Source organism: Glycine soja, chromosome 11 (genome assembly GCF_004193775.1).
Source record: "Glycine soja cultivar W05 chromosome 11, ASM419377v2, whole genome shotgun sequence".
In the NCBI taxonomy this organism is placed as follows: domain Eukaryota; kingdom Viridiplantae; phylum Streptophyta; class Magnoliopsida; order Fabales; family Fabaceae; genus Glycine; species Glycine soja.
The window spans coordinates 41058359-41127402 of NC_041012.1; the positions used below are offsets into that span (position 1 = coordinate 41058359).

General features: G+C 31.8%; 9 protein-coding genes across 16 annotated transcripts; 3 read left to right on the plus strand and 6 right to left on the minus strand.

Moving 5' to 3' along the window:
- Nucleotides 1-5547: 5547 nt before the first annotated feature.
- On the plus strand, nucleotides 5548-12437 carry LOC114375407 (auxin response factor 6-like). Of its 2 annotated transcripts, none has more exons than XM_028333179.1 (14): nucleotides 5548-6510; nucleotides 6891-7003; nucleotides 7440-7538; nucleotides 7672-7728; nucleotides 7824-7979; nucleotides 8085-8169; nucleotides 8299-8389; nucleotides 8772-8936; nucleotides 9021-9143; nucleotides 9727-9802; nucleotides 9965-10112; nucleotides 10257-11401; nucleotides 11493-11683; nucleotides 11971-12437. In XM_028333179.1, exons 1-14 carry the CDS (start codon nucleotides 6468-6470, stop codon nucleotides 12167-12169), a joined length of 2691 nt encoding a protein of 896 aa, XP_028188980.1. In that variant the 5' UTR covers nucleotides 5548-6467; the 3' UTR covers nucleotides 12170-12437. The 2 variants fall into 2 exon arrangements, with proteins under 2 accessions (XP_028188980.1, XP_028188981.1); XM_028333180.1 differs by having other exon boundaries at nucleotides 10260-11401.
- Nucleotides 12438-16580: 4143 nt separating this feature from the next.
- Nucleotides 16581-18137, plus strand: LOC114374499 (60S ribosomal protein L38-like). The gene is made up of 3 exons (XM_028332154.1): nucleotides 16581-16737; nucleotides 17424-17607; nucleotides 17890-18137. Exons 1-3 carry the CDS (start codon nucleotides 16735-16737, stop codon nucleotides 17910-17912), a joined length of 210 nt encoding a protein of 69 aa, XP_028187955.1. The 5' UTR covers nucleotides 16581-16734; the 3' UTR covers nucleotides 17913-18137.
- A 1683-nt stretch (nucleotides 18138-19820) lies between these two features.
- LOC114376574 (pentatricopeptide repeat-containing protein At1g09900-like) lies at nucleotides 19821-22646 on the minus strand. The gene has a single exon (XM_028334746.1). The coding sequence runs from the start codon at nucleotides 22400-22402 to the stop codon at nucleotides 20033-20035; it is 2370 nt and encodes a 789-aa protein (XP_028190547.1). The 5' UTR covers nucleotides 22403-22646; the 3' UTR covers nucleotides 19821-20032.
- A 328-nt stretch (nucleotides 22647-22974) lies between these two features.
- Nucleotides 22975-26344, minus strand: LOC114376575. 2 transcript variants are annotated; one of them, XM_028334748.1, is made up of 4 exons: nucleotides 25850-26344; nucleotides 25530-25608; nucleotides 25031-25096; nucleotides 22975-23845 (listed from the first exon to the last, which is right to left on the minus strand). In XM_028334748.1, the coding sequence occupies exons 2-4, from the start codon at nucleotides 25587-25589 to the stop codon at nucleotides 23345-23347; spliced, it is 627 nt and encodes a 208-aa protein (XP_028190549.1). In that variant the 5' UTR covers nucleotides 25590-25608; nucleotides 25850-26344; the 3' UTR covers nucleotides 22975-23344. The 2 variants fall into 2 exon arrangements, with proteins under 2 accessions (XP_028190549.1, XP_028190548.1); XM_028334747.1 differs by lacking the exon at nucleotides 25530-25608.
- An 888-nt stretch (nucleotides 26345-27232) lies between these two features.
- On the minus strand, nucleotides 27233-32909 carry LOC114376227 (putative hydrolase C777.06c). 4 transcript variants are annotated; one of them, XM_028334229.1, is made up of 10 exons: nucleotides 32483-32903; nucleotides 32275-32416; nucleotides 30553-30680; nucleotides 29566-29713; nucleotides 29372-29477; nucleotides 28960-29018; nucleotides 28210-28245; nucleotides 28008-28117; nucleotides 27762-27852; nucleotides 27233-27642 (listed from the first exon to the last, which is right to left on the minus strand). In XM_028334229.1, the coding sequence occupies exons 1-9, from the start codon at nucleotides 32659-32661 to the stop codon at nucleotides 27795-27797; spliced, it is 966 nt and encodes a 321-aa protein (XP_028190030.1). In that variant the 5' UTR covers nucleotides 32662-32903; the 3' UTR covers nucleotides 27233-27642; nucleotides 27762-27794. The 4 variants fall into 4 exon arrangements, with proteins under 4 accessions (XP_028190030.1, XP_028190028.1, XP_028190029.1 ...); XM_028334227.1 differs by having other exon boundaries at nucleotides 27796-27852; nucleotides 32275-32909; XM_028334228.1 differs by having other exon boundaries at nucleotides 27791-27852; nucleotides 32275-32909.
- LOC114376226 (serine carboxypeptidase-like 12) lies at nucleotides 30553-40199 on the minus strand. Of its 3 annotated transcripts, XR_003658925.1 has the most exons (15): nucleotides 40003-40199; nucleotides 39749-39894; nucleotides 39576-39652; nucleotides 39192-39314; nucleotides 38969-39071; nucleotides 38816-38853; nucleotides 38042-38140; nucleotides 37859-37945; nucleotides 37598-37747; nucleotides 37317-37388; nucleotides 37098-37216; nucleotides 36892-37005; nucleotides 36763-36808; nucleotides 36337-36499; nucleotides 30553-30680 (listed from the first exon to the last, which is right to left on the minus strand). XR_003658925.1 is itself a non-coding variant. In XM_028334224.1 (14 exons), exons 1-14 carry the CDS (start codon nucleotides 40152-40154, stop codon nucleotides 36416-36418), a joined length of 1410 nt encoding a protein of 469 aa, XP_028190025.1. In that variant the 5' UTR covers nucleotides 40155-40199; the 3' UTR covers nucleotides 35910-36415. The 3 variants fall into 3 exon arrangements, 2 of the variants coding, with proteins under 2 accessions (XP_028190025.1, XP_028190026.1); XM_028334224.1 differs by lacking the exon at nucleotides 30553-30680 and having other exon boundaries at nucleotides 35910-36499; XM_028334225.1 differs by lacking the exon at nucleotides 30553-30680 and having other exon boundaries at nucleotides 35910-36499; nucleotides 39979-40107.
- Nucleotides 40200-41425: 1226 nt separating this feature from the next.
- On the minus strand, nucleotides 41426-47117 carry LOC114376225 (ABC transporter B family member 9-like). The gene is made up of 12 exons (XM_028334223.1): nucleotides 46837-47117; nucleotides 46585-46639; nucleotides 46142-46317; nucleotides 45830-46051; nucleotides 45503-45741; nucleotides 44842-45367; nucleotides 44460-44733; nucleotides 43674-44343; nucleotides 43320-43548; nucleotides 42968-43234; nucleotides 42631-42894; nucleotides 41426-42326 (listed from the first exon to the last, which is right to left on the minus strand). The coding sequence occupies exons 1-12, from the start codon at nucleotides 47059-47061 to the stop codon at nucleotides 41688-41690; spliced, it is 3786 nt and encodes a 1261-aa protein (XP_028190024.1). The 5' UTR covers nucleotides 47062-47117; the 3' UTR covers nucleotides 41426-41687.
- A 426-nt stretch (nucleotides 47118-47543) lies between these two features.
- LOC114375158 (codeine O-demethylase-like) lies at nucleotides 47544-52175 on the minus strand. The gene is made up of 4 exons (XM_028332908.1): nucleotides 51837-52175; nucleotides 51473-51717; nucleotides 50751-51072; nucleotides 47544-48030 (listed from the first exon to the last, which is right to left on the minus strand). The coding sequence occupies exons 1-4, from the start codon at nucleotides 52092-52094 to the stop codon at nucleotides 47752-47754; spliced, it is 1104 nt and encodes a 367-aa protein (XP_028188709.1). The 5' UTR covers nucleotides 52095-52175; the 3' UTR covers nucleotides 47544-47751.
- Nucleotides 52176-63018: 10843 nt separating this feature from the next.
- Nucleotides 63019-66850, plus strand: LOC114373020 (PITH domain-containing protein 1). Its single transcript, XM_028330581.1, has 9 exons — nucleotides 63019-63234; nucleotides 63457-63537; nucleotides 63623-63672; nucleotides 64317-64394; nucleotides 65199-65256; nucleotides 65337-65386; nucleotides 65642-65750; nucleotides 65828-65889; nucleotides 66522-66850. The coding sequence occupies exons 1-9, from the start codon at nucleotides 63151-63153 to the stop codon at nucleotides 66562-66564; spliced, it is 615 nt and encodes a 204-aa protein (XP_028186382.1). The 5' UTR covers nucleotides 63019-63150; the 3' UTR covers nucleotides 66565-66850.
- The last annotated feature ends 2194 nt before the right edge of the window (nucleotides 66851-69044 follow it).

The window sequence follows — 69044 nt, forward strand, 5'->3', positions numbered from 1 at the left end:
AATCTTTAAAATAATTAGTACAATTTATTATAATATTAAATTAAATATTGGATACACAAAAATCACATTAACTCTTTTCTGACAAATTCATCATTTATCTCGTTCCACAATTATTATATATTTTTAGAAAATAATTAGCATGATAGTTATTTCTCTGCATGAATGATTTGGCTGTTTTCACAAATTTTATAAGCAAGTAAATAGTATAATATATATTTAATTTATTAAGCTCATTATTGTTAAAGAAATTAATGTTTAAATGAATCAATGTTTAAGTGGTGGATATATTGTTTGCGAAAGTCTAAAATATTTTTTTTTAGTAAGAACAAAATAATAAGATAAAAACTTTTGAGTAGGAGCAAATACATATCAATTTGTATATTAGAAGACAACATGGTACTATGAAAATAGGAGTAGTTGAGTATTCATAGATAGAGTTTAAATTTAGTATATTCAAATGATGATATAGGTATCATATTTCTTACTTTAGACGTAAAAATCATGTTAATTAAACATTTGTTCAATGTAGGTGACAAAGATGAGGTAAGTCCAACATTTTCATAATTTCCTTATTATTTGGATTTCAAGTATATATTATAAGGCAGCTTGAGCATAGTTTTGAAGAATATGTTTTATTACGAGTTATTTTTGTATAAGTAGTGAAGACAAAATGAATATTAATGAAAAAATATATTGTTCCTTTGGGTTTCTCTTTCTTCATCAAAAGTGGATACATCAAAATTAAGCAACACGTGTTGTGCTCTAAACAGAAAATTATCAACAAATTTTTACTCTCAATAATATAGTCACCTTTCTAGTAAAGCCTATATATTCCACATTGAAGCTTTGAAGATATATAGAAGTAACGAAGTATTCAATAGAACAACACTTTGATTCAAAGCTCTAGACTTATGGACGAAACATTCTGCAACAAAAACAACAAAAAGCTCAATCATCTGCTCAGTAAAATTATTTGTTATTGTGTTGTGATTTTTATTCTCATTTTGTGAATTTTTCAAATATATTTACTTAAGAAATTAAGAGTGATTTTGTAACTAAAGAATACTTGCATTATCAATCTGAAAGATTGATTTTGTGTCAAAAATAACCTGGAGAATACTTTTTTTTTTTTATAAATGTCTAATCTTTTAAATTTTTATTATATCGAGAGATATGTCCCAATAGGGAAATTCACCATCAAACTAAAACAAATTTCACATTATTTTTGTTATTAATAACATCCTTAATTTCACTTTTCTGATTTTATTTTTAGGGCTTAAACAAATGTTTAAAGGATATATTAATTATTAAGAGGTGTAATGAAACTCTGTTTCCTTTATTCTGAATGCGTGTGTATTTTATGAAATGAAAGTTCTCAATTATAAACTCATTTTTAAAGACAAGTTAATTTTATGAAGAAGAAAAAAACACCACTTTAAATAAATTGGTGATGACTTTTTTATTTTTTTAATTTAGACGTTTTTCATCGTGACTCATTCTCTTAGAAATGCTGCGAGAAGCATCATCCTCCATTTATTATTGAAGAGAAAAGATGAAGGAATAATGACGGTGTTAATGAAAATGACACTAATAATTTAAAATTGACGGAAAGAAACAAACGATAAATTAAAATATGAGATGCATGAGTGACTAAATTGACCAAATTAATAGTACTTTAAATAAAATAAAGAACAAACTACAAGTGTGTCTGACTCTCTCACTCTCTAGAAAATAACTGGTCTCCCAAATCAATTATTAGTTAAAAGCACTTATTGTCAAAACAGCTTCTTCTTCATCACCATATATGGTCAATGCGACCAATGATGTATGTGGATGCTACCAGTTGGTTTCGTTGTTAAAGACAAGCCACTAATTAATTATCATGTGGTAATTATCGACGTCGGCATTTGCTGCCCATGAAGGAATTATCATGGCAAAAATACATGTTGATGAAAAGTCTGCATATCGACTTGGGTTTTTGGCTTAACTATTTCAAATATTTTTTAAAAGTAAATCATGGAAAAAAATATTTTTTTAGGAATTATTTAAACCATGAAAAAAATATTTAAAACTAAATAATTCATGTTGATGAAAAGGTGCATGTGCATATCGACGTGCATACCTGTTGAGGAATTATTTGCTTTTAAATGTTTTTTTATATGTAAGAATTGATTCAACGTGATTTTAGAAAATTTGTAATATCACACATCTTGTTTAACTAATTAAACTAAAATTTCTTGATAAATATTATTTAATATAATTTCAGATAAATATTCATATATTTAATTTTATATTGAGAAATTAATTGTGTTTGATTTTAAATTGAAACAATTTTAAGTATTTGGATAGGAATAAAAGGTGTGCATCTAAAATTCTCACTGCACGTCTGATTTTTGAAATACTCCAAAGCTATGGGGCTTCTGATTCCAGTGAATCATTTTTTTTTTATAAATGAGAGAGCAAACATGTTATACGTAACTTTTGTATTAGATGGAAAAATTATATTATGTTTTACTGTTAATTTACTTTTAAAATAAAAACATTTAAATACAAATTACTTCAATTTAAAATGAATTTTAAAACTCTTACCTAAACACATACTTACACCATACAAATGTGATTTTTGTTTCAAAACATGCATAGTTTTCAACCATATGCAATTATTTTTTTTTAAGTCATGTTTAGTTTTTTTTTTGGATCAGTAAGTCATCTTTAATTAGTTAAAAGTGAAAAAAGTATGACTTTAATCTTAAGTTGAGAATTTCAATTTAAGCTTGAATACATTTTATATTCGAGATGTATATATGTTTTTAAAAGTAAAGCACTTTAAAGTTTAAAGTCAAATTTAATCTAAATTAATTTTGTCATCAAGCCAAGTTCGTAAACACTTATATATAGACCCAACATGCTCTTGCACAATGAGCTAGCATCTCCCAAAAAAGGGAACTATGAATTTGTCAAAAAAACAGGTCCAGGCTTATTAATGAGATGGACGTGAATCGGGCATGATATTTTTATTCAATATTTAAAGCTTACAATAATCATCATTGACACTCACACTTCTAATAACTACAATATTAGAAGGCAAATGGTGACTTAATACTCGGAAGGGAATAAACTGATTGAATCTGATCAGGCTGACAGGGAGGAATCAGAGTGGTCTCTACTCTCTACTCTTACTCTTCAGTTGCATATCTAGCTAGTTTGGCAGCCAGCTCCATTACAATAGTTTTTGTTTTAAAATAAGTCAGATATAAAATTTACTTAATGTAAAAGATATAAAATTTACTTAATGTTAAAATAAGAAAGAAAAAAATGTCATAAGTTCAAACTAATATATTAATAATAATATTTGTAAATAAAAAAATCATGGGTATTATCACTATTAAAAAATAACTTTTTACGACATATTTTTCACGTCAGTTTCCCAAAACCATCTCATTATATTAGAGGGTAACAATTTTGTAAATGGAATATTTCTAAACAAAAATGATTTTACAAAAAACATCTTCGAATTATATTTCATAAATATCTCTTGTTTCTTTTCCAAACAAACAAAAGTTTTAGAAAGGTAACCACACTCTAAAAACAATATATTTCATAAATATCGTATTCTTTCCCGTGCATTTTAAGTGTTATTTTACTGTAAAATATGTGAAACAAGAAACACAAAACATTGCTTTAATTATATTTTTTAAAACTAAACTAACACTATTTTGTTTTCACTATAATACTATGAACAGATGTAAAACTAATAAAAATTTTGGGTGAAAGAATTGCATATGTTGTAACATACTATTTTTTAAAACTAAATTAAGCCTATTTTGTTTATGTATCATGCTATTTTCCTTACCTATTTTGTCAGAATATAAGGGTAGCTAGAGTCAGAAAAACAACATATGTTGTATAGTAAATGCATTAATAATGAACTACTTTTTCACCAAAATAAGATGAATCAGCAGAAACATTTGTAGTTTTAAAATAAGTTATTTTACTTTAGTCCGGAGCTTTTAATATTTAAAAGTTATTTTCAATTCTTATTAATTTAAATTGAAAGTTGAAACAGATAAATTCTCCAAACTTTTTTTAGTTCACAAAAAATATTATATCCTTGTAATAAAATTTTATTTGCCTGTAAACAAAATCATCAACTATTTTAAACAATTCATCCAAAATAAGTAAAATATGTAGTTACTTTTAAAATTTTATAGCATACTACGAATAAGTGTGCAGAGATTTAATGTTTTTAAATGATAATTAGTTACTAAATAATAAAGAAACAAATAAAATAAAATATTTAACAATTGATTGCCTATTCGATAAAAACTGGGACACTTGTCATCGTTGGTGAACTGGTTGGTAGGACTACTCTCGCTCTCTACCTAGCTAAAAATTTACTCCTTAAACCTTGATATAAAACTTGATATACTATCAAAACTAGTTTAATAAAATATTTACTCTTTAAAACATGAATAAAAACTTGATATACTGTCAAAATTAGTTTGATAAAATATAAATTCCAAAATATTAAGTTATTCGGGGACCAAAGGGAAATTTCAAGATGGGGTGGGTTACAAAAGTCATCCACATTGGGATTTCATTTCACATCTAAGGAGATAACTGACTAACAACATATGACACTGTATCTTCATTACCTTAGGATTCTCCCAGTTGGGTCATTGCATTGTCAAAATCAATGCACCTGCAGTTAGATTTTGCTATTGATACAACTTTATCTTAAATGAGGACTTCCTGCCAAAGCTGGCCTTACAATTTCCACTATACTACTTCTACCCTCACACCCAGACAATATTCTTCAAAATTAAATTTATTCTTAAAGTGAGTAACTTCCAATTTAATTTAAAACACTTATAATTTTAACTGATTAAAACTTTAAATAAAATACTTTTTAATTGCCTTAGAACTAAATTAATCTGGAAGATTTTTTCCCAAACAGTCCCACCTTATAACAAAAAAGGAAACACTAACAAATAATATAATACTTAATATCCAGAGAAGAAATATATTTTTATGCTTTTCTCTTGTATAATTTTTAAATGTAACACATACACAAATATGCATCGAGATTAGAATTGTTCACTACTTATATGTATATATTTTTTTTAATATATCGTTAGTTAATATGAGATTTTTAACATACTTTTCTCGTTGGTTGTAAAAAAAAAATCATTTAGAACTTAATCATCTCAAATGTTTATAAAATTAAATATTTACATGTGCACAGAAATTGGTCTCTTAGAATTGTACATGCTTTTAGGGAGGGTAATGGCCCGGCTGACTGTTTAGCTAGTTTGGGCACTGTAAAAAAATATTTACAATCCAATAATAAATAGATTGATAAGTCCAATAACAATCCCTTAAATAAACTCTGATAAAATATGAAAATTTAAGTTCATAAAATAAAAACAAATGTGTGGCATATCTGATAATAACATACACTAATGAGAGTTTATTCCATAATTAGGAGGGTGGGAGAGGAAAAATGTAAATCTAAAATCTCCCTCCCTGGTTGTCTGAAAATGAAATGGTGGGCACGAAAGGTAATAATTGTTAAAAATGCAAAACACACTCTCTCTCTTTATCTCTCCCAAGAAAAAATGGAAAAACACTCGTACCACTCTCTTTCCCCCTCTTAAAAGGACACCCCAAAAATAATGGCGGTTGCGTTGTGATTGATTGGAGGAGAGAGAGAGAGAGAGGGAGGGTAAAGCTATAGTAGCATGGTCACCAAGTTAGAAGTAGTATAGTAGTACTAGTAAGTAGCATGAACATGACCAATGACCATGACCACAAAGCATAACCATAAAAACTAAGCACAAACACAACCATTGCTACTTCTACTTCCCATTTTTCCATTACCGGAATTCTAATGAGCCAAACGCTGACTCTCGTTTTTGTACTACTCTTTACCCAACGCTCTTTCCTCTGTATCAAACACTGATCCTTTAACACTTTCTCTCTCTTGTTGGATTCGCTGTTCTTTCTCTGAGATCTGTGTGCTTTTCGACTCTGTTCCTCTTCTGGGTCTCGTTGCTCTTTCAGATTGTTGCTAAATTTGGCAGAAAAAAGCCACGTGTATTTCTGAGAGATTGTGTTGTGTATAATGAGGACTTTCGTTGAGGATTGGAACCTGGAGTGTTGGGGGTTAAGGAAAACTAGAACCGAATGATGCGTAAAGCAATTGTCTTTTCTTGTGACACTGGTTTTGGTTGAAGGTTCATACGTGGGAATCTTGTTGGTATTAATGGATTTTAAAGGGTGTGAAGTACTGGGACAAATATAACAAAGAATGTTATTCTGTTGTGGGAAGGAAGGAAGAGAGGGCACGGCTTGTTTTGTGGTGGAGGGTGTCATTTTCTGAGAATTTCGTTGCTTAATTGGTAGTGTTGTGATTGTGAATTCAATTTCGGGGATACTAATTTGCTTTAGCCTCTGTTTTTGCTCAAATGAGACTTTCTTCAGCTGGTTTTAGTCCTCCACCCCAGGAAGGTAAACACTTTATATCTTCTTCTTCTTCTTCCATATTTCATCTCTTCTTTGAAATTTTCACTTCTCAACCTTTCTGTAAACTGGTTCTTGCAACCTCAACAATCCTCGGGGGATTAGAGTGTGTATTCTTTGTGTTAATATGTTTAGCCATGCCAATGAAGTCTTTTGTACGTCTAACATGGCTAGTGAGGGATGTGGAAATTGAACCATTTGGGCTATGGTTTTCTCTTGTTTATGCTATAGCTCAGGGATCAGAAAAAAAAGTTTTTGATGGTTATAAGATCTTGGATTTGGCAGGATTATGTCAAAATGAGTGTGTTGTGTTGGTGTGGGCTCTTTTTATTCCATGTTTTGATGACATTGGGGGTGGGATTTTACAGGGGAAAATCGAGTTCTAGATTCAGAACTTTGGCATGCATGTGCTGGTCCCCTTGTCTCTTTACCAGCAGTTGGAAGCCGCGTGGTATACTTTCCACAAGGTCACAGTGAACAGGTGAGTAAAATATATAATGATGTTTGATTATTGTATTTGATTTGCTACTACCCCTTGTGGACATTGTGGTAACATTCTCTTAACTAATGTTGAGAGAATAAAGTAATAATGCGAATCTTGTGTGTTTCTGGGCATGAGGATGATGCTCTCTTGTCTCTTGGCTCTGTCTCCGTATTGCTTCTAATTTGGAGGATGGGGTGGGGTTTACTGTTACACTTTTGTTTAGCAAAACCTGTTTTTTTCCTTCACTCTGGGGAACCATGTGTGGTTTTATGCTTAACTGGTTCCCAAGCTCAATTCTTTAGTCTTGAAATGTTGAAAGGCTAATCAAGTAACTTCACTTACCTCCTCCCAGAAACCACCAACATGAACCTTTTCTGCATAAACTACATGCACATATATATCCTTACTCTGGCACTTTTTTTTTTCTTCTCAGGTGGCTGTGTCGACCAACAAGGAAGTAGATGCTCATATCCCAAACTATCCAAGCTTGCCTCCTCAACTCATTTGTCAACTTCATAATATGACTATGCATGTATGATTTATTTACATTTTTTTATATATAGTAACAAGTCTGGTTTGTTTTGGCCTCCGATTATTTCAATTTTTCCATTGTTGGTTCCTGCACCCTGTGTCTTTAATTATCTGTTTGTTTATTTGGGGTTCAGGCTGATGCGGAGACTGATGAAGTGTACGCGCAAATGACCTTGCAACCTCTGAATCCTGTATGATAAGTGATAACACTGTCTTAACTTTTAAGTGATAACTAGTGTTACTGCTTTTGTAGTTATTCAGGTTTTAACTAAGGCCGTGTTTGCAGCAAGAGCAAAAGGAGGCATACCTGCCAGCGGAGCTGGGCACCCCAAGTAAACAGCCAACAAACTATTTCTGCAAAACTTTGACAGCCAGTGACACAAGCACACATGGGGGATTCTCTGTGCCTCGCAGGGCAGCTGAAAAAGTGTTTCCTCCATTGGTAAAACCTTTGTGAAAAAGAACATGTCACAAAAAGTCAACTTATTCGTCAAATCTGTTAATTTATCAGGTCTCAAATTTATAATTTATAATTGTGACCATGCAGGATTTCTCTCAACAACCTCCTGCTCAAGAATTAATTGCAAGGGATTTGCATGGTAATGAGTGGAAATTCAGGCATATCTTCCGGGGTGAGTTACAAAGCTGAGTTTCCTGCAGTTTGATTGCATATGTGGGAATTTTTCTGGCAGTATGAGACTTCTATGTTTCTTTCTTGCTTACAATGTTTGAAATTGGCTTTTATTTCTTTTCCCTTGCAGGCCAGCCCAAAAGGCATCTACTTACAACCGGATGGAGTGTCTTTGTGAGTGCTAAAAGACTAGTTGCTGGTGATTCTGTGCTGTTTATCTGGCAAGTAATTTTATTGTTTCCATCCCCCCAAAGTGGCATGCTGCTATATTCTGGACTACATTAATATTTTTCTGCTCCTCCACCTTGAGTTTCTCATCATTTCAGTTTTGAATTTTTCCTTTGGCTTTTATTTTGCTGATTGACTTTTCTCCTTGAACCAGGCCATGTGACTTGTATGTCATTTGGCCTGGCCATTCAAAAAAGAATACATCATTACACTGAACATTCTCATTGACATGTGGCTCAGCCTTTGAGATGTGTGGTTGCTTCTTATTTCTTATATCTGATAGCCTTATTAAGATAATATACAATACGATGTTAATTTTGTTTGTAATTATGTGATATGTTATCTTGTGTGACTCAAGTGAATTTTCTTCTATAGGAATGAAAAGAACCAACTACTACTTGGCATCCGCCGTGCTAATCGACCACAAACTGTGATGCCTTCTTCGGTGTTGTCAAGTGATAGTATGCACTTGGGGCTTCTTGCTGCAGCAGCTCATGCAGCTGCAACAAATAGTCGTTTCACCATCTTCTATAATCCACGGTATAAGTAGTACACTTTCGTTAAATTTTCAAGTCATGGAAATATTTTCTTTGAATGACATTGTTTTCTTCTTCATACATTCAGTGCTAGCCCTTCAGAATTTGTCATACCATTAGCGAAGTATGTTAAAGCTGTGTATCATACTCGAGTTTCAGTTGGTATGCGGTTCAGGATGCTGTTTGAAACAGAGGAGTCAAGTGTGCGGAGGTAGGTTTTTAAAACTTCTATTAAGTTGGTATTGTATATACACTTTCCGTTCTGATGTTTGATATGTTAGTTAAGAATACAGCATTACTTCTTAAAACAAACATGGTTGTCTTTTCCTTGTTGCTACAAGTATTGGCATAAATTTATAGAAAGTGCTGGCTTCTTTAGAAAAGTGATTGTAATTTTTCATGTGAAGTGCTTTAAATCTGAAGCAAGATGCTAAGGGGACCTGAGTATTCTAAAAATTATAATAACGTGAAGAACACTAATCTTGTCATTATGAACTTAAATCACAAATATTAGATTAGTGAATTTCAACTGTACTTGTTCTGTGCTTCAATTTATCAAATAAATAGGAGGGTTTTGTTCTAACTTCTAAGGTGTGGAATAACATGTCTAAGACGTGATGGTGTCTAAAAACAAGGCAATATTTGTATCTTATTTGTCATGGCTTACCAAACATTGACACATGCCACCCTAAAGTATGATCGTTACAATTAAATGAAAGAGAAATGGATCTCAGTCTCAGTGTGTGCTTGTTAGTATTGTAATTATGTAATACTTATATAACTTTCTTGTGCAGATACATGGGTACAATAACTGGCATTAGTGACCTGGATCCTGTCCGGTGGCAAAACTCACATTGGCGCTCCGTCAAGGTTTGTAAGGAAACATTATTGATATTTTATTTAAGTTTTATAATTATATTGGCCTGCATCTTACATCTCAGGTGTAAAATTTCTAATATGTTGTCATATACAGTTTCTCTCTATTCAGAAAGGATTTTAAAAATTAAAACATGGCTTTGGCTTGGATTGCAGGTTGGCTGGGATGAATCCACTGCTGGAGACAGGCAACCTAGAGTGTCTCTTTGGGAAATTGAGCCATTAACTACATTTCCTATGTATCCATCTCCATTCCCCCTTAGGCTTAAACGGCCATGGCCTCCAGGACTGCCTTCATTCCATGGTGAGCTTCTTGCCACCTGTAGGGGGACTTTTTATTATTTATTTAATTGTTCTAGCTAATAAGATTTCAAAGAGTGTTTCATTTATGCATTAATGGAAACTCATTCTCCTTGCTCTCCACTTTTTTTCTTGATTGAAATGCTAGCAGGCATGAAGGATGACGATTTTGGCCCGAATTCACCTCTGTTGTGGCTCCGAGATCCTGATAGAGGGCTTCCGTCTCTTAATTTTCAGGGGATTGGGATTAATCCTTGGATGCAGCCAAGATTTGATCCCACCATGTTGAATATGCAAACAGACATGTACCAAGCTGCGGCTGTTCAGGACATGAGGAGTTTAGATCCTTCCAAACAGCATTCTGCTTCCTTACTTCCATTTCAGCAACCACAGAACTTCCCAAACAGGACTGCTGCTTTAATGCAGGCCCAGATGTTGCAGCAGTCACAACCTCAGCAGATTTTTGGAAATACTCAAGAGAATCAACATTCCCCACAATCTCAGGCTCATCTTCAGCAACATCTACAACATCAACACTCGTTCAATAGTCAGCATCATCATCACCACCAGCAACAACAACAGCGACAGCAACATCAAGTGGTAGATAATCAACAGATTTCTAGTGCAGTCTCTACAATGTCTCAGTTTGTTTCAGCTCCTCAACCTCAATCACCACCTATGCAAGCTATCTCTTCCATGTGCCAACAGCAAAACTTTTCTGATTCAAACGGGAACACTGTGACTACTATTGTTTCTCCCCTGCACAGTATCTTGGGTTCTTTTCCCCAGGATGAAACATCTCACCTCCTGAACCTTCCTAGAACAAGCTCTTGGATTCCTGTTCAAAATTCAAGTGGGTGGCCCTCGAAGCGTGTTGCAGTGGATCCTCTCCTTTCTTCCGGAGCCTCTCAATGTGTTCTACCTCAGGTGGAGCAGCTAGGGCAGCCACAGAGTACCATGTCTCAAAATGCTATTTCTTTACCACCTTTTCCTGGTAGGGAGTGCTCAATAGACCAAGAAGGGAGCAATGATCCACAAAACCATCTCTTATTTGGTGTTAATATAGAGCCCTCGTCCCTTCTCATGCCTAATGGAATGTCAAGCCTTAAGGGGGTCTGTGGAAACAATGGCTCCTCAACCTTGCCATATCAATCTTCTAATTATCTGAATACTACCACACGGACTGATTCTTCATTGAATCATGGAATGACCCCCAACATAGGCGACTCGGGTTTCCTGCAGTGTCTGGAAGAGGCAGGACAAGGAAACCCACTGAACAAAACCTTTGTGAAGGTGAGTTTTTCCAGTGACATAATATTTTTTCAATTAAAAAAAAATCATTCTCATGTATTGCACTTTTACTTAATATGTTTTTTTGTTACAGGTTTATAAGTCAGGGTCCTTTGGAAGGTCATTGGATATCACTAAATTCAGCAGCTACCATGAGCTGCGTGGTGAACTCGCTCGAATGTTTGGCCTTGAAGGCGAGTTGGAGGACCCTGTGAGATCAGGCTGGCAGCTTGTATTTGTAGACCGAGAGAACGATGTTCTTCTCCTTGGTGATGGCCCCTGGCCGTAAGCCTCTCATACTTCACATGCCTTATTCTTTGTTTCCTCTTCCTTTTTCCTTCAAATACAAAATTGCAAGTATAGAATAGAAAATGACAGACTTGTTTAAATTGATATCGATGTTTTCTATTAACTAACACCTTTGGAAATAATGGAATAGCATAAACTTGTATTACATTGCTTTTTGGCCTTCCATATGGCGGTGATGATTTATATGTTGTGGATTTAAGTATCTTTATTTTTTTATAAAAATCAAATGATCAATGCCCTTTTTTTGTACATATTTGTCACAGGGAATTCGTAAATAGCGTATGGTGCATAAAGATACTTTCTCCTCAGGAAGTGCAGCAGATGGGCAACAATGGCCTTGAGCTGTTGAACTCGTTTCCAATTCAAAGGCTCTCTAATGGCATCTGTGATGACTATGTGAGCCGTCAAGACCCAAGAAATTTAGGCACTGGGATAACAACCGTGGGGTCTTTAGACTACTAAATAGTCTTCACTTCTTCTATCACATGTAATATTATTACCCTTACTTCTCAACCCTTTCTTTGTGTACGGTGGGAAGCACCTTTGCCTAAGTGTAGTTTACATAGCCTACTCTTTAGCCTTTGGATGTTTTCCTGTTTTTTCCTGCTAGGACATTTCATAAACTAATACTGTAACTATATGGCATCTAGTCATTGTGCTAGCCACAATATATACGATACTTAATCCGTTAGGAAATCAATGCGTGAGATATGTTCTCCTAACTTGTACAGAACTTTTTCTTTCTAGTTTGGTTTTATTTTGGCTTAAATGTTTGGGGGTGCATGATTTGACTATGAAGCATACTAGGCAATGGAGTGGAGGTGATGTTGAACTTGTTGACCTTTAATTGTCATCAAAACATTTATTAATTTTGTTGGGAATTAGTTTCTGTAAGAATTTAAATGATTATTTTTAGTGAATTTTTTTTAATTATGTTTTTATTTATTTATAAGATTTAAATTTAAAATCTTAAAGATATCAAATTTAATATCGTTTGAACTAATGATTTCTTAGAGAGTTTTGGTTGAATTATTTGGTAAAATCTATAATCATGTCAATTAAGACGGTAGATGACACTGGTGGGGATGATGTTGGAGTACTTGACTTGTTGAGTGATGGATATAAATGCATTTGGGAAAAAAGGAAGATGTGACCCTTTGAACATGAAGAGGACACCGAAGCCATGTGATGTGTCTCTCTGATCATACAGGGATGGAAAACAAATCACCATGTCCTTCTATTAATGATAAAGTGGCCCGCTTTTGTCGTGTTCCTGGTTTTGGACATGCACCCTTTTCACCTTGGCTGGTAATGCTTTTGCTTCATCAATGGCAAAGCGAAAGCTGTGTGCATTTTGTCCATTTCGATCTTGCTTAATCATATATGCTCGCTTCATGCTCTAGCCTCTCAAGTATTTGGAATATGTTGAGAATCCAAATTCCTTGCTGCTTTTTCTAAGTTCAGGTTTCATGGAATGGAAAACATGCAGAAATATCATTGGTTCCTTAATGGGTGTAAAGCATTGGTTACAAGTTGAACTTAATAGGACAATCATTGTTGTTAGATTAAAAAAATGAACTAATAACTTGTGCTAATTTATTCAGGAATTGAGTAACCAATTAATGGGAACTGTAGGGAGGTGGCTGGGATACCAACTGTACATGAGCTATATAATTCAAAGATTTTTTTTTATTCTTTTTATTCATCTTTCTCTTTATTAATGTTAGCTATAAAAGTGAATAAAATTCAATGAAAAACGCGGGCCTACTTCAAGATATTGCATTATTTTATGCTTATGTTTAACGTGAGGATTTTAACTTAACAACTTGTTTTTTTAAAATGTTTTCATATTGTGAAACGTAATGCAAACCAATCCCTTTTTCATATGTAAAATATCCAGTGTAGATAGTCAATATGAACGGTTTGATAAATTGAATGAGTGGGAGTAATTCAGCGTTGAATTATTAGGATATTTTCTAAAATCTATAATTGATGGGGTTAGATATAGCAAAAAAATCTGTACCCGTGAGTAATCCGTCCCGACTTTAACAGGTAATACCTGAGTTGATCGGGCATGAGTACGGGTATAGAATTACTACATCCGTTTCAAACCCGAACTCGAAACTGTCCCGTCACTTAAAATTTTTAAATTTTTTTGCATAATTTAATCAAAAGGCCTAGAATTTTTATTACTTATATAATTTAATATTCTTTTCTTAACGGTTTTTGTAGACACATGCGCTATAATAAATTTATTGACATATAAGTAGTTGAAAATAAATGTTTAACAATCAATTTATTTTTTCTAAAATCAAATTTATAATATGTTCTTTAAAAAAAAAATATTCTTCTAATTTAAATCAGGTATGAGACGGGGGACGGAGATATCCTATACCTGATGGATACAAGAATGAGGTAATAAATTTTAACCCGTCAGATATATCAAAAATTGGAAAAACAATACTCATTCTCTCGTTGCCATGCCTTGATGGGATTTCTTGTATAAGATATTGATCCTTACCCAACTACATACAAAACATTAGTATAAATCAAAATTTCATTTTTTATGATATCGGAACAAAATCGAGACGTACGTACGACCCCAAAATTTTACATATCTAAATTATTCTTTACCATAAATTGATGAAATATTTGTTGGAAAAAGAACATCTTATAACGTGTTGATGTCGGCAGAGATTTGACAGTGAGAACTTCATTCTCACACCGTACACACATGCAGTGCTATAATTCATTTAATCATTTTAGGTTCTACTAGTCTTTTGAAAATGGTTTCACATTTTGAATGAATGGAAGGAAGAAGAGGAGGGTGGTAGAAGGAGCCTACTTTGGGATCTCCTTTTTTGAGTTGTGGCAGTGGGAATGGGGTGAGTGATTAAAGAAGTTGGAGTTGAGTACAATATTTGTTTTCATGCATGTTGTGGGGCTCCCTTATTTGTTGGACCCTTTTTTTTTCTGGGTATGGAATGGTGACCAGGTAGGGCACTATCTACAATAATACTCCTAGTAAAAAGGTAGGGTCTGCCTTGCCACCCCCAACAACCCTAACCCCACCCTTTTTATTATATTTTTAGGTAGGGAGTTATTTATATTCTTGAACTAGAATAGCATATATATCACCATTCTATCATAACTTACCTTTTTCCCTTTTTTTTTCTTTGGATTAATTTTTCTTTTCTTTTTATCAGCAAATATTAATTATTAATTTTTTAATTTTTGTTAACAGGAAATTTGAATTTGTGATCTATCCTTCTTTTTCATTATTTTTTACCACAGTCAATTTTATATCTTTTTGACTTTTTAGTCTCTCTAGCCTTCCTCTGCCACCCACAATGACAAAAAACGTTTCTACTAACCTCTCTTAACACGTGCACGCACACATGACACACCTTATCTTAAGTTTCCTGTTTCCCACTGTACAAAATCCATGCTGCACCTCCACTCGTGTGTCATAAAAATATTTCCTTAAGCATCCTATAAAGTTATGCAACTATTATATTAAGTATATCTAAAAACCGTTTCAAGTTGTTTTGGGACGAATGACAAAACTACACAGGAAATTGATAATACAATGTTGAAAAGGTAGTGAAACAAATTGGGCTAACGAGTCTTGTGTACGAGAGGTACGGATTCTTGCTACGGAGGGTCCTTCTGTGGCTTAATTAAGTAGCAATAATATATGTTATGGACAGGATTGGCGTTTGAGATTGGGAGGCCAAAACGTGTTACTTGGGGAATGCCATGTAATGTACGTACCTTGTTCAAGTTATGCGATTGAGGCATTTCAATCATGAGTTAACTAAATTATGATTTACGATAACTAGATAGCGATAAAATGTTATAAATCATTGAAAGAAATAAGAAATAGTGCCAAGACTGATTTATAAAACATGTACCTAATGTGAGAAAAGTTCAAACACACTTCCGTGCGAGTTATACCAACTTTTCCATAATTTGATAACTTTTAATTTTTATTAAAAAATTCTCTTTGAATTAAAAGTTCATATCATATAACTTTTGCATGCAGAATTTTAAATTATTTTAAACTTATTTTATTTCTTATTCATGTACATCAAAATTAATACAAGAGTTTAATTTTAATATATTTTCAATGTAAATTTTTTCCACTGTCATGTAGTTAAAATTGGCATAGAGATGACTAATTATTATAGAAGTTAATTATATGATAGTATGGAATTTATTTATATTATTATATTAGTATATTTTAACTAAGTTGTTATGGATTGTAATTGTTTCTACAAAATTGGTTTGATTATTTAAATTGATTTTTACCGAAATTTTTATTTATATTTTTTTTAAAATAATTCAAAAATCAGTTCAAGTTTAGTGTTAGAATCAATTTAAAATTAGTTAAAACCATTTTAAAATCTGTTTGATTCTAAATCAATTTTCAAACTAACTCCATTATTTGGATATAAGATCAAATCAGTTAAAATAATTTGATTCAAGTTCGATTTAATCTTTTTATCAAACTAATTTTTGCACAGACCCAACGATTAAACACCTGTGTCCACATCTTGCAACCGTTAGGGTAAAAAAATATTTGAAATAATTTAGTCAATTAAATTTATAAACATATCGAGTAAAAAAATAGAGTTTAAAAGTTTTAAGTAAAAAAATGATATAAAATTAAACTTACTTAAACTTAAAATTGGAAATATTTAATTATCTAAAAAAATTAAAAAACCAAAACTACGCATAATTCAAACTCTAAAAACCAGAAACGTTATTTAATCTTAAAAACTCTAATTTCATGCTTAATTCCAAATTAGAAGAAAGCACTGGCTAAATTTTTTTTCTCTCCCCTTTACTTGGGCCTACTGGAGAGTGGAGGAGGCCCACGAGCCACAAAGTGGTTTGGGCTTCCCGAGGACTGCGATTGAGTCTCTAGGGTTAGGGTTTATGAGGTGCACTTGCCATGCGTTTTACAATTTACATCACATTTCGTTGCGCCTTTGATCTCTGTCCCCGCTGCGTCTCTCGTAATCATGGTGATTTCTCGATTCCCTCTTCTCAATTACATCGCTCTCGTCTTTGTTTTTCAGTTTCAGTTATTCTTCTAATTAAAACTGATTAACTAGTGCCATTTTTTATTCGAGTTTCGTTGAAAGATTGTTGGAACACTTGTTTGAGTGTCGATTTTCTGTTGAATTATTTGGTTCGAATTGGCTAGGTGAAGTTAGGGTTTACATGTAAGTTAGTGATAGTGTAACACAATGTTGCTGATAGAAACAGAATTGTGAGTGAGGGCGTAACTAGATTTGGTAATTGTTGGGTTTTACTGTGATTCAGGAATTAGGACTTTGGATTTCAGAGAGATCAGTGTTTTATTTTCCCTGCAATTGCAACATTGGTACTTGTTTGTGCTGTGTGATCTTTATTCATGGATCTGGATGACTGTTAATTTTGTGTAGTTAGGTTGCAGAACTAATAGTTTTGTAACTGTGTTTTAGTTTACTCTTGGTTAGGGGTTTTAAATTCTGTTTGCGGTGAGCTAGAAAACCTTTACATTGCAGGAAAATGTGGCCACATGGTTGTGGAGTGTCAAAATACCTTGACGTTGTGGACTGTAATTTAAAACCATAGTTTGGGGTCAATATATATGGGATTATTTGCTTTTATATTTTGTGCATGTTTTAAAATGGCTGTTATTGCTTGTGTGGTACTTTCTATGCAGCCTAAGCAAATCCACGAGATTAAGGATTTCCTTCTCACTGCCAGAAGGAAGGATGCGAGGTCAGTGAAGATCAAGAGGAGCAGAGATGTGGTTAAGTTCAAGGTCAGATGCTCCAAGTACCTCTACACACTTTGTGTGTTTGACCCAGAGAAAGCTGATAAATTGAAGCAATCTCTTCCTCCAGGTTGGTGATGGAAATTGTATTTTGGGATTTTTTGTTTGATTGAGTAGGGTATACTTTTGATTATATGTATGCCAAATGCCAATGGTGATATTTCCATGGCAATTGCATAGAATTTGGATTAGGGGATTTGCTTTCTTTAACCAACTAAATTTTGGACTCCTAAATCTTTTGCAATGATTATGTAACTGTGTATATCTTATGCTCTTTAATTATTTTAATCCGTGCTATATGGTGTTGGTCATTTTATGCACTACGACTTATAATACTTTTGATGTTTTTCAGGTTTGAGTGTTCAAGACCTGTAAAGGTACTGGGCGGGAGATCAAGAAGAAGCAATTCATTGATTCTTCTGAAGTTTGATTCTCTGTAGTTGAAGCTTGAGATTTTTGTCAGTTGGTCTTTTATTATAGATTATTGCTAAGACATGGTTGTTTTTATCTGTTTTGGAAAATGAAACTTGAATTTATGTCTAATGGAGTATTCTAGTGCTGTGGAACTATATATATGAATTTATTGTCTGTTTTATTTTACTTGGTGTTTTCAGTAAGGCTTCAAGCCTATTTATATGTTTATTTCCTTTTCACAGTTCCATATTTCATTAGGGTAATCAATCCCAAGCCCTACCTATATGATTCTTTCCAGTAAAGTACCCTTGTTTGCTTTTGCTGGGCAGTGGCACATTTTAAATAGCGAAAAGTAATAAATATGATATGTATTTACCTACGTCTGAGTAAATCTTGTTAAATATGTAAGCAAACTTGTTTATTTCAAAGTCTCAAAGTAAGCTTTCGATTAAGTGTTAGATATATTTTATCAACAATTTAGATCTGTGATATGCATTATACACTGCGTGAGTTGAAATACTAACTTCAGAGGCCTCGAGGATTAACATAAATACAAGTGAGGATTTCTTGGAAGGACTTGGATTCAACGTTATCCAAGGTATTGGAAATTTACTTTGCGTGAGCTTTCACATTGTACAATTGCTACACTACATAGGTCTCTTTTTTGTCCAGATGTAGTTATATGGGTCCAAAATAATATCTTTGGGCCCTTTTATTTATTTTGGGGAGAAATTAATCACAAAGAATCAAGTAAAGGTTAAGGTGATCAACTTGTTTGAAGGTCCTTAATACTCTAGCACCCTAACAAATGGTAGTACCATCCAGGAAACACCATTAAGGCAAAATTTAGATACGGTTCCTTAGTAAATTTTGGCCGAAATTAAAGTTTTTTATTTTAGTAATTTGTGCAGACTTCTAACATCAATCTAAGGCAAATTACTTACTGAGATAAAAATCGATTTCTAATTAGAGAACGACTCCCCCATCTAAGTTTTATCTATCCTAATGTTGTTGCCTCATTCATTAAGGATGCTCAGTAAGGCATCAACTAAATGTCGGATAGTAAAAGTTTACATTCATCTTATCATCTTGGCTCACATTCATCTTAACACGTCTCTCTATTCTTAGTATTTACCATCAAGTGCTGAGAGGCTACTAAGTACCAAGACATCAACTAAATGCTAGATAATAATAAAGTTTACCGCAATAGAAAGCTCAAGTTCAAAAAAGAAAATGTTCTTTGTACAATAGAGGTTAGGGATAATTAGTAGTATATATGAGTTGAGCCGAGCTTAACACTACTTGAAGTTTAGGTTTGATTTGTGAAAATAAAAAACTTCCTTTGATAGTGAAGCCCTACAAGCTTCATCCTATGTTTACTAGGAGAAATTATTAAAGTCTGCTGGTGTGCAATTAATCCTTCATATGAGAGAATCTCCAAACTTTAGACTATAGCTTTTTTGCCTAAACCATTTTTCGAAGACGAAAACTACGCAGGACATAAACTATGAAACATTGGTTTCCTCCCACCAAAAGGCACACCTCCACCATTACAACCCACAAAAGAGAAATAATGGTAAGTGAACTCAGCCCTTTTTTAGTGTCAATTTCCCAATATCTTATTCCCTTCCCCACACCCAGCACATAACTTAAGTCACTATAAAAATAAATAAAGAAAAGGCAGAAATTTGAAACCATGCCAAGATAAAATTATTTTTTCGGGTGCCTAAACAATTTAGGCTGAGGAGTGGTTGATCAGTTTGAAGTTTAGGATAAAACTGGAAGTGTGCTCTCGTGCATGGTATTCTATGCATATCATTATCCAGATAAGCGAAAGCAATATGTGAGTAATGTGACTGAACCCAAAAATGATAAAATTATCTAAATCGCATATATGATGGTTATAATATGAGCGAAATTTACATTCTCAACAAAATCATTTTTTCCCAAAAAAATGCCTTGCCACATTTTAGGCAACAAGATGTAATACCCACAAAAGAAAATGATAAAGGAAATTGAAAACAAAAATCATTGCTCTGAGGCTTGAGCTTAGAAATGCAGATAACTTACACAAATGCATCTCATTTTTGTTGTATTCCACGCTCAACAAAACGTAACATAAGTTTATCAGCCTCCACCAAGTTACCATCTAAAACTAGCTTCTTGGTCACTTTCTCGCACAATTTTAAATCAGGAGTTAAATTACGTCTAAACATTTGACAAGCCACTTTATACGCTGATAGTGCAACCCCTTTTTTCAGACAGCTTTCCATCAGAACATGGCATGTATTAGCATCAAGTTTTGATGCTGTTCTCAATACCTTCCCCAGTAGTTTCTCAGCCTCCTCAAGGTTCCCAAAATCACAAAGCTTTTCAATAACATGATTGTATATGGTTCTAAATGGCTTCCTTTTGACCATTCTATCCAATAAGTTCAACATATCATCAACTCTACCCCATTGACAATAACGGTGGATAACTGACCTGAATGTTACAGGAGTTGGATCCAAACCTTTGCTGAGCATCTTTACAATCAACTCAGCTGCTTCATCCAATCTACCTTTCTTTCCCAATGCATCAAACAATGCCGTATATGTGACAGCATCAGGATGTTTGTTGCTTAAGTACATGTCCTCCAGCACAGATAGAGCAGCTTCCATGTCACCGATCTGACAAAAACCATGAATTACAGTAGTGAAGTTTACAACATTAATGGCACACCCCTTATTCAGACATTCCTCTAAATATTTTTTAGCTTCTACTACTTTCTGATTTTGACAGAGAGACTGTATTAGCAGGTTAATTTCAACTGGAGTTGGGAAAAAGCCCTTTTCAACCATTTCCCTGGTCAAATCACACGCCTCAGACAATTTTCCCTCCCTACGGAACCCATGCATTACGACACCATAAGTGATGGCATTTGGGGTCCACCAATGCTCCTCACTTACATTTATCATCTCTCTTGCCTCTAATGATTTTCCACTGTGGCAGAGGCCATTCAACAAAGCTGTATATGATACCGTATTTGGCTTGCACCCATGTTTGTACATCTGCTGCAGCATCTTTTTTGCTTCATCTATCCTCCCCAAGCGACAAAATCCATCAACAATAGCAGTATATGTAACTACATCAGGATTACATGATCTTGAGTACATATCAATCACTAAACTCTTTGCCTCATCCATCCTCCCCTTTTGACAGAATGAGTGAACTATTGCACTATACCCAACCTTGTCAATGTGGAAACCCTTGTCTTCTGCTTCCTTTAGGAAAGCAAGAGCATCATCTGCATGTCCATGCTTTGAAAGCATGTGGATAAGCGTATTATATGTAACCTGATCTGGTATTAAGTTACTATCCTGAACCATTTTCTCCATTAAACACTTCACTTGTTCAATTTTTTTCTCCTTACAGAGGAAACCCATCACAGTATAATAACTAACTTTATCTGGAGGGCATCCCTTGGATGGCAATCCTGCAATAAGCTCCAACGCATCTTCAATCCTATTCAAATCACAGTAACCCTTGATCAAGCTGTTGTAAGTGACAATATCCGGTTTGATTCCAGTCACCTGCATTCGTTCCAAGAATCTCAGCGCCTTTTCCAGTTTACAACCCTTCACCAAAACATAGATAGTGGTGTTACATATAGACAAATTAGGCTCAACCCCAGCTTTCTGCATCAAGGTCAAAACCCGCAACGCATTCCTCAGCTTGCCTGCACGGCTATAAGACACCATCACGCAGCCAAAAGCTTCGGGTGACAATTCAATTCCGCGGCGTGTCATAAGCCGAAGAACCCGCCTTGCACCTTGGCACAATTTGGTCTTGCTAAGGACATCCAACAATGTATAGTAGACAAGGGGGTGATGACTGTAGCGCCATTGACGATCAGCCCAATAGAAAAAGTTCAAAGCAACACGTTCGTCGGCCTGAGAGCGCAAAACGGCACAAACAAGTGAGGGTTTGAGGCTTCTCAATAAGTGCCTCAAGCGTCCTTCAAAATTAGGGTTCCAAGCAGAGCTGAGTGTGATTAACCTACAAACCTCTCTCACCACAGGGTGTCTAAATTCACTGTCATCAATTTCAATGCTTGCAATATTTTGTGTCTGTTTATCGTTGCTACCATGAAAGGAATTGATAAACTCAAGACTCTCATCATCATCACTAGACCCCTCTTCTTCTTCTGCCCCATCACTAACACTTGCAGCAAAACTTAAGCTTTCTTGAAAACCAGGACCTACTTTCCCTAAATCATCATTGAAATTCCCAAAGTTGCTGTATTTACCCTCAGTTTGATGTCTGAGATTAGTGGTTGAATAAGAAGCAGAAAAAACAGAACTTGTTGCATAATGAAGGGACAAAGCAATAGAGGAGAAATTGTTGTTAGCATGGAAATGGGAGGCTAAAAGTTTTGGCAGTAGATAGTGATTAAACCTGAGAAGTGGCATGAGTGAAATGATGGATGAGAACCGCGAACACGCACCTCTGTTTGAAATAGGTGAAGACGGAAGAAGAGGAAAGGAGTGTGTGTGAGAAATGGATGAAAATCAAATCAGCAAATTGAGCAAACTAACATCTTTCGAAATAGGGGAAGACTGCGAGCGAATCAACAAACTCAGCAAAAGGAAAGAATACTAACGTCAAAAGGAAAGAATACACTCTCTATTCGATTTTTTTAATATACAATTTACTATTGATTGTCATTTATTAAAACATAATAGTAATTTTTATAGTTCGCAGTTCTTCAATAATATAATCTTATAATTTTTATATATATATATTTTTAAAAAAATTAGTGGGTGTGTTACAATGAATGTGTTGTTACTTGTTAGTACTCCCAGTTTAAAAATAATAAGTATTTCTTTCGTTTTTGTCTCAACCAGCTTTTTAGACGGTGGATTGAACAAGTGACTCGGGAGATTTCACACTAGTTCTAAAATCCAACCCACCTAATGGCCTAAAATTGTTTGGTTAAGTGAGTCCACTTTCGGTAACACACTTCTTTTCAGTTGCATTTAAATGAATCACTAGAACATTGCTATTCAAACCTTGTATATTTTGAAAATGACTTACAAAATTATTGTTTCCGTGACAAAGCTAAGTTGTTTAAAAAACCCTGCCTATCTCAATCTCTACATATCAAAGTGAAAACAACTATCTTGCCGTACGATCCGTACTTTCACTGAAGATTAAGACCATGCTGTCCAAAGCCATTCCTATACACAGTATTGCTTTGTTAAATAGTTGAGAAGGCCTCACAGGATGGTACTTATGTAACATGCAACTTTGAGTTCTAATCCGTAAATTGAACTTAAAAAAGTAATATGCAATATTTACAAGATAACTTGGCAAATTTGATGGTTCTAAATTTGAAACCCTTTGCAGCAGTCTCAGTTCTGCATAACCTGCCCTTGCCTACTACTTTCTTTCCCATTTTCTAACATCTGATGAGTAGAAATGCAGTTAAGATCAACCACATTGTCACCCCTAACATAGACTACTCGGAAAATATCATACTTCATGTTGATAGAGAAGCGTTCAAGATATGGCATCATCCAATTTCTGTGGTCAGAGTTGAGAATCCAAGAGTAACAAAAATGGAGAGACTTCCAGACATGAATGCACACCACTCTGGGTTTGCTTTGTCCCTTGAAGCAAAGGCCAGCGGTTATGCCTTCCATTTTTGCAAAGCGTGACCTTAAAATGGCTAGGACCGCGTAGCAAAGGTCATTGAGGTCATTAGTAGTGGTGACTGCTGAGTTCAAGGATATTATGTCCCCAGTGGAGAATTTTGCAGTTGAAGAGCCATCTCTTGATTCTCCACCGTATGCTTCAAGGAAACTGTGTTCAATTAACACAGCCATGCTTGATATGTTGCTTAACATTGATTTCTGTAAAGTATCAACAACATAAATAAATACATACATAAAAAACAATGAATAAAATGAAGAACTGATCGGTGTATATTGATCATTAATGTGAAAGATGACAGAATAATAAGACCTTTTTTTTTCTCCCTTTCTCCACACCAGTAGATTAAGTACATAAAAAACATCTCTAAAGAATAGGAATTTGTCTCAATTCTTCCTATTCAAACATGTAGTTAGGAACCAATCTAATCAGTGATTACAAGTTTACAACTCTTACATAGTTCTTTCACACTTTTTTGAAATCATTGTGGGATTTAAACTGTGGTAATCCCATGTCATATGGTATTGGTAGTTTTAAAATTTGGATTTGAACCTAACTCAATCCAAAAAATTAGTTCAAGAGGTGAGAGTTACTCCCACTTATATACATTATTTTGGTCTATCACTAGTCTATACATTATTTTGGTCTATCACTAGTCAATGGCAATTGCCAAACAATGTTAGATCTCAAGCTAAACATTGCAATCAACTACAATCACATTATGTACTTCAGCTATAAAAATTGGCACAATATCTGTGGTATCCGTTTTAGATGTTCTGTCTAGTATGGATAGTGGATAGCCTAACAGGGTTCTCTGATCATGACAAATAAAATAAAATGACATTTCCTTACAGAGATCATTTTTCTTTTGCATGTCATAATACTTATAGATGTGTATTACGGCCCAATTCTTACTAAAGTCCAATATTTCCATATGTTTCTTTTAGATATGAGGCCTAAGCCCAAGTAAATAAGTCAGTAGGTTCTAGAAAGCATTTGGCAATTGTTAGCATTCTGTTACTGCATTTTGTTATTGTATTTTGTTCTTAGGTGTGGCATGGCTATATATACTATTGTAATGACTGATAGAAGAGGAGGAAAAAAAAGAATTCAAAATTTAGTTTCTATTTCTCTCTCTCCTTCTAATTTCTATGGAGTTCTCCCTTACTCGAAAAGCGTCATGTATCAGTGTGAGCCAAATTCTAGACGACCAGTCCTTAAAATGATACTGCATGTATTTTTCTACTTTGTAGTGGATTTGGTTGGAGCAAATGCCACTGTTTTCAAATGAACTTTATTAGGAAAAGGATACTTTAATTTTCCTATTTTAATGATCCAAGAAAGCAAAGAGATCACACCAATAGTCAAGTCATTGTCCAACTTACAAGGGTTGAGGTCAGCTCCTCTTTTTCCTTACTCGACCGCCTCTGCCATGCTCCATACCATATGATCTGATTACACAGCAAAAATATTCATACAAAGTTAATAAATCAAGAAAGATAAATAACAATGGTTTATGATATGCCCAGTGAAAAGAAGATCAACCCAAGAGATTAGCACTAACACAGCTAGAGCAGTACTAGTGGGACAGATGAAATGAAACCTCTATATTTACTGAAAACAAGGACTACATTGTTTTACCTGAAGTCAACAATCAAAAAATAAGTTGGGTACAAGGAAAACTTTAATCAATAAAACCAGTACTGTAATTATTGTAGAAGTTTAGAATTTTGTGGTTCTAATTCAGGAAACTGATTACTACTGAGAAGCCACATGGTAAAAACTAAAAAAAACAACTGAGTTAAGTGAACACAATCATAGATGTTTAAGCTATATATATCTATAAATTGATGACAGATTCAACCATTACAGATGGTATACTACCATGAAGCAATGGCATCTGAAGTTGTCATTCACTGAAAGATAGAAGTTCTTCATGAACATGAACTCGTGGAAAACAAATCTGAAAATAAGAATGACACTGTATAATCAATTTAAGGTGCAATCTTTCACTTATGGTCTTCCCATCAATGGTTGGTACTATTGAAGGATAAAAAATGGGTTTCATAAACTATAATCAGCAAAGTTTCAGAACAAATTGACTACACTAGGCAAACAAAGATCATATACTTCAGAATTGGAAAGCTGAGAAATTATTTAAAATGAACTCAAAATTGGAAAGCTGAGAAAGCAAAAAAACTTACCATATTTCCATGGATGCTCCTAAATATAGAGCTTTGAACACAACCAAGGCTCTCAGTGGTTAAGGAGAAGTGTTTGAGTCCATGAACAAGGTCATCTATGATTACAATAGTTGGCTTGAAAACAAAGAAACTTATATCCAAATTCTTGTTGTTAAAAGGCACAGAACATGCCATCTGTTGTGTTTGTATATTCTTAGCCTTCACTACGAACTACTAAATTATTAATGTTTGTTTTTGTGTGTGAGAGTCATCAAATATGAAAAACAAACCATAAGACACGCATACCCGAAGCTTCCATCAATTCTTGTAACTAAGGTTGCTTTCTAGAATGGTTCCAAATTGTTGTAGAGGAATTCAAAGTTGTTTTCTTCTGCCTGGTCGTGTGTTGTTTCTTGTGAACGACCAAGTCTGGTGAATAGAACATAAACACCGTCACGTGCATTGACTAGTTCAACACGTTCACATATTATGCAACATAAACAAAAAGATGTTTTACGTCTAAGAAATTTCTAGTCGATCATCGTTGCTATATATATGTATATTTTATTACAATTTTTGGAAGCCAAGATGTTAGAATTTGATTGACTTGACTTAACTTTCAATGTTTTCCGGTTTTTTAATAGAATAAATACATTTTTTTTATGTGAGTAATATTAGACATGCAGAGCATAATAACTGTTTAATTATTTATGATATTGTTTTTAATAAAAATCTAGCACGTACAATGTTTTCTTAATCATATCGTGACATCATCAGATATAAAAAATGAATAAGGCTCTTCTAAGAACTTTGTCTTTAAAGTACGAGCTAGTAAGAGTGTCTTTATCTATAACTTGATTCAACATAGATTGTAATTTCGATATGCTAAAATACAACAATTAATAAGCTTATTTTTTACTTACAAATAATTGAACTTTAAAACAAGGATTTAATTTACATACATAAACGGGTATTGTTTTTCATAAGTAACAGTTTCAACACAAACGTGAGATTTACTGTACTTTTTAATATATTTTGTAAAGAAAAATTAGAGTCGAATAAGGTTAAAATTGGCCTAAAAAACCAATTAAAGTTTAAAACATTGAAATGCTTACGGGTCAAACCAAAATTACCGACTAAACAGAGGATGACTGAATTCCAGCCGTGCAACTTACGGTAGCATTCAATTTCTGCTTTATTTCGCATTTCAGTCGGTACTACAGGGTAAGATGTCATATTCGGTACGGAGGAATCAATATTATTCTTTTTTTGATAAATAAGAACCAAGATTATTCTAATTGCGTGCTATGAAAGATTTCTATTTTTGTTCGAAAAATGCTTTTCATTCTAATTGCGATTCTTCTTGCAACAGAACAATAGAACGAAGCTGAAAGAATACCAGTGTGAGCAAATGTTAAGTTGACCAATTATTTATAACAATTACCATACAATTGAATAATACAACTTTGTAGCCAGCAGATTAGTTTCATCGTAGAGTAACTCGGTGACTGCAAAAGAAATTTAAGTTGTGAATTTTTTGAGCTCTTAAAACTCATTGCTACTCAATTTGTTTTCCGGCATCAAGGAGTCGACTATAAAATTATTCTAATACAAGCTTTCACAAGTTCAATCAGAAGAATCGGGATTTCCATCAAAATAATGTGGCTTTTTACTACTGCAGAAATGCAACCTCTAGCAAAAATGTGGCTTTTTACTACTGCAGAAGTCGAGGATATTTTGTAAAGAATATTAATGCTCCAACCCAATCTAATTAAGATCAACAGTATGCGGTATACATTGTCACATGCTTTAACCTGCAATAACATGATAGCACAGTTAGATTTAAGTGTATATTTATTGTTATTTTCGGAGACAAAATACATAATCGGTTATATCAACTGCATCCAATCAAACGATTATAGATTGCTTTAACCTGCAATAACATGAAGTATATTTCCTTTCCTTACTATAAGTTTATGGGGACTCTCAAACCATCATGAGCAAGCTCCACCGGAATTCCTTCCCTAAGTACAATAATAGCAAGAGTCATTTCTATCATTTTCTAAAATCTACAACATATTATAGAGTAAAAAGACATATAGTTCCCTGTTACTACTAGATTATCACTGAATGTATTTGCAACAGTTTTGACTTCTTTAAAAAAGAATAAGACATATACCTTTTGGACCACTCCATCAAAAACTCATTGTCTTTATGGTGATCAAACTCATGAGTCATGCCAATTAGTAGTGTTTGCTTAGGACACAACCTCTTCACAGTTTCTAGAGTCTGTAAAATTACCAATTAATAACATTTCACCACGGGGTAAGGGAGATATGAAATGTAAACATCATGTTTCTTTTATAAAATGGAAAACAAACCTGTGGAAAACAAAGGTGAACATTGTGTGACCCAGACTGCAATAACACAGAACAAAGAAGGAAACATGAATCACAAAGTAAAGAAATATGAAAACTAAAACAGGGAATTGACACCATGTATATGAAATTTCTCACTTCCAAATGATCAATGCAACTTGAAATTTATGTTTCTTTAAGCAATGAAAGGACACTGGGTATTATTACTTTAAAGTTGAAGATATGCTAACGTGCATGAAAATTTTAAAGGATTTACGTCTAGCAAATCAAATCATAGGCCTTCTTTGAGAAAATTGTGAAATGTACAACAAAATAGTGATGTCTATCTTGTATAAGAAAAATAAAATAAAATTGAAAAAATTTACTCCTGTAAAGAGACACTATTATTCCACAGAACAAATTAACAAAAGATTGAATCAGATCAAGCCATAAGAAGCAACAGTTAAGGTAAAAGCACTTTATAACAATAATCAGACAAAAATGATACAACAGAAAAGAAATCAAGCATGTCAAGCGACAAGAAATCAAGAACTTTTCTTAAAAATTCATACATTAGATACTTATGCATGTTGATTGTTGAGTGAGCATGCATTCATGCCTTTTGTGCATTAAGAGATCCTTTACTGCTAAATCATGCACATTATTGAACAAATTCTGTGGCAGAACATAACTGACATTATATATCTGGAAAATATAGCATGAGTATCACATTTATGTTTTAAACCCAAAAAATGTGAAAATGGAACTACTAACCCTATACAAAGAATCCAATATAAGAAGATCCAACTGTCCAGCTCCACTTTTCGAGATGACTGTAAAACGAAATTTATTGCTAAATATAAGATGTTGAAAATCATAATTCATCTGAGAATTTTCTTATGATATATAAATTCTTCAAACATGAAACTTGTCTTCTGGGATTGATGATCTTATTGCAATCTAAAGAGCTACACATGCATGCTGTCCAAGCTACAGAATGACAGTGTGCACTAAACTGCCAAAATGAACAATCCACGACCAATATGTCCTTCTTTTTCCAGTGGGGAGATAAAGAGAGTCAGAATATATGATAGATAAAACAGATAGATCATAGATGATTCATATCTTAGAACCCTTGTAGATAAGTGCATATGTCCAGGCAGGAAGAAACTAATTCAAAACATACCATACTCTGTACTAGCAGGAAACCGGGAAACATCAGATATATAAGCCACCCTGTTTTTCTCACCAAAAAGAAAGCCCAAACAGATGTAATCCTCTCCATGCATAACCTACACCCATAAAGAAAACAGTCAAGTCATTATAATATAAAGGAGTATTGCATTCTCACCATTGAAGACAAAGATTGTGGCAATTAACTGGTAAAGGAGTGAATTTTAATCCCGATGCAAGAAAAGGTTTATTGCAGTCATCAGCAATAATGTTCCAGTCAATTTGAGCCACCCTTCGTATTTCTGCCCCTTCCTTACGCTTTTTCTGAACCAAATAAGGAAACTTCTCTGCTATGCTGTTGCAAAGATCAAAACATGGATTCAACTACTGGAGAGCATAAAACGGCCATGAAATCAAATGAAAGGAGCATAATTCTGAGATAGGAGATATATTGCAATCAAAACAATTTTCCAGATATACAAGCATCTAAAGACAATGGTTATGAAGAGCGCATGCACAAAAGTGACAAAACACTGCTTTCATCTCAAAAACTCACATAAATAAAATATTTTCAGAAAGGCTAATTTTTCAAGCATTTAATTCAGTTATTGCATATAATTATCCTGTGATAGCAACTTGAATCGCATAATCTATATTGAAAATCAAAGAGCCATACTGATGAATAGAGAGCCTTGTAAGTTTTAACTGACTGACTATCACAGCTAGTGGTACAACTTGTAGCCTTTTCTGTTAATTAACTATAAAATACACATGATGAGAATAATTTCAAAATACATGTAACAAAATATCGTGTGTTTATCTATATCTTCTTAAAGAACTAAAAGTTTATATAGTGTGTAAGTCATATGTCAGAACTTCTAGTTTAAGCATGTAATACAAAATATAACTAATATCAATGGTAGCAATGGTCCCATATGGGATGTTTTCTAAATTCTAAGCCCATTTGTTGAAGTCTTGATATTAAGGGTATTTGATTAAATGATTTTGCAATTGAGCCAGGAATGATGGTTCTGTTACTATTTGATGGTTAGAGTTACATCATAGTAGTGCCTTATTAAATCTTAAGAGATGTGTAAGAAGGTTTTTGAAAATAGAGGAAAGTTGCCAGTATGTATTGCTAATATTATCAATATATTATTTAATTAAATAACAAGAAGCTGCTACTAGAGTTACCTATCCATTGAATGCTGACTCAAGTATATAGGTGTGGGATCAATATCATTTGTTGGACTAAAAGCCTGCACAGCACGTACATCATCCAATCCAAGGACTGCATCGGCATGTTCATGAGTTAAAATAATCTGCAATTCAAGCAAAAATTAAATTTGTTTTTTCAGAGAATGTGAGTTTCAGGTGAATACAAAATGCATGGAGGAAATAATATAGATAAAAGAAGTAAAACTATGCTAAACACAGAATAGTAATCAATCCATGTTTTTGAGTTTCACATGTCAAAAATAATCACCAAACTTTATGGCTTATGAATAATTTATATGTTGTTTTGCCCAAATCAACTTTCTTCCCTGGAAGAATGCAAAATTTTCTCTGAACCTCGGATTGCTGTTGTGAGCAATTTTATGTGTCTTTACAAAATGGCACCATACATTCAGATTATGATGAGTCAATGGCAACTACAAATCTAAAGAGGCTATGCTCAAGTTGCTGACTTCTCACTAAGTAAACTAGAAAACTTCAAACTCTGATTTATGTTAATTAGTAGTGGCATGATTCATTGCTTTGTCTGCTCACACTACCAATTATATTAGCTACACAGAAATGGAAACATTACTGAGCTTTTCCTTTCCTAAGATATATTTCGATATTTTCACCAAGGTCCTGCCCTCTCTCTTCATGGCATACAAAGGATATCTTTACCAACATATATCTGAAATGGAATATCCCTTAAAAAATCAGGTGCACTGAGATAGCCAAACTCTTTTTAAGTATCTCTCTCTGATAATAAGAAATATTAAATTTCTAATATAATAAACTATACTTGTATAGATATACTCAGCACAATATGACCCTGATTTCTTTTCTTTTTTTTTTTATCTCGGATAGTGATAATCCTTGATCTTTTACCTTTCTGCATTCATCTGACAGACTGTGAGTCTCCTAATAAGACAGTGAAGCAGAAGCAGAAGTAAAAGTAATATTAGTTTTATTTCAGGGGCATAATTTATAATCTCCATTTTCACCATTCAAATTGATTATGGAAGACACATGCCAGAAAGAGGAAGCTAAAGGAAACAGAGATCCCAGTACTCAGACTAGTATGTCATGATATTCCTAGGTTGGTCATCTTTTTTAAATCAGTTCTTTTAGAAAAACAGAAACAGAGAACACTGTTCAAAGCATCCATGACACCATTCAAGAAAGGACATTGTCTATAGCCCAAAAGCCAAACATGTATTCAAATACATACTTGGAAGTTGAGCACCACTAAACAAATGTTCTCATTCACATGATAAAATTTCATTAAAAATAGGATCATGGATAGTTCGGAAAATCAGATACAAGAAAGAAATCTCATCCACTCTGCTTTGCTTCAGTTACGATGCGACGAAAGCTTGTTTAAATTACAACAGGTAGACAATAACTAGCACAACAAGACCCACACTTGTTTGTTAGAGAGGCCAGGCCAAGGAACCATGATACAATAAAGATTTTCAGATTCACTACACACATTGTTAGTTTAGTGTGTTAGTCGTTAATATTGTTAGTTTTTGTTAGTAGGGGGATTTGAATTCGGGACCTCTCCCCCTTCCCTTCTCCCTTCACCACACTGAAAGGAAACACGTTGATGCCATACATTGTGCCAAAACATCAATCACTAGCTTTTGCACAGTAGGGAAGGGAAGGGAAGTATCTCTAAATTAAGAAAAGTGAACTCACAGAATCAACTCTGGGAATCCGATGGGCAACGAACCACCTAAGCACGGTCTCCCTGAAGGTCTTGCCGACGTCGATCAATATATACTTACGATCACCAGCGTTGGCGTCGCCGCAGTAATCAATTAAGAGAGACGTATTGCACCTGCAAATCGAGATCTTGAGGAAATTTCTTGAAAGAGAAAAGAAATGAAAGAAGAGAAAAGAGGACCTGTAATTAGGGTTTCGTTCGGGAGGGATAGACAATGACTGGACGCAGACGGGGCAGGGAGGGTCAGAAGGCTGAAGGAGGCACATGACGTTGGGAACCATGCTCGAACAACCGCTGCCGAGAAAGATCAATGCGGATTCCGTAGAAGTGCCGTCGACGAAGCCAATGGAAGTGGCCATGCCGTCCAGTGATTCAAAACGAAGAAAGGGAATATTCCGATGGGTTGCTGTGTGGTGCGTTCTATGGAAGGAAGATTCCGATGGAGTGTCGTATTTATAGACGCGCCAAATTCAACACTTTTCACTTTTTTTTTTCTCTACTGTTTGGTGTCCGACTCCGACACTCAAACCCACGTTATTTTACATAATTTTTTTAAGAAATAATATAAAAGATATAAACTTATTTTAGAATAATAATTCAATAAGTGAATGAGTTAAGCTTTATAATATTTAAGGAATTTAACTAGTAGTATTAAATTTATCAATAATTCTCTACCAATTTTTTATTATCAACAATTTATATAATTTTGTCCGAATTACCATAAAACCATTGGGATTCCAATCTTTTAGTAATGTTTTTCTACCTAATTAATGAATACATTTTATTTAATATTTTGTTTGATTGGAGGAAATTGGAGGGGAGGAAAGAGGAAGGAAAATATTTTTTTTTAATTATTCTCGTTGGTTTAATATTTAAACGATTTAAATATAACTTTTGTATTAAGAGAGTATACTTCAATTGGTTAAATAGAATATGTGAGTTCCTACAAATTTGATACTTATTTTTTATTTTTACAAATTAAAAAAACTTTAGTCTTCCTATTTTGTTAAAACCACAATTTTGATCTCCTTAATTCAAAATAAAAATATTTAGTTCTCTTTTTTTTTTAAATACAAATTGATTCAATCCTCAATTTTATTAATATTTTTTCTTTTATTTCTTAATTTTAATTAATAAATCATTTATCATTGACACCTTAAATAAATATAATAAGTCTAAAGTTCAATTGGACCAAAATAAAAAAAAACAAAATATATGCAAACTAAGAATTAAACAAAAATTATGAATATCTTAAAATAGTAGACTATATATCTCTATTTTAAAATAAAAAAATTACAAATTAAATAAAATAAGATATATAATTAAGCCCGTTTAAAAAATATGGGAATGGAAATATAGAAGAGCAAAATCTCTCTTTATCCAATTTTTGCTCTCCTCCCATGTTGAAGAGCTAGACAGATTTAAAACATTTATAGTGTATTAACATAAATAATCTTACTTATGTTTTTAAAATTAAAAGATATAAAAATAAATTATTTTTTAAATTTCCTCTTCTTTCCTTATAAACCAAACAAAGAAAAGGGTTAATTTCTTTTTTCTCCATTATTTTTTTTTCCAAACAAGATATCTAATCAAAATCTCTTCTTCCTTTCCTTCTCCTCTCTTCTATTAAAATCTCTCCTCCTTTTACCTCTTTTAAATCAAACAGTTCATAAAGTTTCTTTAATAAAAAGACTTAGTGTAGTATATAATTCAAATGAAATCCTATAAAAATAAAAAATTAAACTTCTCAGGAGATTCTTATAAAAAAAATAATGTAATGATAAACAAAAAATTAATAAAAAAAACTATTATTAGAGAATCTAGAATAATTCATTTAATTCATGAAAATATATTTCAACTAGTTGAGACTAGCGTAAACCTTTAAAAACAAACTACTTTTAAAAATATATAATTTATTTGAAAAAAAATATGTTTAGAGAAAAATGATAGTAATATACTCTTCTAATATTATTTTTTTTTGTAATTTTTTTGACACACTTTATATTATTAAGTGAAATTCAATGCATGTTATATTTGGTAATTCTTTTTTCAAATCTCACACATTCTTTACTATTAATTAAAATCTATTATATATATACCATAAGTAAAATTTCTTAAAAAAAGGTGAGACATATATTTTGTAATTTGTAATAAATTGTAGCAAATGATAAAAAAGGCTCAATTATATATTTACTCCTTCAAATTAGAGTTCTATGTTTTTTAGTCCTCCAAATAAAAAATTATATTTTTTAATCTCTCAAATTAAAAAAAAAATGTTAGTTTTAGTCACTTTGCCAAGATTTGAAACTAAAAATGCAAAAATTTATTTGGGAAGAGAGATTAGAAAGAATATTTTCAAATTTAAGGACTAAAATATACAAATTTTTATTTGGAGACTAAAAAAATAAAATCCTAATTTAAGAGACAAAAACATAATTAAACTTTAAAAAAATTATATTTAAAGTAATGTGTAAGAAAATGATATTAACCTTTATTTTGTATAATTGTATCTTCCCTCGGTCAATATTTCCAATTTCATATTTTCTTGAATTGCTTTTGATACCCTTTTCTTTATTTTAAAAAGTCAAAATTACTTTATGCTCGCTAGAATACTCAAAAACCATGCACCATACAGCAAATTCTACAACTCAATAAGATATTCTATCAAAGTCTAAATCAACCAAAACCAGAAGATAATAAGCAAGGAACTTCAACAGTAAATCCGGTTACTTAACATCGATAACAGATGTTGTAAAAACAAAAACACCCTTGATCTTGATGGAAGGGGTGCCAAAGTAATGCAAAAAAAAAAAAGGATATTCCATATAATATGAGTAAAACACAAGGGTCCAGCATAATTTGTTCAAGATATTAATTTTTATTTTTTTCTATTGATAAAGACACAAATTTATTAGTGAATAATATCTATCCGGTAACTTTGCAATACAATGGATATCACTGGCTCATCCTGTCAAGAGCCTCTTGAACACCTCTGATTCTGGCATCAAGTGTACTAGTTGCATCATCAAACAAAAGGATTCTAGGATCTTTCAGAATGGCTCTTGCAATGGTTATGCACGGCTTTTGTCCGCATGACAATTGTGTTCCTCTTTCTCCAATAGCCATTACAAGAGCCATGTTGAAAGACCTAAAATCCTTTTGCTTGATGAGGAAATTAGTGCACTTGATGCTGAGTCAGAGCGCATATACAATTCAAGAGGCTCTAGATAAAGTTAGTGTGGACATAACAACTATTTTTTTATCAACAAATGTTAGTTTGTTAGAATGTAAGTTTTGGACAGAACAACTGTAATGGTAGCTCACCGTCTTACAACAGTTACAGTCAGAGATGCTGATATCGTAGCAAGGGTAAATACTAAATACACTTATGTGTAGATACTCAGATAGGACATTGGGATGGGTGTTGTGACTGGATGGAGTGGTTTTATTATCATTTATAATTTATAATAATAGGTCCAGGGTGTTTGGAAAGCTACGAAGGATAGGATCCCATCTAAAATGAATATGGTCCGCAGGAAGATGTGATCTCATATGCAGAATTGTTATGCTCGGCTTGCGGTTTTAAAAGAGATTGTGCATGTTCTTATCAATTACGGATAATTTTTGTATTTTTGTGCTTTAAAAGACAAAACATCTTGATACACAACACAAAATTCATACTATTCTTTCTAGTATTTTCTTCACCTCCGACCACTGCTAAAATATTTACATAGAGATGCTTTGTTTTTAGTCTGGTTCTATACTTATAAAAGGATCGATAACCAAAGTTGGTCTCCGCAAAGATATGCGTATCACATTCATGCAATTGAAAGAAAATTTTAATGCTTATCTAGGTGCACGATCTAAACTTTTACATTGTATTATATTTTAAACAACTTTTTTTTATTCAGCTGTACCTGATAAGACTGGTTTTTCTTTCAATATATGGATCTATCTCTTGCTACCTTTAGAATATATTAATTTTTTTTTCAGTTGATAATGACACAAATTTGTTACTGAATAAAATATACCGTGAGGCTGTGACTTTGTTATGCAATGGATGCAAAGTTTAGTCCTTGTCAACAGAAAAGATGACTTCATTGGAAATTCCTACAAAGCCCTGTTAGATATCCACCTACTGAACATGGCAAAGCATTCATCAGGCTTGTACTCCGGAGCTGTGTGGCCTCCTCCCTGACAGTATATCAGTAAAAAAAAATGGAATAAAGAACTAGCAAGGATTCCGTCATTCAATCTAGACTCTAGAGTTCATGAATTCTAATAATCAAAAAGTGCTTATTTCTGCCAATGATAGGTGGACTTAACCATTCAAATTTACTTTGTGTAAATAAGATCCATTAAACTTAAGGCCTAATTCACCTATCTTGAATATACTCATCAAATGGAATCTATGTGAGTGTGACCCACAAGTGCAGCAAGGATAACAAAAGACTTGCCTTCACAGTTGCAAATGTCATCCGATTGGAGTAAGTCCTTGTGTATCTAATTGCAGAAAGACAAATATTAAGTGCAGAAATTAATTAGCTTTTTAGATAAATTAAGCCAAACTACAGTTAGGGGAATACCCTGCAACTTGACCATTTGTATGCCATTGCCTCCACTCATCCACAATGGAGTAGTTTAAAGATCTTATCCATGCTTGAGTTGCCAAGAAAGGAATTGTCATGTCATGATCGCCACTGTTAGCATTTAGGAATATACAAAAGTTATTTTCCATGAAAAATTAAAACTAAATGCAATATATGCATGAGCATAGAGAAAAACTATTTACCTGTATATCAGCGAACGGTAGCCTTTTCTACTGAGATTTACATGATACTCATAGCTGCTTGAGATATCCTTCTTGTTAGGTATATCGAAGGTACAACGATGCCATTTTCCTATACTTCCCTGCAGCACATGCATCCAAGCTTTATGTTTATTGTTATATGCAGTTGTATTGCCAACTAACTATATGTGGGAAAATTACTGCCACTTGTATCAACTACACCTTACGGATGTGCAGTGCAGTGCGAACATTATCATCATTGGCCCAATAACCGCAGAGGAAGTATACATAACTCTAATGGTGGGAAGGAAATAAACATCAAGTTAACACATGTGGAGAATTCGGCTGCAAATGGAACTATGTGATGACTGGATAGTTAGTTTATAAAATAGTATATGAAACAACAAATGCATGCATGACACATGGTAAGAATCTCTTTGCATAAATATACAGAAAAGAAGCATTGAGTAAATATTTCTGATTCAATAAGGCATGAAGATTACCCGACAGTTTAAGGGTGCCAATTTGAGGTGAGTATTAAGGAAATTCTTTCTGGGATATTTCTTAAGTAGAGATCTCCTCCAAGATGTTTCAGTATCAAGCCACTCACATGACGGGTCCAAAATATGGGCTGAATTAAGTCCTGATGTAACCTGTGGAAATTGAACAATGGTTGATTTTGTGATTGTCTGTTTGACTAGAAATTCTACTAATGAAAATTTGCAAGGGGAGAAGGAACAAAGAAAAAAGAAGAAGATGAATACCTCATTGAATGACTCGATATCTCTAGAACATAATACATTTCTGGTGTCTACATTTATGTACTCTTCTTTACAATTTTTTTGCAGTGACTGTTCATTGAAATAAGAGAGATCCGTTAGCATTTGACTTTTGTTTCTTCAACACAATTTTTAAGAATAGCTATTGATGAATTATAATGCAATTACCCCATATAGTTCATCAGAAATAAGTCCCATTCCATGAGCGAAGGGAATTTGATAGTTTTTTTCCCTTCGAGTTGTTGCTGCATTTCCCAGCAGGTATCCCTGAAGAAAAGAACACTTAGTAATCAATCTGGAAGCTGCATTTCGCCATTCAATCTAGGGAGGGGTTACTTTGATTTTGTTAAGGGATATTTCTCATCAGCTGTCCAAAAGATTATCATATAATCATATTAAATTCACATAATATTCTACTTTTCTGAAGTCATTTGTACTAACTAATGTTTTTTACCTCGTAGAAAGCCTCTTGTTAGTTTACCATTTTGAAAAAATAAAATAAAAAATAAAAATGAATAACATCTTATTTTTGTATCAATGCACATCTTTGGCAATGGATATATGCTCCAAGGGACAAGGGTATTATATTATACTCAACTATTCAACTCTCAGTTTAAATTGAACAATTTATGTTTGTTTTTTTTTTTTGGTATAGCAGTCTGATTGATCAAACTATTTGAACAATTTGTGTTTAATATTAACTTACTACTTGAAATATGGTCAAGTAGTTACTAGTTTTAGTAGTTTGCTATAGATCTTAAATCCAAATTATCATGGCTTCTCCATGCTATCATTGTACAAAATAAACAAATGTAAATTGGAAATTTCCAATCCTGACTTCCATTTTTTTAACATTACTCTGACTCTCCCCACACAAACATCGTATTACTAAATGGAAAAAAAATATATTCTAACATGAAATAGATACTTTAAGATGCTAACCTGGAGATTTATCCATGGTTGGAGCCCTTTTTCATTTCCTGAAAACAAGGGAATTTGCCAATAACTAAATTTTCAACATAGTTATTGCAACTTGTACATATGTTTGTCATTCTAATTTTGCTGTACACGTTGAATCACATACGAGTCTTTTACCTCGTGAAATTTCTTGAACAATCACTGGAATAGGAATGCCAGAGTATGAATCGCCACCAATGTAAACTTCATTTGACGAAAAATTTGGATGATCAATCAACCACTACAAACATGCACACATGATTGTAACTATTTGGTTAACTAACAGATTTATCTACAAACAAAACCAAAAACAAAGAAAAGGTGATGATTGTGAAATAACAAGAAAAAGTTGGATGAACACCTTCCTAAGAAACTGATGGACTTGGTGAACTAGAATCCAGTCGCTTCGTTGAGCAGCAAACTCTGTTGTGGCATAAGTGAAGCCCGTGGAAACAGGCAAGTCTACAAATATAATGCTACTAACCTACGAATAATAGTTATTATAAATATTAAATATCAGTAAGCATAACATAGTAACAAAAGGATCTTAATAGTTATAAGGTTGACTTGGTAATAAAAGGAGAAGGGAAGGAAAGAAAAGTCATGGACTGGATTCTCCTACTAATAAAATACTAACATTTGTTGATAAAAAAAAAAAAAGTAACAAAAGGATCTTATGAATAAATACAATACAAAGCTAAAATATCAATTTCAGGCAACAAAATTGTGGAGGCATAAAGGGTACCTTTGTCCATGAGTGTGGCCTCAAGACCAAATTGGGCAGGCTCCCATTGTATTCCTCATATTTGAATGTAAGTGGTCCTGCAATATGCAAGTAGAGTAAACATCTAAGTGCCAGATTTGTCACATACTACGTACGTACATAAGCATGCTCAAAAAGTAAAAAAAATGTATTACCTATTTCAAACACAAGTCCAGATAAGGCTGAGCAACCAGGGCCACCAGTGAGCCAAAGCATGAGAGGATCTTTCTTGGGATTGTTCTCTGACTCAATGAAGTAGTAGAATGCCTGCACATCCTCTGATTCACCCACTCCCACATACCTATCCAACAAATGTTATGTAACATAACGTGTCTATGATATTCAAGCAAATTAATGATTTTAATCCCATAAACTATAGCCTTACAGTTACTAGCTAAGTGTAACTGACCCGGTTTCAAGTACAAAAGGAAGGGGTCCCTTGAATCCAGGAAGGAACTTTACTATGGAGCCACACCATGCAAGTTGAAAGGAGAATTGTGATAACAAAAAAAAGGGTAGTAGAACCCAGTAATAAATGTAACTTGAACTAAAATTTTCCATTTTTAATGCTCTCTTCCATTTCTAAGCATATCCATGGTTTTTAATTGGAGTTTCTTAGTCCTTGATATAATCAGAATTGACATAGACACAGTTTATTTTATTATTAATAAATTAATTAATAATTAAACTAATATTACATCTTAGGTAACAGTATTTCTGTGTTACACGGAAATGGCAGGCCAATAATTTATTTAATCTATTTGGTTGGGGACGGTCGATATCATTCATGTCATGATTGACTTCAATTGCTATAGCAAATTGGAAACGAAACCGTGCTTGGCTACCTGCACGATGAAATTTCAAATTAGTGTCGATGGAACCTTGAACCTTGTTGTGTTTAGTCAGCAAAATACGAGATGATTCAAAAAAGTATAAGTATCACAAGAAATGCTACTGTGTTGGATGGAAACAAATAATAGATTAATATAGATATTGATTTAGTATTTGGATTGGTGTTCAAAAAATATTCTTCACAATTAAAGCTCCATCTCAACAACAATAACAACAATTCGCTGACACATTTTATTTGTTTTTTAATGTTTGGGAATATGGTGATGCATTTTATTTGTTTGAAATTTGAAAGATACAATGGTGGTGCTATCAATATGTCATCACAGTCGAAGTGAAAAGCAGGTAACTCGTTTCTGAGTGACACGTGTGTTAAATGAATTCTGAACTTTGAAATATAGGGTAGAGAGAGTGAGAGACGAAGTAATTCAAGGCAGATGACGACTCTTCTCGACATTTTCCGCATATTCTAGATTATTTTGAAAATGACAATCTTGGAGGCTTTTGTTTCCAAGTTATCAAAAGTTATTAAAATTTATCTTTGTTATTAAAATTCTAAATAAAATAACAAGAGGAGTGCTATATGGTACGAAGGACGTGTACGAAACGCACGAAACAATTTCTGATAATAAATAATAAATTAAAATGCTAAACAGAAAAATAAAATAGTAAACTTTTGATAACATAGCAAACTTTTGATAGCATGGCAAACTTTTGATTCTATGCCACTAATCCTGTTAATCATGGAAGCTCTCTGCGTCTCCCATGGAGCAAATTTTTGTATTCCAAAAAAAAAATTAAACATAAATTTTAGAATCTACTTTCTTGAATGATGATATAGGAGTACTTTATATATAATGGGCATTTATATTAGTGAGGGAAGTGTATTTAAAAAAAGAGAAGTGGATATAACAAATGTCAATCTAATAATCCAAGTTGAATTTTATCACCAAAATAAAAATATTTTTATAAAAAAATAAAAATAAACAAAAATTTATGCATTATATAGTATCATGAAATTTATTAAAAATAATTCAAAAATCCAAAATGAATTCTTTAACTGTAGATGCTCTAATCATCATACAGCTCCACCACTATAATGTGGTCTTGTTATATTGGATTCATCGGATTGAGGGTGTATTGTTTCTAAAAAAGACTAAATCTTTTCACCTAGTGTTATACTGGATTCATCGGAATCTTAATTAATTTAGTCAACCAATTCTATGGAAGCACCAACATTCTATTTCACTTCGTATGGAGAGCTACCAAAGAAGCATAAACTCCACCATCAATCTTCATCAACGCATCATGTCCTCCCTTCTCAGCAATCGCCCCATTTTTCACCACTGCTATAATGTCAGCACCTTTAATTGTTGTGAGGCGGTGAGCAATAACGACAGTAGTTCTATTCACAGACACTCTATCAAGAGCCTCTTGAACCACACCTTCTGATTCTGCATCAAGTGCACTAGTTGCCTCATCAAGCAAAAGGATTCTTGGGTCTTTCAGAATGGCTCTTGCAATGGCTATGCGCTGCTTTTGTCCTCCTGACAATTGTGTGCCTCTTTCTCCAACAGAGGTGTCATAACCATGTGGAAGAGAACTGATGAACTTGTGTGCATTGGCTGCTTGTGCTGCTGCAATTATCTCTTCCTCTGTGGCACCTCCCTCTTTGCTATAAGCTATGTTGGCACGAATGCTATCATTGAAAAGAATAGGCTCTTGACCAACCAAACCCATTTGCTGCCTCAGCCAGTTTAGTTTGAATTCTTTTATATCCACTCCATCAATTAGTATGCGTCCAGAGTCAGGGTTGTAAAATCTCTCTAAGAGGCTGATCACTGTTGATTTTCCACTGCCACTTTCTCCAACCAAGGCAACGGTCTACACACACATATATCAACATTGTTATCATATCAATCTCAAATTAGTATATTTGTACAACCCAAAAGCTTAATTGTTAGAAGGAAAAAAAAATTAGAAATAGTTTCTTCTGTGTTTTTTTCGTACTGTTCTCCTATTAGAATTAGAGTTTTACTTCAGTCATGTATATTAACATTTAAGCCTAACCTTTATTACACGGATTGTTGAGATGAAACTCTGTTTTTTTTTTATTAAAAAGCAACACTAGAAACATATAGGAAACTGTATCTAAGTTTTGTTGTTACTGAAAATGATTAGTGATTACCTTTCCAGTTGGCATGGTTAGACACATGTCTTTGAAAATTTGAATATTAGGCCTTGTTGGGTAACAAAAGCTGACTTGTTGAAGTTCAATTTCACCTTTTACTGTGTCTAATGTTGTGCCCTCATCACTGCTGGAGTCAATAGCTGGTTTGCTGTCAAGAATTTCAAATATTGAGGCTGCAGAATCTTTGGCCTTGTTAGTATCTGGAGCCAAGGCACTACTCTGGGAAACACCAACTGCTGTAATTGTTAAGGCAAAGAAAACCTGCACAAAACCTATAGTAAAAACCAGATCAGAAGAAAACATCAAATTAAGGTGGGCCATTATAATCACATACCTTGAAAACCTCTCCAAAAGTTGCTTTCCCATGTTGCACAAGAATAGATCCTATGTAGAAACAGAAAGCATTTGTGCAGTATAGAACAACAAAAGAGAAACCTAATCCTGCACCACTAACAAGCCCCAACCGAACACCTTGTTTTTCTGGCCCTGAACATTTCTTCCTGTACATTTCCATCACCTTTGGCTCAGCACAGAATGATGCAACAGTTCTAATGCTACCAACAGCATCAGTTGCCACCTGACTTGCCTCCTCATACATCACCTATAAAAGACAAAGGACTCTTGTCAACATATGCTTACTTTCTAATTTCTATTGATGGAATCAGCATAACTGAATTTAGACCAACCTTTGCATCTGCACTGAATCCTTTTACAAACTTGGTCTGAAGGTATCCTTGTATAAGCAACAAGGGTGACACGGCCAGAATTACAAAAGCCAGAATCCAATTAGCAGTGAATGCTATAACTAGACCTGCTGAGACTGTTGCTATGTTTTGCACAATGAGGGCCAAGGTGTCACCCACGAGGCTTCTCACTGTTGAAGCTCCAGTAGCTAACCTTGCACTAACTGCCCCACTGCATGCCAATTCATTTGAGTTAGATGACTTGAAAGAATTAACATGAGACATTGAATGTGTCTTTATTTTCTCTTTCATTATTGGATGTGAATAACTGAATATCACCTGAAGTCCTCAACATACCTTGAATTTGAAGGACGATCGAACCAACTGATTTCTTGGTGCACAACCTTGTTAAATGTCAACGAACAAATTCGTTCTATAAGTTTTCCACCAGCTATCCCAAATAAGTAGTTTTGCACTGGTATAGCCACCAAAGTGACAACCCCCAAACCAACAAATAAAAGTGACCAAAACTCAGAATCTTTCCTGAGCTCATTTGGAGGTTTATAGAACGTGTTAATTGCTGATGAAAGCAAGAGTCCAAATATAGGGAGAATAACACCATGTATTGCTGCAGCAATGGATCCTAGTAATAAGACAGGAACCTCTGGCTTGTTCAGCTTGGCCAAACGGTTAATGGGAACCTTTTGGTTCTTCTTATTATCAACTTCACTACTTTCAACATCCTCATTATCTCCTTCTCCAGACTTATGCAAAGGAATTTGATAAGGAAGAGCTAAGCCAAGTGAGAGAGAGTGTCTACTGCTTGTTGAGCCTTGACTTATTGATCTTGCAAAGGATGTTCTCTTAGTTAAAGATCTAGCCATGTGACTATCTAAGTTGAAGCTGTTGTTATTTGACTTATCTGCTTCTGATTTTCGGCTCACATCTGCTCCTTTATTTCCTTCTTGTAAACGAATAAGCTGAGAATAAGAACCATCAGCATCCTTGATCAATTCATCATGAGTTCCTGCATATAAAGAGAAAATGCTAGAGTGAATACTTTTGATTCATGTTATGAAACAGACAGCAGTTTTTCTTAGTATACTAAACATGATAACAAAACAGTTCGTTCAATTTTATTACCTTTTTCTACAATTTTTCCCTGATGAATCACTGCTATTATGTCAGCATTTCTAATAGTTGTTAAACGATGTGCAACAACTACAGTAGTCCTTTGTGACATAACTTTTTCTAATGCTTCTTGGACAATACGTTCAGACTCAGCATCCAATGCACTAGTAGCTTCATCAAGAAGAAGGATTCTTGGGTTCTTCAAAATTGCCCTTGCAATTGCTATTCTTTGTTTTTGCCCACCAGAAAGTTGAGTTCCATGCCCTCCAACCATTGTGTCAATTCCCTACAAACAGAATAATACAATTTTATTAACTTCAAATAATCTTAAAGAAAAAAAAGAGAGAGAAACATAAAACTTGGTTTGGTTCAGTTGTGTAAAAGAATGTCATACCTGAGGCAGCTTATCAATGAACTTTTTGGCATTAGCAAGTGTTATTGCTGTTGTTATCTCCTCATCTGTTGCACCTTCTTTCCCGTATGCTATGTTCTCTTTAATACTAGCTGTAAACAGGATAGGTTCTTGACCAACAAGCCCAATCTGTTCTCTAATCCATCTAACTTGAAAATTCTTCAAATTCACACCATCTATAAGTACTTCTCCAGCTTCAGGATCATAAAATCTTTCTAATAAACTAATTATAGTGGACTTCCCGCTTCCACTTTGACCCACAAAAGCAGCAGTTTTTCCACTTGGAATATAGAATGAGAATCCGGAAAAGATCTGAACATCTGGCCTTGCAGGGTATCTGAAGTGAACATCCTTGAGTTCTATATCTCCCCTTATTTCTTCCAAGACAACACCATTGGTGTCATAAGCATCAATTTTTGGCTTTCGTTTAATTGTCTCAAACATCTTATATGCTGCTGCTTGGCCTGCTGCAAATGCATTTACGCACGGAGCTGCCTGACCAAGTGACCTAGTTTAACAGAATAACAAGGGATGTAAATTGAGTAAATAAAATAAGATTGTGACATACAATTAAAGCATGATGAGCATCAAACAAAACCAAATTAAAGCTCTATATACTAAAAGAAAATCATGTCTAACTTACATTCCACCAGTATTGATTGACATGATAATGTTGAAGACACTTCCACCATCATAGCCTTTCTCAATGATCAGTTTGGAACCATACCACATGGCAAGTGCATAGGTGCAAAAAATAATCAACAAGAGTACTCCCATTCCAAACCCTGAGGCCAACCCTTGTTGAACAGTTGTAGCATAAGCAATTCTTAACTTGTTATTATATTTCTCTATTGCTTTTTTCTCACCAGTAAAAGAGGCAACCTGGTTAAACATCAGCAAGAAGTCAAGGAATATGCTTAAATACAAAAAACAATGCGTATATTATCTATCATTAATTTCTGTGTCTTACTGTTCTAATGGCTCCAACTGTTTGTTCTACAACAATTCCAGCTTCTGCATAAGCAGCTTGCCCGCGAGTTGACATTTTTGCCATCATCATGGACATGATTCCACCAACAACAACAATGCAAGGAATGCATGCAAGCAAAACTAGACAGAGTTCCCATCCTTTTGTAAAGGCTATGACAAAGCCACCAAAAAATGCTGAAACAAGTTGTATAAACTTCCCAACCTGCCAATAACTTCAATTCATGTCAGTTCTTTTGCTTTTCATTATATGATATACAATACTTGGTTCTTTCCATACACAAAAGGAGCATACCTTTTCTCCCATGGCATCTTGAATGAGAATGGTGTCACCAGACATTCTCCCAATTACCTCACCAGTTGTTGTTTCAGTGTCAAAGAAGGTAATGTCCTGCTTCAATATAGTTTTCAAGTACAAGCCACGGATCCTTGCTGCTTGTCTTTCTCCTGTCATCATCCAACATGATACCTCTGCAACATCCAATAAAACAACCCTCATATCAGAATGCTGAAATTATTGTTGGAAAACTACAAAGTTCCAGGCAAATAAAGATAACAAAAGTGTGCGTGTCTGTGTGTATAAGCATAAAGGGTAGAGTCCAATTAGTTTGAATCGTCTGGACTCAACCCCTTTATGTTTATGTACACTGGCTTACTTTGACGTTCTCCAACAATTATCTTCAAAGACTGAATCACAATATAGTAGTCTATAACAAATAGATAAGCACAAAATCTTACGTAGAAAAGAGGTAATTCCAGCCCCAAAAGCCACGTAAACAAATAACAATGCAACCTGAAATTTGAAGTGCCAGTGCCAACACAAATAAGTTAGTTTGCGAACATACATGCATGATCTATTTTAATGGAATAGTAAATACCGAATGGGCATGGCATGCAATAAGGCAAAGGCTACAAAAGGAAACAAAAAGAACCCTTCATTCAAGAAACCTGCAAGGCACATGCCAAATTAATTCATGTTAATTATTATACCTTAGAAACTTCCTGGACAATGTGGGAGGGATCAGTGGAGCCAAATGCGTTGATCATCTTCCCAAAAATGAGGGACATGAGAGGTTGCGACATCCCATTAGCCATGGCACTGATGACACCAATGATCATCATAGTCATGTCAAGGTGGTCTGCAAAGGTGAAAAGCTTGTAAAATGGAACCTTTTCTTCGACTTTGACCTTGGCAGCTTCTTCATCTTGTGCCATGGCTAATGGGGTTAGGAGCACACCTAACCCTCACGTAGAAAACAAATTATGGAGAGGAAGACAAGAGTCTGGGTGATAGGATATGTCCTATTTAAATATGAATGCATACGCGTATTAGTCTAATTTTGGCAAAGTATATGAACCGTGACATGCAATGTTGCTATATTTTTAGAAATAATTTTTGCCACCCTTCTAGAAGTACTAACAATACGTCAAATTATGTCAGAATAATTCAAACAGAAAATTTAAAAGAAGAGAAGTTAAGAATAATATGCAAAGATTAGTAAACTAATTAAGAGAGAACTATTCAGTTCATAAATTCATTATTACTTTAATTTGCTCAAAGCCTATGCAAATGTTGTCGGTTCTCATAAGTGATGATCCTTAATGTTAAGAAATTAATAAAGATCAAAGATATATGGACGATTAGAATTAAAGGGAGAGTGGACATTGAGCACAACCAAGAAGTTAGGCTCGTCGGATAGCACACATAATAAGCCAAACTTAATTTTATTATTATACTCATGCACACATGCATGTATGACAACATATTACATATATATTAATTCATCAATAATAATTCCCCAACACATTTTACTTTCACTGACATTGTGCAACACACACATATATACCTATATAACAAGTTAGCAACCCTTCACTATATATATATGTGTGTGTGTGTTGCAGGTGCTAGATAGAGGCGTTGGTAAATTTTTCATCGTCTGTGATCCTCATATGCTCCAAGTAGGACTTTCCATTCAACTTATTATGAGTGAAGTAATCTTTGATATACTCCTCTACTACAATCCTTTTGAACAACGGGGGATGTTCTGGGTTTGTGAGGCTAACTGCAGGTCCAATCTCAGATTGAAACTTGGGGAGAAAGAACATAGCAACGGATATCCTTTCCTTTTCTGAATTCACTGTTGCCCTGTGCTCAACACTTTTGTATGCCCCATTGCTCATAATCTGTAAATCAAATCAAAATCACTTTATTATTTTCCACAAAAACAATCGTTTTATTTTTGGAATATTTTTTGTTCAATCTTTCTCTTCTGTTTTTAATCAATTGCACTAATCTTAATTCTTACTTGTATCAAAAGTTACGATTATCGAAAAATTAATATGGTACATAAAATATTTTTGAGTGTAAACTTATTAAGAGCTGGAAGTTTCATTTTGGTCCCCTTATTAATCAACAAAAATATAAAAAACGAGTTTCATTTTCATTTTCTATTAATATAAATATTTTTACACATTTTAATTAATTATTAACCATCATGGATATTATATAACTTTTAAATTAGTTATCAATTATAAAAGTCAATAATATTATGATATGCATGACGATTTATTATTAGATTACAGTGTAAAAGATATTTCTACTAGCACCTAAATTAAATTCTTTAAACAATACATAATGTTTTCAATATTAACATTAGTTGTTTTTTAATTTATTTAATAATGGTGGGGTGGGGGGATCGTACGTTATTCATATATGATTTTATCTAAAAAATTCACATAAGAGCAAATTCCTTCTCTAAATTGAAGTGTTGACTTTGGATGTTTAGAAAATTTTTGGTTTAAATGTTTATTTTTTGTTTTTATTTTTTGAAAATAATTTCTATTTTAAAATTTTTAAGATTTAAAAATATATATTTAGAAGAAAGTATTTTAAGGTGTCACTATTTTTTACTTTTTGAGAAAAATTTGAAAGTTTGGGACATTTTTCTAAAATATTTTTAGGGAAAATATTTTTTAAATTTAAAACAAATCTATTTTTACTCTTATTTTTTATTTTATTTAAAAATAAAAATAAAAAACACTCAAATTAAGTGTCACCTTAGTTTTCTAGTTTTCTATTTGAAAAAGTCTCTAATGATTATTTAGACAATTTTCTTGCAATTTTTGTTCAAACTATGATTTTGATATTACAAATAAAAGCCAAACATACTATCAGTAATTAAAGAGATTAACATTTTTTATACTTACATAAAAATAGTAAATTTTAGGCATATAAAATATATCTTTAAGGTAATTATTTTAGAAATATTAAATAGAAATGGATAAATAGATATAAAATAAGGGACCCATTTACACTAGTATAAGATATAACACTCTTAATAATTTTATACAAAACATGTTTTCTTATATATCTAATTTTTAAATTATTATTATTATTATATATATATATATATATACACACACACGCATACATATACTATCTTGATTATATAAGTAAATTAAATTTTATAAAAAATAACAATTATAAAAATATAATTAAATCATTCTTATTTCTATATATTTCAAAAGGGTTTATTACACTAATTATGATATCTACCAATGAAAGTATTAAATAATTTTTAAATTAATTAAAAAATTATTTAATGATTTAGGAAATAGAAACTTTTAATTTTGTCATAAAATTGTCCAATTAAAAGATTATTAAAGGGTTTGTGGTGTGTGAGTTTCACTTAGTATATCTATATAAATCAGTCTCATAATTATTATTATTATTATTATTATTATTATTAAAATGTACATTTTGTTTTCGATAAAAAATATCCAAACTTTTTTCATTGAATAATTTAATTTTAAGGGAATTATAATAACTCAAACTTAATAATTTAATAGTGAAATATGATTTAAACTAAATTTCTTGAAAGGAGAGAATTTAAATTCAGATTTTATAAATTGAAAAATAATATTATTAATTATATATATTAGTTCATTTCTAATTATTAATTTAGTTTATAAAAATATTTAACACATAACTTTATAAGTAAAAGGGATAAAAGGTTAAGATATAGAAAGGTAAAAATATACTTATATAAAAAAGATTGAACGCGTCATGCTCAATAAAAATAACTATTATTTCTATAAAATTTAATTTTATTTCTAAGAAAAATACATATAAAATAATTTATTTTAATTATAAATAAATATAATCAAATTCATCGGCGTTTATGATACAGCATTAGCTTTTTATATAGAAATTATTTAGTGTTTCTAGTTATATCATTTTCGTTCGATAAAAATAGTCTTTGATTGTTTTGTACAAATAAAATATGGAAGGTTCTAACTACCACAACCTCCAAATGAAAGTGTGTGGTCAGCAGTTCTCCTTCTATTTGAATAAATGTTTAGGGTCAATTTCTTTTCTATTTAACCATCTTTCCCATTCAAATACATGTGGAGTTTCAATGCAAGTTATTTGACTAATACTATCTCTTAAGATAGTAACTTCAAAATGAAAAAGTCTCTAGTGGAGCTAGGTCTCTAGTAGTATAAATTAATTAAATAAGGATTAGGTCAAAAGACATGTAATTAAAGCTAATCCACTTTGTAACTTGTAAGCAAGGTTAAAAAAAATAATAAATTTGCTAGGATCACGCACAGAATAAATGAAAATGAAAATGAAATATATTTGGAGATATGATATCCACAAATTTTGGAAAGGACTTGCGTATTATATTTGACTTCTCAAAGATTTTGAGACCTAGCTCCAGTCCCCGAAATCCACCATTTAACATATAAACATAAAAAGTGATAAAAGAAATTATTGGTATGATAAAAAAAATAGGAAAAAAAATTGATATAAATATTATAATTAAAAATTATTAGTATAAAGAATATATTAAAGAAAACAAAATTGATTTTAGAGAGGATAATAATCCATATATACAAACCTCTATAATGTCCCCAATGTTGACAACAAGGGCTTCTGAGATGACGTTCACTGGAATCCAAACCCCATCTTTCTTAATTTGCAGCCCATTCACTCCATTCATTTGGTTAAGAATGGTTATTCCTGTTGCATCAGAATGAGCAGAGAGGCCCATAACTAACTCTGGTTGAGGGCATGGAGGGTAGTATGTCATCCTCATGTTTTGTATCCCATCCTCAAACACTTCCAACTCTCTCTTCTCTATCTTCAGGGTTTTCCCTAGCAACCCCATAAGTATCATTGCAAGGTTTTGCAATTCCTCAATGTATAACTCTAAGATATTCCTGCATGTAATATGCATATATATAAAATAGATCAAATAATTAATATATCCATGTGCACAAAGATAGATAGAGAATTTATATATATACAAGAAATTCTCTCAAAAAAATTATAAGATTAATTTAATAATAAATTAAGGAGACAAAAAAAATTGTCCTAAATTTGATTTCCCCTGCTAACAACTAACATTTAAAAATAAAATAAATATCAGAAATTTATGGGTTTTGAAAAAGTCTCTCCCATACAGCATGTTGAAAACTCATTTAACTAGCCACTAGCTTAGTACCAAAACGCTTAGATTCTTAAGGATACCGTACCATAGCAACTCTCATATAATTAAAGTATAACTTGCTAAATTAAAATACTGCTTTTAAATAAATATATATATATATGCAAACATACCTGAGTGATGAAGGGAGCTCGGGAAAAAGATGTGGATTTCTAATACTACGAGGGTTGATTTTCATGAATAACCTATCACCCCAATCAAGCTTTTGATCCTCTGATCGAATCACAGTTCCGTAGCCTTCAACATCACCTGGCCTTACCTTGTATTTCATCTTTTCTTCCATGGGGAGCATGAAGAATCCCTCAACTTCATCTTCAAGTGTTTTCATCACTACTGAGCTTATTCCATGCTCCACCAACTGCATACATTAAAGTAGATATAGATTCAGAAAAATAAATAAACAAGAAATCAAAGATATCTATTATCTATATATAGCTAACTAGTGGCAAATAATTAACGTGGAGTGTTAAATATAACCTGAAAGAAACCCCAATCCCTACAAGCTGAGGTCAATTTTTCTAACTCAAGTTCTATATCTTCTCCATGGATCAATTTTTTCAGGTTGATGGTTGGGAGTGCGTGACTAAAGGTTTCACCTGCGAGAAGTGAAGGTTCATTATTGTGTAGTTGAATGTAACGTTGAGGAACTGAAGTGAGTGGTTTCTTAATGAGCTCCTGAATACTCATCGCTTCTTCAACTTCCTCACGTGATATTGCTGATTGAGAGAACACCATGTTGTTCCTCACGTATTCGTGTGTATTTATACAACCTTTGAAGAAATTAACTTTAAGATATTTATGAGGGGGCAAATTAAATGTTTTGGAGGCGCGCGCCAAAGGAGTATGTATACTCGTGAGGCAGATAAAAGATCTGTAAAATTAAATAATAAATATGCTACCAGTAGTGCGCGTGATAAAATTAAATTTTAAAAATAATAAGACAAATGTAATGTTCACAACTGCTTACGCCCATGGATAGAGTAGTTACAACTCCATAAAACTGTTTTGTTCGGAGCTATTTGAATAGTTTGTAATTTGATAAAGTTATTTTTCATTCCGACTTGTACACTAATCTTTTAGTAGTGGATCTTTACTTACGGTTTCATCAAACTAGAGTCTATCCGTTTTATCACTTTTACTCAGAAAAAAAATAAATTGAAATCGTTTATAAAAGTATTCGTACGTGCAACTCGTGAAAATCATATTATTCAAATGCATAAAGTGTGGTCGGTGCATGAAATCGAAATAAACTAAAATTGATGTCGACGACAAGAAAACTAATTTATATGATTGTGTGCTGTGTGAATCTGCAGCCTTGACCAGGCCTTTTAAATTCTAAATAGATTTATCGCTGTCCATATATATTAAACTTATATCCAATTTTAAGAAATGATACAAACCCAGATTAAAAGGAATAATGCCAATATATACCAAGTTTAATTTGCAGTTGCATGTTCGGAATCAAGTAATGAAAATGGCATTTCACTGAAGAAGAGGAGAGAAATATATATATGACTTTCATTTAATACGTAACATCTGATTAAAAAAAAAAAAACTAAAGTACCATATCAAAGTTATTCTTTTTTATCTTTTATCTAATTAGTCAAGACACTTTATTTGACTAAGTGGTAAGTTTTCAGTTTTCCACACATGTATGTAGATATTAGAATTATTTAGTATTAACTGTGTATCAATGGCCTGATTTCCTCTCGTACTGTGAGTCTTCAAGAGTGTAGTCCAAGGCTGGCGATGATGGAGAATCATTTACAAGGATTTTAATGCTCAAACGTAAGAGAATTAATGCGTAGCTTTTTGGTGTACGACCCCTCACTAATTACTCTTGGATGAAGGTGACATGTGTTTGCTTAACAATATCTGATCATTCAATTCATTCGATTCTTAATTTGTCTAAAGTTTGCTATCGTGTAGAGCTGTTAGGTTCTTAATTGGTGGCGTACGTGTTTGGTGGTTAATTTTTGGACCACTCTAAAACTAGCCCAAAATATTAAATTTTGAGATAGCATGCCTTTATTAAAAGAGAAATTAATTTTTTTTAACACCATCGGAAAATAGATAGAGATAATTAGAAGAATAGAAAAAGAAAATAATAAATGTGATACGAGAATTAATAAGAAAAATAAGGCAGAGAAAAAAAAAAAAGGTAAGTACACGTGAATAAAGAATAAAAGCGTAAAAAAATAAAAAAATACAGTACAAATTAGCACGGGTTCGTGCACCTTACTGGCATATACGTCTTAGATGCACAGTGTTTGATTTTATAGTATTTCATGAATGTGTTTTTTATATTTTATTAATATTATTTAAAAACTTAAAGGTTCTCATATACTATGGCAGCCATATGTAATAGCGTGTTAAGTTAAAATTAATCTGGTTAAATTATTAATTTGATGGCAAATTAAGGTAATTTTATTATCCTCGAAATATAATCTAAAGTTCCAATTTCATTTCAACGTTTTTCCGTTGTCACTTTCATTTCGGAACTTAATAAAAGTATATATAGATAACACCTACATGACTCTAACGATGTTTAATTTATTGGTTAGTCTTACATGGTGTCCATCATGTTGATCTAGTTAGTCATATTCACTAAATTATCACACAGCACTTCCCAAATTTATTATATTAAGTTGATATAAATAGAGTAGAATGTAATATTTAAATAAGTTTGGAATTTAATGTCCATATAATTTTTTTTTCTGATGTAAAGTCAATATAAATAAACCTGCATGAAAGTAATGAGTTATATTATTTAAATAAATTTTGATTTTAGTATCATATAAATAAACAAAAAAAATTGAACGAGTATATAAATATTTTTTTTACAAGAACGAATATATAAATAATTAAACCTTATAATAGTGGAAATTAGTGTAGAATTTACTCTAAATAATATATTCAGTTTGTTTTTCCCTTTAGGTTTGGTGGCCTATAATATTAGAGGTTTAATCCTTCTTTCATATTATCACAATTAATGCATGTAGCAATATGGTCCGGATAACACGTTGCAAGAGTAAAGTCCCATATGAAATGATCATTGATTTTTTTCAGTATACATGAAATATCTATCATGCATCGAAACTATTTATCAGATACTAATTTTTTAATTGTGAAAATTATATTATTTTTTTAAGATAGTTTATTATTATAAATGAGTAATTTTTGTTAAATGATTCTATGAATAAATATTTAAATATAAGATATTAAATTTATTTTTTATTGTAAGTTTTTTTTTATTAAAAAAACAATTTCATAATTTTTTAACTTATCAGAATTTTTTTTAATATTTAATACATATGTTAATAACAATTATAATTGTATCATAGTGGTTTGTAAGATAACTTTTAAGTTGATTTTATAATAATATTTTTGATTTAAAAGTTAATCTTGATAATCATTATATTTTGATAGTAATTCTAATAATAATAAGTAGTAAACATTGAAACAGTGAAGGTTTCAAAAAGAAATATAAATTAAAAAATAAAAGATTTATAAAAATATAGTAAAATAAAGAAATAAAGAAATATAAATTTATTAAAAGTAAGAATGAATATATATATATGATTTCTTTCTGAACCAATAACCAATTTCAATGTGTGATGTTGTCAATTTTTTAGAAATTATGTGACAATAATTTAAATCATAAAAAATTGACCATTAGAGATTTTATTTATAAACTTTAAATTTTATGATTTTGATACATATATAACAATATTTTTAAATACTCAAATTTAATATTATTTGATGATTTTTTTCGAACTTCAAAATAATCTTACTTCTAAGCGCTTTAAATGTCACGTATTTTAATAAATTTGTTAAAAATATTAACAGACAAATTCATTAAAATTATATAAATTCTATAACTTAGACAAGTTTTACATTGTAATAATGGTAAGAAATAGTCAAATATTAATTAGACTAATACTAGGGCCGGGGCATACCAATTAGCTAATCTTTTATGTTTTGTTTGAATTAGAAATGAAAATAAGAAAAAAAAGTAGGAAAAAATAGAAAAAATATATTATTTGGATGAATAGAAATAAAAAGGAAATGAATTGAAAATTTTTCCTTCACTTATTCGCATGATTAGACAAGAGAGTAGAAATAAATAAAAATTATACGAAAAGCATTTTATATTAGTTAACAAATTATATTATTATTTCTTAACATAAATTTATCATTTAATTATTATTTATTTTTATGTTATAAAAAATTAATTAGTTTAAAATAATTAAAACAAAAATAATTTAATAGTATTTTTTATAAAATTATTGTTATTTTAGTCTACTAAATATAATTGAAAGTATAAAAAAGTAAAGATGTGTTTGATGCACAAACATACGTACAGTAGAAGAAGAAAAGAACAGATCTGTTCTAGAACAGAACAATTCACATGACAACCTTTTTATTTTGTTCATTGTTTGATAAACAAAGTACAATATAATCATAATAATATAAAATTTATTAAAATATTTCTTTAATTTATCTAATATTCCTTGTGAACTGTGTGCGAGATCAAGCCAAGAGCTACTTGAAAAATAAAAATGGCGAGACAGTTATGGTTTTTATCTTCCCAAATCCTTTTCAATTTTTTCCAGGAGTTTTTCAAATGGGAGACATGATTTTATTTTCTACGTAGAGTACGTTGGACTTGGATGGATAAAGATAATATTTAAAATTGATATCAAATCAATGGAAGACAAAATAAAATTCCACACACCAGAGGTCAAGATCTAGAGAGAATTTTTCTTGTATTACGCCCACTGAAAATAGAGGAAGATAATTTTCAACTGCACTTTGCAGATTTCATTCACGAAATTGGATGATATATGTAATACCAGTACAAGAGTAGCCTTTAGGCAATTAATTCCAATATTAATAAAACAATCTAAATTATAAAAGTCTTAACTTGGAAGAAAGCAAATGCAAGTTATTCTTTGATATTAATAGCATTTTGACGTGTTACGAATTTTGTTTAATCTGTGCTGCAACTGTTTTCGGCCATCTAGTATGAAAGAACAGTTTTACACGTTGGTTAGAAAAATAGAGTGGGAGAGCCAGAGCGAGAAAGAATGTAGTGGATATTTTTATCTTTTCAATCTTTAACTTTGCCCCTAGATATATTAATGTTGTGTTGTATCATTTATTTTGTGTTATTCCATGATTATTTTAAAATCAAACAAAATAAATGATTTTATATTGTGTTGTCCCATATATTTTAACAAATCAAAATTTTATCTTAAAAAATAAAATAGTGATTTTACCCTATTGGGCCTAATAATTAGTTGGAAACAAGAGCCGTCAACAAGACATTTCATACCTAATTAAGTTGAAAGAATGTTATTTTCATGAGGGCTATCCACCAAAAGTTTTACATTTCTCTTCCATTTTTTCCAAAAAAAATAATTTATTTTTACTTTCATCATTCTATCTAAACAAAGAAACTGTTGAAGATTGCTTCCATTTATGGGCAGGCTTTTGTCAAAAGATTATATCCATAATAACTTATGCAGTCGATCGACGTACTGGAATTATTTTAAACAAATTTTCCCGAAAGATTTGTCTTGAGATTTGAATAATGAATGACACTAGTTTGCTACAACTAGCACAACGTCTACAAAAGGTAAATGAATGAATATGAACATTGAGTATGTATAATAAAAAAGAGTTATAAAATTGACATTGTAAAAATGGAAAGATGGTAAAACTACTATCAACGTGTAACATATATAAAGCCTATTAGTTTTAAAATTGGTTTTCATTAAATAAATTTCAAATTATTGAACATAATCAAAATATGTGTCTAAATCATCTAATCACATCCTATATTGATATTTATCTCAAGACAAGAAAAAATGATTTTGGTACGTAACCAAAATGGGATACATGGTCTCGTTTCCCATATAAAGCATAAATGGAATCAGTAGTATGAATGTATAATTTCTAGTTGTAATAATTAACTTACTTGAAGTCTTACTTATATAAATTCTTCCACACAAAAAAAGTCTTACTTGTATAAAAAAAAATTATTTGAAGCTTTTTTTTTTCATGGAGTGGAAAATTTTGTTCCAAATTAAAGTGTTGTGTATATTTTTACCTTCCATCCATTATAATTAGACTTTGAGGAATCTCGAATTCTATGTTTATATTCAAGGCCTGTTGCCTGAAGCTAGGGGCGAACTCAGAATTTAATGACAAGCCTCAATATGAAAATTAAAATTAATCTAGTAAAATCAAACTTTATACAAACTATTCATTATTATATCTTTTTTTTTAAATAATTTAAGAACTATATAATAGAGAACTTATTTACATAGTAAATAAATTAAACATAAGAGACCTAAAATTATAAATGACAATCACCAATTTCAAATGTCATCGAAAATCCTAATGAATTTATAATAAAAAAAATAGTATTTACACTAAACATTTTTTACGAAAAATCATATTATGTTAAAAAAAAGTCACTAACTTAGAATAAATTATGTTGCTAATTAACTAAATTATCTTTCACGACAATAATAACAACTAATTTTCTTTCAGATAGTTGGAAAATAGAAAGAAAAAAAAAACTATTGTATCATAACAAAGGCTACAACTTTATAAGTAAAATACGACTGATCTTTGATGCAACTTCATATATAATATACTTTTCATAGATTTATATTACATGTATTTGAACTTTTGCACTCGTGACTCAAAATACATTGAAATCTTTCAAACAATAACAAGAAAAACAAAGATGAGACAATAAAAGCAAAGAGAATATAAGAATAATGATAATTGGAAGATAGAATATTTGTAGATATGTTTTAAAATTTAACTTTTCAATATCTGATACAGTATTTGTAATTTTGACCAATTAACAAAAGATTAATAAATAACATTTAAAATTCTTAGATCTATATTAAGGGAATGATAATAAAGATATTTTGATTACAAACTAACTATTTATAACTTTTCAATAATAATAACATTTAACTATTATTTGAAATGAAAATATATGATACTCAAATATTTTATTTGGGAAAACAAAAATATAATTAACTCTACAATAAATACTACAAAAGAATATAAAATTTTGTTAAAAAGTAGGAAAAAATAACACTTCAATAACTTATTTATGTTGCACTTAAATGATGTTATTTATATAATTAAACCCCATATTATTTAGATGATTAAATTTCTAAATCAAAATAATTATCTAATATATATATATATATATATAATCAGGAGGGCCAAGGATTCGCTAGAGTTTAACCTCTATCCTAGGGACAGATGCAAGAGAGGACAAGTAGAGACCTTGGTCCCCCTCTATCACATTTGGTGTGCTCTGTAGAGATTATATGAGTGTCACACATCATTTTTTTCTTCTAAAGAAATTGTGAGGCTTAAAAGAGAAAAAAATTCTCTTTACAAGTTTTGTATCATCGAAAAATGAATATTCAATTGGGTTTTTATTTTTGAATATCTTGACCGAGAAAGAGTACATGTACGTATACGTAACCATTATAGGGTTGCTTGCTTTTTGTATGGTTTATATTTAATTTATTGAGATGGTCGTTGTGGCCGACATACTTTTTTTCTTAATTATTATCTTCATCATTAATTATATACTTATACTTATACCAGATTCACCCCGTCTTCCAAGTTTAGGGCTTTTTTTAAAAAATGGTATAATTTTTAATTAATTACTAAAATGGGTAGATTTAAAAAAAATACAAAAATGGATAAGTCATCTTTGAAAGACGGTTTTATATAAATAACTAATACATTGTTGGGAAAAATAAGGGTATCGTTGGGAAAAATTAACATTGCTCTCTTCATTTTATAAAATAACAAAAACTTTGAAATAAAATATTAACTCTCAAAGTAGCATATAGTTTGAAATAGAGGGAATATTATTGAATATGTGCATGGAGAAGTAAGTATATCAAAATTAAGTTATTTATTGCTTAACTTTCATGAGGGTATTAGTAGCAAGTTTGAAGGTTTTTTTATTATTTAAAAAATGTATTAGATGAGTTTAATTTATATTAATATTAAGTTTATATTTTTAATATAAAAAATTATTAAAAAATATATTCTTATATTTCAGATCCTTTAAATATAGTCGCTTGTATGTGTTTTGGTAAAATGATTATTTTGATCCAACCCACGATCGACCTCCGTTTTCACGTGTAGTTGGTATCAATATATTGACAAAATAAAGACCACACATGTATATTTAATTTTCCCACTTGCTTCATAAGGTCTAAGGATGAAGTGCTTTTCTCTCTGCCGACTTGTATGCTAAAGGATGAAAAATGAAATGTATTTTTCTCATGCAAAACGTGCTTACTATTGACTACTCTATGTATTAAATATTAGTCAATACAGTTGATATGAGACCTAAAAATACATTTATTGGATGACAAAGATGTTCCTTTTAACAAGTAATCTTAAAATTTCTGGACAACAGCACGTTTGGATTGTGAGACGGGAAACTGATGTTGTGAACCCGGAGAATTGGAGATAGCCTGAACTGCTGAACCTAATAATATTTTGTTCAAATAGTTTTAAATTATTATAAAAATTGAACGTGTGGTTTGTTACTTTATATATATATTTGATATATCCTCACATAAGTGAATCAGTATATAAGCTAATGTGAAAAAAAATATCAAACAAATTATAAACTATAAAAATTAAAATTAATTGTACTTAAAGCACAGAGCTCGACCGAGTAGAAATAGATAACTATATATGTTTTATGACAAGTCAAATTTGTCTATGTAGCCAACTATAAATTTATTCCTACAGACAAGTCTAATTCTTTTAGAGAAATGGTAATTGTACAACAAAATATATAACAAAAAAAGGAAAATTTAAGATGTAATGGTAATTGTACAACAAAGTATATAACAAAAAGAGGAAAATTTAAGATGTAATAGATAAAAAAATGACTTATAGATTGTTGTATGCATATTACTTCTCATTTTTTTAATAATGTTTAATATGAGTCAAGTCTAATTTGTTCACTTAAAAACTTATTTTATAATATGATAGGTAAATAAGATATAAATTTATTTTTTAATAAATTTAGAATTAAATATGTTTTTAATCTTTTTTTTTGTTTATAATTTCACACTTTGTGATAGATTTTAACAATTAATTTTTTTTAATTTATTTTTAAAAAAATGTTGACAATTTTAAACTGTCAAAATATTTTACTTGTATAATTTTGTGACTGTTTTTTACAATGAATGTGAAATTGTTATAATTTTTTACATATTTGGGTAGTTTTAAAGTATTTCAAATCATTTTAAAGACATTAAATTAAAAAAAAAACATTTCTAATGGTGTAAAACTATAAATTAAAACATTGATAACACAAAGAATAAGAGATATTAAAAGTAATTTTTCAAAAATTTAAGAAATGATAAAAACAATTTTTTTTAAAGACTAAAAAAATAATTACCAAAATTTGAAATTTTTTAGTCATAAAGGTAATGATAATTCATTCACTTCAATTTTAACATTCATTGTTTCTGAATTATGTTATTTAACCTCTAGTAGTAATGGCTTCAACAGGATCACTTGGAAAGCAATGAGGGTGATCCTGAGTTACTTGTCTTTATTCCGTAAGTTGCCATGTCTGACTCACAGTCTCACACACCTTTTCTGCTTAACTGATTTTTCTCTAGTCTTAATCTGATATAATATTAAATGTTGATTTATTATTTTAAATTTTAGTCTTATTTTTTAAAATATTTTTTAAATTTGAAACAAATATATTTTCGGTCTTTTTCTTTAAAAATAAAAACAAAAATCACTCAATTTAAGTATCACTTATTCTCAATCTCATTCTCAGTTTTTTTTTTCTAAAAAAGAGAAGAAAAAATCGTGCCAGATTTTTTTCTCACGCCAAATTTGACACTTGCACAAGTAACCGTTTATCCTCGATCATCTTTAATATGAGTTCTTAAGCTCAACAATTTCTATCCATCACTATTCTTATTTAAGAATTTTTCATGCTGAAAGTTGCATTCTAGGAGAAGAACTCTTAAGAATTTCATATCTTTTTCAAAAAATATTAATTTTTAATATCAAGTAAAATCCAAAAATTCAAATTAGATTCTAGAATATAACAAAAATTATTATATTCTATGTGGAATCATAAGATCCAAAAAAATTGTCTAAGAACCTAAAATAAGTTCTTCTTCTAATGATGCTTAAACTGTTTTTAAGAAACCTGTTTTAAGTACAACCTCTGAATCTTTTTTTGTATCATTCATGTCTTTGCAAAGAAATTATCAACACGACAATAGATTCTATTATTATTCTAGCTAGAATGATGCCACTTTTAAAAAAATTAAGTAATAACATTTTGTTTTAATGTTAATAAAATTGTCTTTTAATTTCCATAACCCTAAACACTTACAAAATTGAATTTTTGAATTCGTCTATGTACATAATATGTGTTAGAAAAATAGAAAAGAATGGTGTTGTCCTGTATTGTCCTAACAGTAAATTTTAGTAGATCTCCGCGGTGCAATATGATATCCAACTCTGTTCCATATATAGTTAACACATGCAACAAATTAACAACTGAATTTGTGCACTCAAGGCTAGAATATGTTACGGAGCCTCACAATCAATTGTCCAAGAATAATAATAGAAAGGAATAATAATAGAAAAATAAAACAAGAAAATAAAATTAGATTGCTCTGCGTATTCAAATGTTATGCTGCCATTTTTTAATTGTAATTTTTTTTTCATTTCTAAAAGTTTGTGATTTTAATCTAGACACTTTATCCTCTATTTAAAAAAATGTAGTTTAAGTTCTTATGTCTCATTTTATCCTCTGTGGGCTCTTTCGGTAATAGAACTGGGCCTGAATACAAAACTTTCGGCAGTGTTGTTAGGTGCACTCAGCATTTTTTTAGAATGTTGGGTGCACCAGTAATAATGCTGGGTGCACCTAGCAACACTCAACTTTCGGGCACACTGCTAAGCGCATCCAATGAAATGAGGTTTCATACGGATTAGCTGAAATGTGTATCAGTAACTTATGACTTTTAGGTTATTAGTATAGTGTTTTAACCAATTGAGCCAATAGATCAATTATATTATAAAATAAATAATGTTGTTATGCATAACACTAAACTTTCTAATGTATATTTAATGCGCATGTAAATTTAAATATTAAATTTTGTGACAACTAATTTTAATATAACTCATACAAATTATTCAATCCGTATATTTTTTATAAATAAAAAATATTTACTATTAAAAATTTTAATATATTAATAAATTAAAAAAATATATTTTTGAAAAAAAAATAAAAAAGATACTTACGAATTACGTGATCCATATGAGTCATATGAATTATATAATCCATACAAGTGATACGGATTATGTAATAAGTTAATTCTTATGACTCATATGTATGTAATGTATCAGTACACATGTCCTTTTCGAAATTGCAAAATTGCTGGGCTTCGTTGGGTGCGCGTTGCAGTGCCCAACTTTCGGTTGGGCCTAGCCTAAAGGCAAAGCCCGATAACTGGATGCATGTAGCGTAGCGTAGTACACATGTCCTTTTCTCCTTGCGCACCGTCGTTTTTGTACGTATCAATACGGTTGTCGTTTCTAAAGAAACGAACGGAACAGGGCAAGTGTCGTTTTTAAACTTTAAAGACGCGTGTTGGTATGTTAAACCAAATCGAAGAGAAAAGAAAAGAATCGAGTGATTTTCGTTTGCGTTGTTGTTGCGACTGAGTGAGTGAAGATGGCGTGCTTGCACGACCACAGTTGCGAAGACCATGACTGTTCCTCTAACTGGTCTCTCTACAAACACATCGACCTCTCCAAGGTTTCTCTCTCTCTCTCTCACACATCATTTTCACATCAATTGGTACCAAAATGAGGTTTAGAAGCAATTCGCACTTTGGATAGGTTTAATTGCATCGTGGTTGAATTTGAGCATGCTTCTCTGAGTTTGATTACTTATCAAATGCAGTTTCTGTATTCTATAGAGTTTTTAATTAAATAAAAAGGAGAAAAAATGAGATCACAGTTTGATAATCTTGGTCAGGTAACTGCTTTGAATGAGGCAAATCCAGGAAGTGTTAAGTCAGTTTTCAAAGCTTGGGAAGAGCGTCTGGATTCTTCTGGGGTAATAATAATTCATTCACTTCAATTTTAACATTCATTGTTTCTGAATTATGTTATTTAACCTCTAGTAGTAATGGCTTCAACAGGTTCACTTGGAAAGCAATGAGGGTGATCCTGAGTTACTTGTCTTCATTCCGTAAGTTGCCATGTCTGACTCACAGTCTCACACACCTTTTCTGCTTAACTGATTTTTCTCTAGTCTTAATCTGATATAATATTAAATGTGTTCTTAATCTTTTCTCTAGTCTCACACACCATTAGTTTTGTTAGAAATGTCAGCAGGGGATTCGAACCCATGACCTCTCCCCCCTCCCTTCACCCTTCACTAGCCACTGGGGGAACCTTATATCTCATCTACTTAATCTATTTTAATCAGCTGTTTTCCTTTGTTACCGTGTTAGTGTATATATGCTGCTGATTCCTGAAATTTAGATTATATTGGATGGATTGTCTGTTTATATTTGTTTGCCTTTCATTTTCAGTTTTAAGATACTTCCATCTTAATGCCCTATAAAACCAAGAAATTTTTCAACCCCGTAATTAACAACCAGTATGTTTTTGGTAGTATTACTGGTTCTGGTTGGTTCTCCTTTACAAAAGCTTAACTACATTGTTGCCCAGATTCAAGTTTATAACATTCAAATTTAGTATGATCAACTTTCTGCTAAAAACAGTAATTCCAACAAGCCAACGACTTTATCTGTAACATCTTCCATTTTCTATTTAGAAAACTGGTCCTATAAGTTCTTACCGAACTTGTTATGCTTCTGTGCAAAATAGATTTACTTCAGATGTCAAGATTAAGAGCATATCCATAGTTGGTGGAGCTGATGGAACAAGTCCTTCCAAGATGAGAGTGTAAGTTTACGCTTTTGAAGCAGCTATACTGTATTTGGAGTGATTTTTTTTATTGAGTAACTTATTAGCAATAATTCTATTTTATGATAAGAGAAATTACCAGCCTCTGCAACGCTCGTTTTTGGTTTGTTATTGGCTTTGATAACAACTGAGTTTAAAAGTAATGTTGCTTTTAGTTTACCATTTTATTATCTGGAGCATGATTTTGTCACAATTGTGATACTACCTTTCTTGTCGAGTCCAGCCTGTTAATGTGGTAAGGACTTATTTTAGATACCATCTTCTCTGTTATCCTTTCCCCATCTTCTATGCTGTTTGATTCTTGTGTTTTTTACCTGCTTAATCCTATCCTTCGTTGATACTTGATACTTGTACAACTGAATTGTTTATATTCTCAGTTGGGTATCAGGGCAACCAGTATAAATATCTTAGTTAATGCTCATAGTCTCCTACTGAATGAAGTTTCTTATACATTTTTTAATGAGCAAACCTTTGTTTTTCTTTTGTTGAATTTAATCTCAGTAGGAAACTTTGTAAGATGAAAGATGAAACTAACAGTAGCTCTTTGTCGACCTCTTTCCGAATACTTACCTTCACATAAAGATAATGCAGTTTAGTATTTGGATCCACAATTTAATCTATTTTCCAAGTATCCCATTTACAGTCAATAGACACTTGATACCACCTCTATATAATATTTTGTATTTTTGAAAATAACATTTATATAACTTGGACTAAATTGAATATTCAATTGCAGTAATTATTATCTTGCACAAAATGGCTGAACACTTCATATTGAATTAGGTTCATCAATCGAGAAGGAATTGACTTTTCAGATGCACAAAGCATGCAGGCTATTCAGGTATAGTTTCAAGGTTTTCAAGGAATTAATTGACAAATCCACACCACAACTTGTATGAAACATTTTTTTTTCTCTTGAAGGAATGGGATTTGGTTGAGAATATGCAAGGAGTATTGGAATACCAGACAAGGTAATCATTACCTACTTCTCAATTCTCATTATAGTTATTCCATCACTTTGGCCTTTTCTACAAATACTTGTGCCAGAAAATATTGCAAAATATTCAATTAGTTAATAATACATGTATGCAATGCATTTTCTCTGTGGTATTAATGTAGTATATTCCCATACTATAACTAATTAGGGGCGGTACTGCTCTATGTCTTTGGAGTTTTCCAGTTTCTCTAACATCATGTTCTTTCAATGTATCTATCCTTTTGATTAGATATTCTAAATTTCAAAGCGTGGCAAATATTACCTTGCACTTTCCTGAGAATTTTGGTGGTGACACTACTAAAATACACTATATTGGCTTTAAAGGCGAAGCCACTCAGGTACTTTAACTGCTAAATTCATGGTTGCTGGTTGTTATAGTCTAGTGAGATTATTAAATATCTTGTTCATTGTGTAGTTGAAAAGGGATGTTGTTGCCACTATTGTTTATGAGCTTATGCCAAATCCTTCTGACCACAAGTAAGTATTGAACTCTTGGCATTATTATATTGTTAGTTGATTTTTTTATATCCTTCAATGCCATTCATTTATGTTGTGTGCATCAAGGAGGCTAGCAAGTTTGAAGTCTAATATCATTTCAAGAAAATTGGGTGGGGACACAACAATGATGTTGGATTCTCTAAATTAGGCATTTTTTTCCAGTATTTGCTTGATAGCAACATAGCTTGTCCTATTAGCAAATCATTGCCCTCTATAAATTTTCTTCTGCAAGTTCATTGATCTTAGTTTGTATATAGCTTCTGCAGTTAGTTGGTTTTAACCCTCTGAAATAATCCTACAACTAGAACCTTAATAGATGGTTCACAGTTCATTTGGTCAATTTAGAAAGGCGTCAATTCAAGATTTAAATGCGTTTCTGGGTTGTAATGCCCATTGTTAAATGTTTCTTAGATGATTGTTCTGGTGTCCATGTGAAGCATAGTTGCCTCATGTATGTGTGTGCGTGCAAGTGCAAGTGCAAGTGCAAGTGCATGCCTGTGCATCAATAAGATTGCATGTTTTTTTACATTGCAATGGTTGAAAGACTAGTATTCATGAGCTTTACTTTGGTATATATCTTTCATAATTTCTAACACTTAATTATTTTGTAGGACACGTGCTGAAAGTGGAGGGGGTCTTTCTCACATAGAATGAAATAGTTACATTTACTGATGTTACTTAGTTACTTAATAACCATCGCCACCCAATCTCGTTCTCCTTGTTTCCACCCTCCCTAGACAAAAAAGTACAGCTGGACGTGGATAACTACAATATCGTGCAATGGAATATTTAGTCCTGAAGTCTACGTAAAAATTATTGCATGTGAAATTTTGTGGCTATATACTGTTTATCTGGATGATGATGAATATGACAATCTTAATATATTTTATAGAACAAATGAAAAACTAATCATTATGACATTATCAATTGTTTCTCTCTAGTCTCTGCCATTTGAAGAATATATCTTTTGGAAAAGTAATGAGAAGGTCGGCTACGTTTTTTTATTGATATGAAATTGATGCAGAGTGCCAAAGGTTGATATGCAATGACTTTTGTAAAAGAAGCGAATCTAATTCGGTTCTACGTCTTCTAGCTGAGGAAAGTTGTGAGGTTAACTCATTTAAATGGAAGAAGAATTATGCAATATCTTAGATGCAAGAAAAGAGAGGAATCGTTTGAGGATAGGATTTAACTCTCTCTTTCCTAGTTGGAAGAAAATGAAAAACTTGGTAGAAAAATCTGTGACCTTTTGCGTTGTCAAGTAGTTAGACAATAAAAGCTAAACGAGTGATAAATTTGAAACAATAACTCATTTACTCTATCAAATACAACAATATGTTTTAGAATACTATCTTTTATGTTAATTGTATGTATGTATGTATATTTTCTGTTCGAGACCGCCAGTATTAAAAAAAAAAATCTTATTTGAACGACATAATTTTTCTTTGGAATATTCAATACAGCTATAATTAGTTAAAACTCAAAACTATTAGATAAACTCCACACTATTATTCTACGTACTAAGTGGTTATGTTAAATGTACATAAGATACAACAACTAAGTTTATGTTAATTTACTCAGTTTACATTATATTTATAAGCTTATCCACAACTGCGCTACAAACAAAACAAACTTAACATCACGCCAGCCTTTTCTTTAGAAGAACAGAGACCGTGACGTGGAAGGATTATCTCGATAATAGTTGTTATCAAAATTCCTATTATTGTATTAATAAATAATAAATGAAACCCATTGGATCAAGACAAAATCCATTGATCGGTTCCATTGGCTTGGCAAAAATGCGCACGGTAATGGAAGTTACTTTCGGGGCTAAGTAGGATGAAGTTATTAAATATTAAAAAATCTTTAAAATTAATTTATTTTGTAAACAAAATATAAAATAATTTTATTATTAATTGTTCTTAATAAATGAAACCAATTGGTCCAAGACAAATCCCTTCATCGGTTCCATTGGCTAGACTAGCAAGAACAAGGTATGAGGTTATTTTAGATTAAACTATAGTTGAGATTATTTTATTTTGTAAACAAAAATATAAAATATTTTCCCTATTAATATATTAGATGAGAGTGTAAGAAAGTTAATCATCACTATTTTATTTTATGTAAATCGTTATGTTTAATAAAGGTCAGATTAATTTTAATTATTTGCGCACTATGGTATGACTAAAATTAATAGACATGCACATACACACACTTGGTAAGAAAACCGAAATAGTGTCTCGAGGAATGATTTAAAATTTATTAATTAAAATACTATACTTGACTAAAGCACGAATACTTATTTATCAATATATTGATTTAAACAAACTATTATTCATATAATGATTGTTTTGATAAAGAAAATTTTTTGAAAAACAAAGGTTCACCTATTTAACAGTTAAGATGATGAATCACCGCGTCAATTAATATTTATTATGAGATTACATATCGTATTCAAATTAATGAAAAATATATTCCGACAAATTCAAATTGTACCTTTGCCATGAATGAAAGGTTAACCGAATAAATCAATTCTATCCAATTTTTATAGTAATTTATTATCTAATAAAATAACTAGGATGACAGAGGCTTACTCGATAAGTCTTTAATTTAATTTGCCTACTCTAAGTCTAATACTTATAGACAATAACATAACATATATAACCGTTTCTTTTTATGAGTGAGAATGAAACACAAATACAAAAAATTTATAATAACTCATATAACATAGTATTGTTTTCTTTAAAAGAATATAGCATAACATTGATGTAATCCTTTTTACTCGTCTTTGATTTTGATGGATAGAAAAATTAATCTTATTTTAAGTTTCACTAATGTTATGTTAATCTTGTAGTTAAGCCAATAATTAACAATTGATCTCAACAATATTATTATTATTATTATAAAGAATTAACCATTACCTTTTCTATTTGATATTTTTTTTAATTTGATGTATTAAAATATTTTTAAGAAAAAAATTGAGAGACAAAAATCGAATTTACTCCAATTTGAGGGAGGAACTTAAATATATACTTCATTCGCTCCATATTATATGATGTTTAAGATTTTGACATCAAAATTAAAAAATACAATTACTTTGTTGAATTTTTTAAAAAACATTAGGTAACTTTTTA

What these genes read in the sequence shown, in the direction of transcription:
- LOC114375407 (XM_028333179.1), top strand. Translation starts at nt 6,468, where the DNA reads ATGAGACTTTCTTCAGCTGGTTTTAGTCCTCCACCCCAGGAAG. An exon ending in TAGTCCTCCACCCCAGGAAG is followed by an intron (nt 6,511 to 6,890) that starts GTAAACACTTTA and finishes GGGATTTTACAG; the next exon opens with GGGAAAATCGAGTTCTAGAT. An exon ending in ATTCAGGCATATCTTCCGGG is followed by an intron (nt 8,170 to 8,298) that starts GTGAGTTACAAA and finishes TTTCCCTTGCAG; the next exon opens with GCCAGCCCAAAAGGCATCTA.
- LOC114374499 (XM_028332154.1), top strand. An exon ending in GAAGCAATCTCTTCCTCCAG is followed by an intron (nt 17,608 to 17,889) that starts GTTGGTGATGGA and finishes GATGTTTTTCAG; the next exon opens with GTTTGAGTGTTCAAGACCTG.
- LOC114376574 (XM_028334746.1), bottom strand. Translation starts at nt 22,402, where the DNA reads ATGCCACTTCTCAGGTTTAATCACTATCTACTGCCAAAACTTTTAGCC.
- LOC114376575 (XM_028334747.1), bottom strand. Translation starts at nt 26,023, where the DNA reads ATGGCATGTTCTGTGCCTTTTAACAACAAGAATTTGGATATAAGTTTC. An exon ending in GGAGCATCCATGGAAATATG is followed by an intron (nt 25,097 to 25,849) that starts GTAAGTTTTTTT and finishes CTGTGTAATCAG; the next exon opens with ATCATATGGTATGGAGCATG. An exon ending in AGGAGCTGACCTCAACCCTT is followed by an intron (nt 23,846 to 25,030) that starts GTAAGTTGGACA and finishes GATACTTTACAG; the next exon opens with AAATCAATGTTAAGCAACAT.
- LOC114376227 (XM_028334227.1), bottom strand. Translation starts at nt 32,661, where the DNA reads ATGGCCACTTCCATTGGCTTCGTCGACGGCACTTCTACGGAATCCGCA. An exon ending in TAAAATTCACTCCTTTACCA is followed by an intron (nt 29,478 to 29,565) that starts GTTAATTGCCAC and finishes TTATGGGTGTAG; the next exon opens with GTTATGCATGGAGAGGATTA. An exon ending in TTCACCTTTGTTTTCCACAG is followed by an intron (nt 28,118 to 28,209) that starts GTTTGTTTTCCA and finishes GTAATTTTACAG; the next exon opens with ACTCTAGAAACTGTGAAGAG.
- LOC114376226 (XM_028334224.1), bottom strand. Translation starts at nt 40,154, where the DNA reads ATGGAAAATTTTAGTTCAAGTTACATTTATTACTGGGTTCTACTACCC. An exon ending in TGGCACCCTTAAACTGTCGG is followed by an intron (nt 37,389 to 37,597) that starts GTAATCTTCATG and finishes TCCCACCATTAG; the next exon opens with AGTTATGTATACTTCCTCTG. An exon ending in CTGCACTGCACATCCGTAAG is followed by an intron (nt 37,217 to 37,316) that starts GTGTAGTTGATA and finishes CATGTGCTGCAG; the next exon opens with GGAAGTATAGGAAAATGGCA.
- LOC114376225 (XM_028334223.1), bottom strand. Translation starts at nt 47,061, where the DNA reads ATGGCACAAGATGAAGAAGCTGCCAAGGTCAAAGTCGAAGAAAAGGTT. An exon ending in AAGATGCCATGGGAGAAAAG is followed by an intron (nt 46,052 to 46,141) that starts GTATGCTCCTTT and finishes AGTTATTGGCAG; the next exon opens with GTTGGGAAGTTTATACAACT. An exon ending in TCAATCAATACTGGTGGAAT is followed by an intron (nt 45,368 to 45,502) that starts GTAAGTTAGACA and finishes CTGTTAAACTAG; the next exon opens with GTCACTTGGTCAGGCAGCTC.
- LOC114375158 (XM_028332908.1), bottom strand. Translation starts at nt 52,094, where the DNA reads ATGGTGTTCTCTCAATCAGCAATATCACGTGAGGAAGTTGAAGAAGCG. An exon ending in GGGATTGGGGTTTCTTTCAG is followed by an intron (nt 51,718 to 51,836) that starts GTTATATTTAAC and finishes TAATGTATGCAG; the next exon opens with TTGGTGGAGCATGGAATAAG. An exon ending in GAGCTCCCTTCATCACTCAG is followed by an intron (nt 51,073 to 51,472) that starts GTATGTTTGCAT and finishes TATTACATGCAG; the next exon opens with GAATATCTTAGAGTTATACA.
- LOC114373020 (XM_028330581.1), top strand. Translation starts at nt 63,151, where the DNA reads ATGGCGTGCTTGCACGACCACAGTTGCGAAGACCATGACTGTTCCTCT. An exon ending in GAGTTACTTGTCTTCATTCC is followed by an intron (nt 63,673 to 64,316) that starts GTAAGTTGCCAT and finishes TGTGCAAAATAG; the next exon opens with ATTTACTTCAGATGTCAAGA. An exon ending in AAAGCATGCAGGCTATTCAG is followed by an intron (nt 65,257 to 65,336) that starts GTATAGTTTCAA and finishes TTTCTCTTGAAG; the next exon opens with GAATGGGATTTGGTTGAGAA.